This window comes from Calonectris borealis, chromosome 22 (genome assembly GCF_964195595.1).
Source record: "Calonectris borealis chromosome 22, bCalBor7.hap1.2, whole genome shotgun sequence".
NCBI classification, from domain to species: domain Eukaryota; kingdom Metazoa; phylum Chordata; class Aves; order Procellariiformes; family Procellariidae; genus Calonectris; species Calonectris borealis.
Genome location: NC_134333.1, coordinates 2,628,644 through 2,700,408, shown reverse-complemented (window position 1 = coordinate 2,700,408; position 71,765 = coordinate 2,628,644). Strand labels below are relative to the sequence as shown.

Sequence of the window (71,765 nt, the reverse complement as noted above, 5' to 3'; positions counted from 1 at the left end):
CCACTGCACCCAAGTTTTTGGCCTGTCTTGTGGAAGTCAAGAAGTCTATCAGCATAGCTGGGTGCAAAGCCCAAGCCTTCTCCCTCTTTTTCCTTGGTACTACTGAGCTTTTCCTCCTCACAGCCATGTCCTTTGACCGATACATAGCAATATGCAACCCTCTCCACTACACCACCATCATGAGTGGAAAACTGTGTGCTCAGCTCTCGTTTGGCTCTTGGATGGGTGGCCTTATGACTGTCTTTGTGCAAACTATTCTGGTGTTCAGACTGCCATTCTGTGGCCCCAATATCATCAATCACTTCTACTGTGACGTTGGGCCAATGCTGAAGCTGGCTTGCACTGACACCCGCCATATTGAATGGCTCATTTTTGTTGGTGCTATATTGCTTCTGTTTAGCACTTCCTTCTTGACTGTCATCTCCTACTTCGCCATCATTTTGACCATATTGAGGATCCCATCTACTTCTGGGAGACGGAAAGCTTTCTCCACCTGCATTGCTCATCTGACTGTAGTCATCATGCTTTATGGGGCGGTCATATTCATTTACGTCAGGCCAAGAGGGCATGCCTCACTAAGTATGAACAAAGTGGTGTCCCTTCTGAACACCCTTGTTACGCCAATGCTGAACCCTTTCATTTATACTTTGAGGAACAAAGAGGTAAAGACTGCCTTGAAAAAATCACTGACTAGAAATAAAATATTTGAGGTTAAAGAATGAGGACTAAAATGTTGACTTTTCTGCAGGCTCCTGTAGCAAACTGATTCTAGAAACCCCTTTGGGAAGTACACATATCAATAATTTTTATAAAGAAGGCAGATGATTTAGATTATGATTAGGCAGGCAGGAATACTGCCTCCTGAATGTGTGATCTGTGGACAATATTTGACTTACATACTTGGTTGCCTGTTCTTCCACTTCTTTATTCTGAGATTATGCTTCCAAGTCTTTTCCAAAGATTCATTATTTTCATTATCCACCAAAGCAAAAAATAAAAAGAAGAGGGCTCTCTGCCATTTCCTGTATTTATTTGTTACTATGAAAGAGACGTTTTATGATTACAAAATTTAATTCTTCTAAAATAAAGAGACTGAGGGGTTTGTGTTCCTGTTTGTTGTGGCTCCATTGATCTTTAACGTAGCAAAATCAGCGTAGGTCAGCATAAGCAATCCTACTTGTTATTTATGTTCTGCATCATTTAAGTGATCTATGTGATTGATACACAATGCCTCCCTAATTTCTGACATGATTATCCTAATCAAGAATATTGATTCTCTCATTGCTTCAACTGATTGTCTGTGTCATTTGAAACGTATGATTTCCTTTAATTAATCCTTGTTTGAATTAAAACAAAGATTTATAGAGAATGTTTCCTGTATGGTTAGACTAATCTCGGCTAAAGAGTAGGTATCCTCATTTAGATAGTCACCTTAGTCTCTCTTGTCAGTTCACCTTTGAATGACAAACTCAGCTGGTATTCACTGGCTCAATGGCTTCTCATAAGGAAGTAATTTTAGGGAATTCTGGCCTTTTATTCTCAAGTAAATCAGAATTTCTTTGAGAAGGAAAAAAACCCTCCTAAGGGTTTTTCTATGGATTTCTATCCTTGAAAACCTCCCACTCAGTAGGTAGCAACCATGAAGAGTCATTGAAAGTGTCAACCTTACCAGATGTGTTAGAAATGTAGACATTGCGGTAAATGCTGACCTCAGACCTTGCCTCTTTCAGCGTAATAAAATGATTGCTGCCAGGATAGGTGCTTTAAGAGGGCGTGCAGAAGGGAGTAAGCGTGGGCTTATAGACAAGAGTATGTACTGTTTGCCACACAGGAAAATAAAGGGGTGGAGGAATGGGCTTGCTTGTATGGTTGTTTTTATTTTGAGGAATAATAATTTGAAAAAAAAATGTTCTTTTAAAGTAGTGGTAAAACACACAGAAATCTGTTACAGGAACAGGCAGGGAAATCAGACTCATGTGAACGGACAGACCTGTTCAGAGACATCAGCATAAACCTACCAGATGTGATTTTAGTGGCCCTATTTATCTCATTGACAATGTTTCCCCAGAAAAATTATGAAGGCAAGGTGGAAAACCAGACCACCCTGAGGGAACTAACCCTTTTGTAGTTCATAAGCATGTGGGAACTCCAGGCTTTCCTTTTAACAATCCTACTGACCACTCCTGTTTTAACCCTGGTATCACCTTCATCATCTGGATTGATGCATGTTAGGGGATGTTATAAGCAGCCACCACCTCCAGCAGCTCCACAGCCTGGTGATTCCTCCTGCCCGGCCACTAGAGCCAAGCTTAGTGACCCGGGGTCTCCATCCCAGGTCAATGGCCATGGCTGCTGCTTTCCTCTTTGCAGGCTCAGCCAGTAGTGAGGCTCAGTGTGTACCCCAGAGACACGTGGTCACACATGTACACATGCAGAAGGACACTGACACGACCGGTCAGACAGACTGCCACAGCCAAGGTGCTGCCGTCAACACCACCGACACACAGGACCCACATAACACACAAGTGCAGACACCCATGTCCCCACCGCCTCTGGGGTTGTCAGAGACAGGCGGCCACTAGTGCAGGTACACACACGACTCTCTCACGGTTCACAAGCCACATGGACATTTGCAGGTGCCCTGAGCATTGGCACAGCCCCTCTGTTCTCCTGGTACCCTGCCCAGGTCCTGGCCCTCTGACCCGCCCCATGGGTCCCCTACTTGCCGGCTGGTCCAGCTTGATGCTCCCTGCAAACACGCAGCACTCACCCAGTCGTCCCCCTGGCACCTCACACTCCACCCAGGTACCAGCACCAACCCCCTGCCCAGCTGATACCCCTGCCCGGAGCTGGGGCTCCTGCTAACCGGCTGGTCCAGCTTTAAGTTTTCTGGTGAACACACACACCCTCCACACACACGCACTTTGGGGAAGATACAGATACTCAGCCCCCGCAGCAGCCAGCACCAGGCACATGGGCTGTCACCTGCGTTCCCGCTTGTGGCGGGTTGACCCTGGCTGGACACCACGTGCCCACCAAAGCCGCTCTATCACTCCCCCTCCTCAGCTGGACAGGGGCGAGAAAATATAATGAAAGGTTCGTGGGTCGAAGTAAGGACAGGGAGAGATCACTGCCCAATTACCTTCACGGCAAAACAGGCTCGACTTGGGGAAATTAGTTTCATTTATTACCAATCAAATCAGAGTAGGATAATGAGAAATAAAACCAAATCCTAAAAACACCTTCCCCCCACCCCTCCCTTCTTCCAGGGCTCAGCGTCACTCCTGATTTTCTCTACCTCCTTCCCCCGCAGTGGCACAGAGGGACAGGGAATGGAGGTTGCGGTCAGTTCATCACATGTTGTTTCTACCTCTCCTTCCTCCTCAGGGAGAGGACTCCTCATCCTCTTCCCCTGCTCCAGCGTGGGGTCCCTCCCACGGGAGACAGTCCTCCATGAACTGCTGCAATGTAAGTCCTTCCCACAGGCTACAGTTCTTCACGAACTGCTCCTGCGTGGGTCCTTTCCACGGGGTGCAGTCCTTCAGGAACAGACTGCTCCAGCATGGGTCCCCCACGGGGTCACAAGTCCTGCCAGCAAACTTGCTTCAGCGTGGGCTCCTCTCTCCATGGGTCCACAAGCCCTGCCAGGACCCTGCTCCAGCGTGGGCTTCCCACGGGGTCACAGCCTCCTTCGGGTGCATCCACCTGCTCTGTCATGGGGTCCTCCACGGGCTGCAGGTCGATATCTGCTCCACCGTTAACCTCCATGGGCTGCAGAGGGACAGCCTGCATCACCATGGTCTTCACCACGGGCTGCAGGGGAATCTCTGCTCTGGTGCCTGGAACACCTCCTCCTTCTTCCCTGACCTTGGTGTCTGCAGAGTTGTTTCTCCTGGCCAGTGGTGGGTCCATCTTGGAGCCGGCTGGCATCAGCTTTATCAGACATGGGGGAAGCTTCTAGCAGCTTCTCATAGAAGCCACCCCTGTAGCCCCCCACTCCCAAAACCTTGCCACGCAAACCCTATACACCGCTCCAGCTGCCGGTGCTGAACCCCTCACTCGCTTCACTCACGCCATCCCCCCAGGAAATGGTTTTAGGATACACACTGTTCCTGCCCCAGCAGCTGGCAGCTGAGAGCCCCACTGCCTCCAGCAGCTGGCACCGAGACCCCGCTCGCTCTGGTAGCTGCACTGGGATCCCACTGGCTCCAGTAGCTGACACCAGAGGTCAGAGGCTGCCACAATCCCAGTCTGACTTCAGTAGCTGGCATCAAATTCACACACGCTGGTAGCTGGCACTTAGTCCCTGCAGCACACGGACACACAGGGTAGAGTGAGATTATGCAGGGAGAGTTATGAAAAGATTTAATAAGAAGGCAGGACAGACTGCGGTGATCAAGTGCAGAGCTCAGCCAGACCAGCAGTGACTGGCCCAGGTTGACACCCGACCAGCCTCTTCTATACCCCTTTCCTGCCTACCCCCCTCTTTGTTGCTTCCAGTTCCCCTGCACATCTTCTCCAGACTAAATAACCTCAGTTCCCTCAGCCGCTCCCCATCAGACTTGTGCTCCAGACCCTTCACCAGCTTCGTTGCCCTCCTCTGGACATGCTCCAGCACCTCAGTGTCCTTCTTGGAGTGAGGGGCCCAAAACTGAACACAGTATTCGAGGCGTGGCCTCACCAGTGCCGAGTACAGGGGCACGATCACCTCCCTGCTCCTGCTGGCCACACTATTCCTAATACAGGCCAGGATGCCGTTGGCCTTCTTGGCTACCTGGGCACACTGCCGGCTCATGTTCAGCCGGCTGTCAACCAGCACCCCCAGGTCCTTTTCCTCTGGGCAGCTTTCCAGCCACTCTTCCCCAAGCCTGTAGCATTGCATGGGGTTGTTGTGGCCCAAGTGCAGGACCTTGGCCTTGTTGAACCTCATACAGTTGGCCTCGGCCCATCGATCCAGCCTGTCCAGGTCCCGCTGCAGAGCCTTCCTACCCTCCAGCAGATCAACACTCCCGCCCAGCTTGGTGTCGTCTGCAAACTTCCTGAGGGAGCACTCGATCCCCTCGTCCAGATCATTGATAAAGGTATTGAACAGGACCGGCCCCAATAGGGAGCCCTGGGGAACACCGCTCGTGACCGGCCGCCAACTGGATTTAACTCCGTTCACCACAACTCTCTGGGCTCGGCCGTCCAGCCAGTTTTTTACCCAGCGAAGAGTGCACCTGTCTAGGCCGTGAGCCGCCAGCTTCTCTAGGAGAATGCTGTGGGAGACAGTGTCAAAGGCTTTACTGAAGTCCAGGTAGACCACATCCACAGCCTTTCCCTCATCCACGAGGCGGGTCACCTGGTCATAGAAGGAGATGAGGTTGGTCAAGCAGGACCTGCCTTCCATGAACCCATGCTGGCTGGGCCTGATCCCCTGGTTGTCCTGCTCATGTCTTGTGAGCGCCCTCAAGACGAAATGCTCCATAATCTTCCCTGGCACTGAGGTCAGGCCCATAGTTTCCCGGATCCTCCTTCTGGCCCTTCTTGTATTTGGGCGTCACATTGGCAAGCCTCCTGTCGTCCGGGACCTCCTCAGTTAACCAGGACTGCTGGTAAATGATGGAGAGTGGCTTGGCAAGCTCCTCCGCCAGCTCCCTCAGTACCCTCGGCTGGATCCTGTCCGGCCCCATAGACTTGTGAGTGTCCAGGTGGCGTAGCAGGTCGTTAACTGCTTCCTCTTGGATTATGGGGGGTTTATCCTGCTCGCCGTCCCTATCTTCCAGCTCAGGGGCCTCAATACCCTGAGGATAACTCCTCTGATTATTAAAGGCTGAGGCAAAGAAGGCATTAAGTACCTCAACCTTATCCTCGTCCTCGGTGGCAATGTTCCCCCCTGCACCCAATAAAGGATGGAAAGTCTCCTTGGCTCTTTTTGTTATGAATATATTTGTAAAAACTTTTTTTGTTGTCTCTTACCACAGTGGCCAGATTGCATTCTAGCTGGGCTTTTGCCTCTCTGATTTCCTCTCTGCACGACCTAACGAGATCCCTGTACTCTTCTTGAGTTGCCTGCCCCTTCTTCCACAAATGATAAACTCTCCTTTTTTTCCCTGAGTCCCAGCCAGAGCTCCCCGTTCAGCCAGGCCGGTCGCCTTCCCTGCCCGTTCTTCTTGCGGCACATGGGGACAGCCCGCTCCTGCGCCTTTAATACTTCCTTCTTGAAGAACGTCCAGCCTTCCTGGACCCCTTTGCCCTTCAGGACTGTCTCCCGAGGGACCCTCTCGACCAGTGTCCTGAGCAGGCCAAAGTCCGCCCTCCAGAAGTCCATGGTAGCGGTTTTGCTGGCCTCGCTCCTTACTTCACCAAGTATCGAGAATTCTGTCATTTCATGGTCACTAAGCCCAAGACAGCCTCCGACCACCACATCTCCCACCAGTCCTTCTCTGTGTGAACAGCAGGTCAAGTGAGGCACCTCCCCTGGTAGGCTCGCTTACCAGCTGCATCAGGAAGTTATCTTCCACACACTCCAGGAACCTCCTCGACTGTTTCCTCTCTGCCGTATTGCATTTCCAGTAGACATCTGGAAAGTTGAAGTCCCCCATGAGAACAAGGGCTAGCGATTGTGAGACTTCTGCCAGCCTCTGGTAGAATACTTCACCTGCCTCCTCATCCTGGTTAGGTGGTCTAAACAGACTCCCAGCAGGATATCTGCTGCCTTCTGCTCATCCAATCCTGTTCACGGAGTGTGGAGTCTTCTCTTCTTCTGATTTACTCTCGCAGCCTCCAGCCACCCTTTTTGTCTGTGTCTTGAGACATTTCCTTCTCTTTTGTTACCGAATACCCTGTACTTAAAGTTTTACTTACACTTCCTTACCTACTGGTTACGTTTCCATAGAGAAAAACTGAAGTTAAAGTACAATTCATATGGCCTTTGTGCTAAGCTCTGGCACAAATTAGTCTCTCACTACAGTAACATTAGTCCACATTACACATTCTTTCACAAATTGTAAGACATAGCTGTTTTCCTAATTAAGGTCGGCATTTCCCTTCCCATACCCCTTCATTTCCAGTAAACCATTGTTTTGTAGCCAATCTCATTATTGATTCAATAGCTGGGAGTGATCCATTACCTACTGGAGGTCTTGTGCATACGTTGATAGGCATCTCTTTTCATCCTCCAAACTGCAAAGCCCAGTCACTAGGCCTGCTGTTGGAACCTTTTACACCTCTTACTGTCTTTCTAATGTTCTGTTAAGATCTTTGCAACCAAATTGATCCCATTTAGCCAAGGATTTACTAGCACAAGTCCTGTTTTGATGCCTGCATAATAAGAAGTCTGGTTCCAGAAGTCCCTAGAAGTCTGGTTACAACTTTATCACTGTGTGCATACTAACAAAGGATCAGCCCCCCATTGCATAAGGATTATATATGCATACTCCCAGGAATACTGACAGCTCAACCAGATCATGCCTGCACTAAACTGTTAAGGATTGGCTGCCGTCTCCAGCATCCTCCTCCCAGAACCCTCCTGCCTGGCTGCTGGAGCCCAGGCCAGTGCCCCCATTCCGGGGGTCTCTGCCCAGGATGAGGGATGCAGCTGCCACTTTTTCATCTGCAGGTTCAACTGGTAGCAAAGCTGAGCACGTATCCCAGACACACACATGCACAGACGTAAAAGGACATTGGCAGACAAGGTGCTGCCATCAAACAAGGTGCTGCCATTTACAGCACTGTGGAGGAATCAATGCCTGAGAGTACAAGCAGTATCATAGTGTTGGTAAACAAGAAGCCATGGGAAGATGGGAAGTGAAAGAAGCCGTGGGAAAAAGGGAGATAAGAGGTGGCAGTTAACGGTTCTGAGAGCGTGACAAAGATAAGGAAATTAGCGGAAGAGTGTCGAGATGACCTTTGCTTAGGGGATGTACTAGGGAATTCTTTGAAGTGCATACGTGGCATAATGTGAGGTATAAAAAGGCGCTTGTGCTGTATAATGAAGGGATTTTCATCTTCGTCTTTGTGCCCTCTCAGATGGAGTCCGTGTCCTTATTTGCCACACAGCACCTACATACAGGACTTGAATAACACATGTCCTCATGAGCCCTAGTGTGACTGACCCGGTTTGGTTTGAATCACTGTCTCCCTTATCATTTGTTGGTCAGGTTTGTGTCCCTGCATGTTCTTGTTTATGGCTTCCTCCTATTATTATCACTATTCTTTTTTTTTGCCTTGAGAAGGTCCTTGACCAGATACCCTTAAAGGAGAAGACATTGTCCTTCCATATACTCTTACAGGAGGGACCAGCATGAGTGAGGTGAGTGAGGACCACAGTACTGGTGGCTGGAACAGGACCATGGGTCCTATGACCCTTCATCTCTGAAGGGAAGTGTGTTCCAGCCTCTTTCACTCTTCCTCCCTCAGCATGGTTGACCACTGCTGGCTTCAGGCTGGTTTCTCTCATATTTTGTTATCCTGGTCATGGTGTTCATTCCCAGGGGTTGTGACCATGGTTTGAGAAACTCTGCTAATAAATAGCCTGTAACAACTCCCAGCTTCATTCTGGTCACTGGGTCAGGGCAGTGGAGACACCTGTGTACCTCTGACTACCACCTGTAGACCTCTGAACAACCATCAGAGACAGCCCAGAGGCAAGACCCTCTCAGAGATCAATGATGTAAGCACTTCCCTGAATTCCAGACTCTATACCAAAGAAGAGAGGGTATTGTGGGACCCCACATCATGGGGAGCACCTGTGCAACTCATTTGTTTTAAAGGAACACATTCCTCCTCCAAACACCCCAGGTCAGCTATGGCCCTTGCACCTAGCCCTGGAAGAATGCTGCTGGTTCTGAACCCCAGCGCTGAATGTCATTCACTTGTTTATCTGCAGGAACATGTTTTGCCTAAGCCAGTCACCTGGGAGGAAGCCCTCTCCTCTGTTTTCACACATCTACAGAACATTTGTCTACATCTGAGCTTGTCAGTATAATGCTTTTAAATCAGGCTGGAGATATAAGACCTTTGGGGGTCTTCCATTTCTGACCCTCCCTTAGACCATTGCTTCAGCAAGAGAGGACTCCTGCCTGCTACTCCCTTGATCAGATCTCCTCTGGCTGAAGTGCAGTACCAAGGGATGAGCTTAAAAATACAATTTAGTATCCTCAGCCTAGGCAGCTACTGCCTTACTTGTGTGGTGGGACACACACTTGGCCACCAGCCGTGGCCCAAGCTGATTGTGTGTCTCTGGATGGCCCTATGCCATGTCTGCCAGCCCAGTGCAGTCATCTGGGGTGCCCTAGAGAGCAGCATCCCTTGAGGCGCTCCTGAAGTGGGACCGAAACCTCACAAAGGTAGGTTCATCTCGGGTGAACTGCCCACCAGGGTTGTCTGCTTCTCTCCGTTGACTACAGAATGATCTGAGTTAACTAGTTAAGATTTGACTAAATATTACCTGCCTCAAGTCATGGGGCTGTGCTCCCCTTACAATATAAGCAGTTTCAGCTCCTTCTTTTTCCTACACAGAAAATCCCCATCTTAGTTCTGCTCCAGTTATCATGAGGTTCCTGCATCTGCACATAGTCCTGATCCACACAAATGAAGTGAAGCACTCCAAGAACTCCCAGAACTTTTTAATGAGTCCCGCAGTGACAGAATCTGAAATCTGCTAATTATTACTACTCTTTTCGGAATGACCAGAAGCTCAAGGTGATTTGAGATTTTGCTTTCTTCTTGAATCCCAGCACTTGCCTTACACAGGCATCAGGAATCCTGTAAGGGAAGGTTGCTGGAGTCTTCTGTTGGAGGTAGGTTTGCATCCCCTGCTCATCTGAGTAGAGCTACGCTGTATTTTGTAACTTGACAACGATGTTTAGGAGCTTTTGTGAAGTTGGATCCCAGAAAGAGCAGGTTGCTGGAGGTATTTACTCTTTCTGACAAAAATACTGAAAAGAAGACTAATTCCACGCATTGCCAATGACAGCGTATATACAGAGGAAAGAGAGTGCGGCCTCACCAGTGCCGAGTACAGGGGCACGATCACTTCCCTACTCCTGCTGGCCACACTATTATTCCATAAGCTGGAAGACAGACGTGAAATGTAGGACTACCTGGAAGTATAAAATGTGGAGCTAGAGAAAGAAGGCTCAACTGATTGATTGTGGTTTAACCCCAGCCAGCAACTAAACCCCACGCAGCCGCTCTCTCAGCCCCCCCCTCCGGTAGCATGTGAGAGAGAATCGGGAGGGCATAAGTAGGAAAACTTGCGGGTTGAGATAAAAACAGTTTAATAACTGAAATAAAACAAAGTAGACCAGTAATAATAATAATGCTAACAACAACAATAATAGAATATACAAAGCAAGCGATGCACAATGCATCGCTAACCATGTGCAGACGAGGCCCAGCCCATCCCACATCGCGAGAGCCGCCACTTCCTGAATCATGCCTCCTAGTTTTTATACTGAGCATGATGTCACATGGTATGGAATACCCCATTAGCCAGCTGGGTCAACCACCCTGGCTATGTTCCCCTCCCCAGCTTCCCATGCACCAGGCAGAGCATGGGAAGCTGAAAAGTCCCCGGTGGGGGGACTGACAGCAGTGTTTTATATGTTTTATATTTTCATGCTAATATTTGAGCTCATATTCTTTTACAGAATTGGATACAACCTTGGAAAACAACTCTTTACGTCTGACCACTCCTCCCACGGATGTGCTGTGTGGAGGATCCCCTGAGATTCATTGGGAGTTCAGTATACAGGTACAGGAATAATGATGTCACCTGGGTAAGCCATATAAAATGGCGAAAACAAAGTCTCAACTGGCTGTCCAGGGTCCTTCCAAAGTCAACATAATACTAGGGGTGATTTATTCCATCCTTAGGCAGATGGAGATTTCTTAGTCCTCTTCTCTGACTTCTTTGTCTGTAAGATCCACCTTCAATGACTAAAATGTGATGGGGGTGTCCCAGCTGGGACTCAGAAATCTCTAACTGTCTCACTCAGGAGTGTTGTTCATTACATATGTACAACTATATAGGTATGTGTATGCATGTATCTCTATATCTTAACTCCTCAGTCCATGGTGATTTCAGGAGTGGTGCTTGAACACAGGACGGAGTTCCCAGAGCCTGCTACTTAGACCTGAAGGTCAACAGGTCCTGTGTGAGGCAGACCTTCAGGCTCTATGTCCTTTCCTGGAGGGCAGGTGACTCAGCCCAGAGCCAGTGGGACAACTGGGCTGTGATGAGGGCACTGTGGATGGTCAGGAAGTGAAGGGAAGGCAAGGTCCAAACTAGCAGTGGAGAGCAGGCACCCCTTGCTCTGCCTGACTGTGCAGCATGTCCATGTTGGTCAAGAGCGGATTTTAACCTTGCGCAGAAGTGAGAACTAGAAGCAATGATGACATGGCGGATGCATCATGAGTCATTAGGGCTGCCTTTACACTTCCTGTGTGCACCTTCTGCCTGTAGGTCTGAGTCTCTTCTGCAAGCACCTGGAAGCTATGGAGGGGCTTCAGCATGCTTACCGGTAGAAGTTACCATCTATGGTCTTTCCAGAGACAGCACAAATGAACAGGTTCCCCCAGAGGCACCGTCAGTCAAACAAGAGAATCCTGTCATGTGGGGGGAAAAAAATGCCCTTTGGAAAGACATATCCCAGTATGCCCCTTTCTCCCCTGCCCCTCATTGACTGTAGAGGGGGCTCACCACCTCACGTTTGGAAGCCTACACTGCAAGTGCCTAAGAACAGGGGATGGTGAGCTTCACGCACACAGCTGTAAGTGCCAGGGAAATTCATCTGGTCTGTGATTTCCTTGCTTGCAGTGGATTTCATCTAATCCTGTAGAAAACAGAGTGGACTTTTTGAACAGCTGCAGTGATATTCCTCTCAATGCCACTATTTGATTTGGCATGTGGTCAATCCAAAGCCCAAACAGTGGTGAGGTGTTTTATAATTTCCCCAGCTGGCCTTGTGGGGACAATCACAATCTAGCCCAACGGAAAGCTTAGAAACAACAGTCAGTGCTGAAGGACAGGACCTAGAGGAAGAAGTACATGGGCATGCGGAGGGTGGGGTGCACTGTGACCATGAAGATGAGAAGGTTCCCAGTGGTGGTGATGGTGTAAATTAAGCAGAATGTGAAGAACAGCAAGTGCTGCAGTTCTGGGTGGTTGCACAATCCAGAGAGGACAAAGTCGGTCAGCAGAGTGTGGTTTCCTGGTTCCGGTCCCTCTGTTGGCTTCATCTGGGAGGAATCAAATGGACAGACTGACAGAGGGGTCGTCACGGCACCAAGATCACAGTGCTTCAGCCAGTTACTCAAGCAAAGAGTGTCTTGGGAATCCCTGGAGAGCCACTGGATCAAAGGGTGCAACTCTAGAGCTGGCTTAGCTGAACAAAGAAAGAAGGCAACGGCTGTGTGTGCTGAAAGTGCGTGATGTTGGTGCTCTCTGAGTTTCATAGTTTGGGATAGTGACCAAGCACAGAACTAGGAGGAGTTGGTATTTAAGGGTTGGCTCCATTAGGGGTGTAGGGTTAATTGTGCTCCCCCCAAATGTCAGGTCTGTGATCCCAACTGGTCCCATAGGTGCTCTCTGCACTGAAGGGAAAGCCCAGCTGACAACCAAAACACCCACAGTCTGAAGAAAGCAAAAACAAAACAAAGCAAAACCAAATACCCTTTGTCTGTAGACAGGCAAAGGAAGAAGGAATAATTGGAGGGAAAGCTACCCTAGAGAATGCTAAGAAAGTGTAGAGGGTGAAGCTCAGTACTACCTGCTTCATTAGTCACATCGCCTCATTACCCCGATGCGTGTTGCTGTGTGTGTGGTGCAGATGGGATATTCATGCAGTGCTGTGCCAGCCGTGGCAGCTTTGTGTTTTCTTACTGCCCAGAATGGGAAACTGATGCACAGAAAGAGAGAAGTTAGCCTGCCACAGAGGAGAAAGTGGTCATTGATGCTGCGTTCTTCAGACTTGTCATCTCTTACCAAAGGGGCAACCAACCCCTGGACTACCCTAGTAAATCTCAAGGCACAGAATGGCTTTTGGCAGCAGAAATGTGTCCATATATGGGGACAGAGGGAGGAAGCGCCTTTTCCAATGTATGCACATGGAACCTCGTCAAGAGACCACATGACATAGGGAAAGACACATCATCAAAGGAAGAGCAGTGCATACAGCCCTATCATGATTCAATCACTCCTCGTACTGATTTCATCCAAGTTCTCTTTCTGCTATAACTTCACTCACATGAGATGCCTTTTGTCCGTGAGTTTTCTAACATGAACATGCAAGTGAAAGCTGTGGATCTGGGAGTGACAGATGATTTTAACTTACAAGCACAATAAAGAAACTCCTAATGTTCTCAGGCATTTAAAGGTCTGATGCATTTAAAAGGAATCTTTCTGGTTTTGACTGTTTCCATTAACACAGAAATGACAGAACACTATGTTATTTGAAGCTCCAAAGTTTGAGAGATACCTCAATATAACCTATGCATAACAGAATAGAGAATGACATTAAAAATTCCCTGCAGTTTGTAATGGCACACATTCACACTAGTTTTCTTAGCTTGTTAGATCCATGTAGCTGAAGTAGAATCTACCTAATTCTGCTCTTTGATCCCTCTTTTAGACTATTGCTTTGGTCGTTAGCTGTTAATTAAAGCTAATAAAACTCACAGTAGTCTTAGTTTTACTGATAGGTTAGAGTTTTATTCCCTAATGCAGAACACCTCTCAGAAACAACTCTCTCTTTGCGTAATTCTTGTTTAGTGGCTATGAGGACCTTTGAGTTTTGGTCTTAGGTCTTCCTTGGATTTGCTTTATGTATTCACAATAAGCATTTTGAAGTAAGGATCCTACCTTCAGGAGTTCTGCCACCCAGTGCCTCCAAAATGGGTCATGCAAATTTTGCTAGAAGAATTTCCTTTGTTTTCTTACATTAGGGACAGTGTTGGGCTGATGACTCCTACAGTCAGCTTACATTGCAGATTTTAAATTGCATTTTAAATACAGATGCTCTCCTGCCACAGCTTGAATAATCTTTGACATTAGTACATGGTATATTCCATGGAACCTCAGGCATGTTTTCTCCGTAGCACCATAAGTGGAACATACCTGTCCTTCACACAGCTATCATACATGCCAGTTGCCAAAGACTAGCCTCTCAGAGAAGAAGAAAAGAAGAAAAATTTGTTAGAGTTGTTCCAATTTAGCTAAAATAGTAGCAGAATCAGGTAGTTTCACGGAACAGGGACAGTGAAATTCAGGTAATCCTGGAAACCCCAAAGTTCCTTTTTGTTGAGACAGACATGCACAGAAAGAGAAAACTGTTGGAACAACTTGATAAAAAACTAAGTGTCCTCTTGGTGGACTTTTGAGGGTCTACCTTACAATGAGGGATTCCCCGGGAGGCATCACAAAGGCCTGTCAAGACACTGATGGCAAAAACTAAAGCAAAGAAGACATTGAGTACTTCTGCCCTGTCTTCATCTGCTCTCTCTAAATCACAAGCCCCGTTCAGTAGTGAGCCCATATTTTCCATCTTTGTTCTTTTCCTGTTAATGTAGCTGTAGAAGTTCCTCTTGTTGCCCTTGCAACTCTCAACTGCAGCTGAGCTTTGTTTTTCCTAACAACATCCCTGCATGCCAGGGCAATGTTTCTGTATTCCTCCTCTGTATTCTGTTCCTGTTTACACCTCTTTTATATGCTGTCTTTTGCATTGGAGCTCAGTTGTTTGGCCAAGCTGGTCTCCTAATCCATCTGCATGCTTTCCTGAGTATCCAGATGGACCATTTTTGTGCTCGAAGGAGATTTCCCTTGAAGACTTGTGAGCTCTCTTGAGCTCCTTTGCCCTTTACAGTAGATCCCTATGGGATCCCACCTACTAGTGCCTTGGCAGCAAGGATCCACAATGGCAGGATGGGAGGCTGACAGCATCCCAGGCTTTGTCAGCAGGAGTGCAGCTAGGTAATCCAGGGAAGTGGTTAGTCCACTGTACTCTGTACTTATCTGATCACATCTAGAATGCCAGAATGAACCCAGGGGAGAGTCAATGAATCCACCCCAGAGACATGTCGCCACAGCCAGAAAACCTAGATGCATGGTGGCCACTGTTTCCTTGTACTCTGAGCTTCCGTAGTGCATGACTGCGAGGTTCGTCTCAAGCTGTCCTTTGCAACAAAATAGCTAATTCCACGTGAAACTGAACTCAGCATGAATGGTAACTGTTCAATCCACAAATTCTCCCACAAGGCTGCATGGAGAAAATCAGGCTTGAGTTCCTCTTCTCTACAGAACTTTCTGATACCTCCAGCTCTATGCCAGCACTCATTACAGCCCCAAACTTCCCCACATCACCCACTGTAGACTCCACTTGCACATGATATGCAGCCTCAGCGTTATGCAAAACAATGCCTACGTTTGCTGCAAGCACTTTGAAATGAAAAAAAAGCCATTGTGTCTAAAAATTATGGACGAGAGGATCACTGTATGGTGCCTACAGGGGACCTTGGCAAATGCTACACAGGGTGGCCATGGTGATCTCTACGGGTTGCTAGGCCAGAGTATGGAGCAAAGCTGCTCTGCACTCCCTTGGCCTGAGCGTCAGGGATCACTCACTGTAACAGCTTCTTTTAGAACTGTAGATATAGCCTACACCTTCATTTCTAGTCAGAGCACAAGGCAACTCTCCTTTATAAATCCCTTAGCTAATGAGCCAAAACTGAGAGGTTTGTCTTTTGTGTCTTTGTGGAAGACACCAATCAGGAAGAGTTTTCACGCCACCAGAGGCAGGCATACGGACAGGCTTTTGTTCAGAGCTTGCAGTCCCTGTTGCGGGCTAGCCTACATGCGCTATGCATAGCATACTGCCAAGGTCTTCTCTGAGCCACTAACGATGCTGAGATAAAATGGTGTTTTCTCCTGAAGGAAGTGTCCGGTTTAAAGAGGCTGAAACTACGACACAGTCATGTTGCAAGGTACCAGAGGGTCCACTTTTGTCTTTTTTTTTTCTCTTTTTAAGCACATCACTGAGGGTGTGTGCTGCAGGATTGGAGGGGCACTGTGAATGAACATTTTAAAATGCAGGGACTGCTGGGGCACTGATGGAAACATACTCAGTGCGGTGTCCATACTGTCTCTCTGCAGTAATGGATTTTCCTGATGAATGGAAAAAGGTGGTTCAGTTCAGCAGGGAGCCCAGGATCAAAGTCATCCATTCACCCATTCAAGCACTGAACACAGTTCATATCCAGAAGCAGACCACCAAGCTCTCAGTATTCAGCAGAAATCTCAGTGACGCTTCAAAAGAATTCTGAGTTTTTCAATTCACATTTTTAATAATCAGCATTGGAGAAGAAAATTCCTGAAAAGCAACACTGATGAAACCCGGCTTACTAAAATGCTGCAAGGTAAGGAAAAGAAAATTTCAGTGTTCCAGAAGCGAATCAGGATTTGACCATGCCTGTTACTTCACAGTCATGCACATGGACATCAGGCTAGCCCGTAGCTGCTCCTCTGACAAGACTGTGCACAAGCTACCGAGTGCACTTTGGTGACTCCAGCTCTCAACCTAAATAGCCTGTCCTCTGGTGAACAGGAGGTCTCGGTGACCCTCAGGAAAATGGGACCCTGTCTTTGGATGTAGGCTTCCAGAGGTCACCCATAGCAGTGCCTCTTCCAGGTCTGGAGCTTTGGCATTCACTTTTCTGCAGGTGTATGTCTAGAATAAAGACTCAAGATGCCCCTCTCTTTTTCCAAGGTTTCCTCACTGGTCCAAAACTGGCTTTCTGCCTGTATCCTCTTGGACCTGATGTGGCCCGCTGCAAAACAAAACGTCAGGGGAGGGTGTCAGGAGGCAGGCTGAAGTGCCTTTGTGGGTGCACTTTGGCTGCAGGAATGGCATGGCTCCCTGCCCAGCAGCCACTTTCGCTTCTGGTGGGGGGGTGCCTGCCGCGGGGGAACACGGGCACCTTACCCCACCCCATCCCACCCTGCCATCTCCAACCCCCCCGCGGGGCGGGCGGTACTGGGCAGCACCCCCTCCCTCCCCACCCCGTGCACCGCTGCTGCAGTTCGCTCCCCAAGACGCCCCTACCACACACAAGAGGCCTTTCCCAGGCAGCATCCCCAGCTCGGAGCCAAGCCTTCCCCAGGACGGGACCGACCCACAGCATGGTCTCCATTAGTGCCCCTCCCCGCAGCCTGGCTCCCCGATCCGGGCCCAAAAAGCACCCTCCATCCAGGTTCCCCACCGTTCCTGCTTTCCTCACGGCTCCACTGAACTCCCAGAGCCGCCCAGAGACCTGGAGCACCCCCACACCCAGTGCCTCCCACCCATCCCAGCAGGCAGGGCTGGCAGCATCCCTGGTTCCCAAACATGTATCCCAGAGCGCACATTTGGCAGCGTTCCCTTTCCTGGAATCCACCCAGGCACTGCCGCAGCGACCGCAGCTCCCATCCGTCCCTGCCGCTTCCTGCAAAGACCAGCCCTCTTCTTCCTCCTCCTCCTCCTCCTCCTCCTCCTCCTCCTCCTCCTCCTCCTCCTCCTCCGAGCCGTCTGTGAACATCCTTTCATGCTGCGGCTGACAGGTTTCAGCCCCGGGGCCGTTCCTGTGTCTGTCTGCTCGTTGCTCCTGCTGCAGTCTGCCGTTCCATGGTGAGTGCCTTTGCCTGTGCATCCATCCTTCCTTCCCTCCACGCGGAAGGATTGCAGACCTGTTCTGCGTGCATGTGTGCATTTGTCTGTCTGCGCTTGCCATACCCTGGCAAAGGCTTGGAGGCTTCTGTGTCTGTGTTTGCTGCCCCATCCCGCCAGGCCACTTAGTTCAAGTGGTACCTACGCATTTGGGATCTCTAAGGTCAAGGGTAGCAGGCTAAGGTCCAAATTCACAATGAGGCACATGCACAGATCATGGTATTTGTAAATTCAGTCTCCTACCTGACAGAAAATAAAATACAGGAACATGGATGTGCAAGCATATGAGTTTTCTTCTTGGGATCCTTAAAAGCAGTTGCCAGTAAACCAGGATTTCTACTACGAACAAAGAATCCTATCTTTAGTCTTTCATCAGTTTAGCAACTCTCAGTTTCGTCAAATAGGGGCTATCTCCCCAGGAATTCCTCTGATGAAGGCGTCCTCCAGAATCTGGAGGATTATCAAAGTACAGTTTAAAGAGACTGACAGCAAGGATGGCTGACTAAAGATAGACCTCTCTGAGAGCACCAGAGAGTGAGCGAGCGAGCTTTCTCGTATGAGTAAAGCGAGGAGAATTATACCTGTCCTTCCGTTTGGTGGTGAGTGAAGTCCAAGTCCCTGGTGTCAGGTTTGGACCTGCTGACTTGCCTTCCTTTCGTTTTTTCTTTGACTTTTCTCACTCTCTGCTTTTGCTCTGCGCAGACCCTAGACTTACAGGAAGAACTTACCTTGATCCTTGTGGAGCCGTTTGAGATTTACAAGTGTCAAGAGAAAGGAGCCCTTAACTCAGAAGGTCTCTCTGGGGCAGCGCTGGCATAGAATAAAAGACTGCTGCTCATGCTGGGCTGAGTCAGGGGAGCGGGAGATGCTTCTTCGCCTGGGAACAAAAGGGAGGGTCCCGAGAGCCATTCCCTTGGCAATCCCACCCCGAGCAGGATCAAGAGCTGACAGCTCCTCCCAGCTCCCTTGGTGCTGTTATTACCGTGCCTGGGAGGGAACTGCATAATCATGCATCGCGTCCTCCCGACTGCAAGGCTCGACAGACTCTTCGAGACAGTTCTTCCGCCCTCCAGCCTGATTTTGTTAGCAGTCATCACTTCCATCCCGGGGTAACGGGGCGGATTTCCACAAATTAGGGCTACGCCTGCCCCAGCACCTGGCAGAGCCGTGACCCGCTGCTCACTCTGCGGCTCCGCAGCGTGCCACGCAGAGTGCACGGGTGAGGGTCCTTCTGATGGGCCTCTAATCAGCACGCAGCATATCACAGTGCGCATGTTCCAGAGCCGGCTCTGTCACAATGAGCTGGCTGAGGTTACCCTGCAGCCGTGGGATTTGTGCAGCCCAGCGCAGGCCTGACAGCCAAGCTGTATGTGCAGCGCAGCACAGCACAGTCCTGTGCCTCCTCAGATTAACTGCTAGTGGATCACTAACTCCTCGATGTACAGTGCTCCCCCCATCAGGATCACTACAGCAGAGAATGCACGTCCCTCCTTCCCTTCCTCCTTCTATCCCCCCTCGCGTCCCCCTCACTCCTCATTCATTCCTTTGCCCCATTCTCACCCCCGCTTTCTGTGCCCTCTGGCAAGTGCCCTTGCAGGGGTTTAGAAGTTAATCTGAACGTATCTATTTTAAATACCTACATTTATACATAATAATCTTGAACTGAATCCTACTTTTGTGCTAAGAGGAAGAGGCTCTTCCTCTTATTTAAATTTAGGGGTGAGACTTAGTTGTTGAAACATGGCTGTCTAGTATCATTTTAGACGTCCTGTCGTTTCCGAGATAGACACATGATGCCAATATGTATAGCACAGGACCTATGGGAGACAGCTAGATTGGATTTCCTCACCTTTGCGAGGACCACTCCCCCATACTAGGGCTCCTCGCTGCAAATGGCCCTCCTGTCCGATGTTTTCACAACTGAGTTAAGGCTCTACTCAGTATCGGAAGAGTTCAGACCACCGACCTGTACACAGACCTGGTGGCTTTACGTGCCTAAAACCAGACACTTTTTATCATCCTCGCCCTCACATTCCACACAACTGCATTTGCTCATCAATTCCTCCACCACCCTCCTGCCCCCCACTTCCCTGGATGTGCATCCGTGCATCCCAACTACAAAGTCATTCATCCATTGCCCTCCCCAATTCCCCATACGGTCACTTTTTTCTGCCATTCAGTCCTACTGCCACTGAATACAGCCCTCTCCAACCATCCAGCTACACCGTTCTCCTCACACAAATCCATGCATTCCTCCACCCATCCTCCCAGATGGTGCTTTGCCCGCTCTGTCTGTCCACCCTTCTGCCCATTTCTTCCTCTGTCAACATTGGTACCGCTGTCCTCCAGGTGCAATTATCACTGCTCAGGCCCAAACTCATGCTGTGCCGTATGTCTCAGGCTGTGAGCCATCATTGCTCCCACCTCCCCTGGGCTCTCATCTGAATTAAGCACCACCACCCCGTTGAACCAATACGCATTTTTGACACCTGCAATTCCCATCCCAGGCCTCTCTCCTACTAATCTGCTACCAGCTGGTGTGAGAGGGGCAAAAAGGATCCTGAGTTGGGATGTGAGGAAGCAAAGAATCATCTTGGCCCGTGTATGTGGAGGCAGAGCTCCATATCTTGGAGGAAGGGAAGATGGAGGTGTCCAGGTTTTTTTCACAAGGTCCTCATAGCTCACTTTATGCTCTTTCCCACACAGAAGCTGTTTTTGACCAAAGACTCAAGATGAGGACAAGTGGCGTCCTGTGCAAAGAGTATATGTGTAGGGGTGAGTTGGAGCCAGAAGGGTGGCATTTGTGAGCAGTGGAGAAGATTTTAGCTGGGAGAGCAATGTGGGAAGGAACTGATTTCTGGGGTGGTTGACAGGGAGTCCCATCTCACCATGTTCTGGGAACTCAGGGCCATGGCCTGTAGTCAGCCTTCACTTTTTCTGGCTGGCATAGCAAAAGATGTTTTAGTAAGTGTGATTCATCTCACCCATAGCGCTGAAGGCTTTCCAGGGAAACCATCAAAAAGTGGGAGGATGATGCAGAAGAGATGTCTGCTACTGTGGGATGGGGGGCAACACTTCTCAGTGCTATGATATTGCATCACCTCTACTGTGGTGCTAAATCATCCCCTACTGAATTGTGTTGTGAAACCTAGGTACATTGCTTGATTGGTGAGTTGCATCATCCCCTCCAGGCGAACTCTACCATCTTCTGTACGCCATCCCCCTCCAAGACATTACAGCAACCCCTATGAAGGTCTTATACCTTCCTTTGCTAAGTGTCACTCTATTCCTACTACAGTGTTACGCCATTCTTGACTAAGACGCTACTCCAACGCATTTTACCATCAGGTTTGATGCACCACTGATGCCAAACCTTGCCCTAATACGAGATGCTCTTCATCTCAAACCAGGGGCAAAGGTATGAAGAAGGTTGCCTTTCGATGGGCTGCTGTCATAGCAGGAAGGGAGGTCATCAAAGCCCTCTTCCAACCAAATTCAGATCTACACATTGTTGGCCTCAAATAAACCATACGCTACAAGTATGACAGGTGAGAAAGGGAGGTCAGCGAGAAACATCTTCACTGTTGACAATGAAAAGAAGATGAGGCTATTTCCTGTGACTCTACCTTTGATGCCATGCTAAGTGCCCTTGCTATGGTCCCCCCTTCCCTTCCAGTAGTCCAAAATGAGTAGTATATCTGCTTAACTTGAAAATCAAGCTCATCTCTTTGCAGCATTAGTCTCAAAGCAGGTGATGGGACCTGCTCCTATCTCTGGGATAAGGTCTGAAGGTTTGAGGAGCTGTAAGGCACCTCCTGCCGTTTGCGAGAAGCTCTATTGTGGGACTGTCTAACGCTATGTGCTGGGGGACAGACAGACTCTTCTCAATGCCATGGGAGGCCTGAACTAAGATGAAGCATGGCACATTGAGGCGATCTGAGGGCCCCGCTGCCGTGTGCGTTGGACAAAAAGGGGCTTAGAGAGATGAGGATCTGTGGTCTAAGGGAAACATGTTGACAGCCTCAGGGACCTTTCATTGCTATTTGTCAGCTTCTGCAGCTGACATTTCTGTGGCAGGTTTGGACACCCAACTGTTTCCCACTACAAGCAGACACTTCAAATTTAAAGTTTCCGATGTGCAACCAGGGACTCTGACAGCTGTTGTGTCTTCCTCAGGCTTATTCCAGCGAGGAGTATGGTTCTTTTCTTCCTATCCTGAAGTGGAGCTGGAAACCGTGACAGTAAATGTAACCATCCAGGACTTTGTAGCCGATGTAGAGTCTGAGCTGCTTTTCCGCAATATGCAGCAAGTCCCCAAGGAGACCATGTTCATCTTTCCTGTGGACTCTGACACTGTTGTACACACCTTCTACGCTACCATGGGGGACACTCGTATTGAAGCAATGCTCTGGGAGAAGGAGGAGGTACTGGGAATGTGGTGGGAGGGGGTGGTCCGCAGATTGGGATGAAGGGTGGAGGTGTGTCCTGGTTTCGGCTAGGATAGGGTAAATTTCTTCCTAGTGCTGTGTTTTGGATTTAGTATGAGGAGAATGTTCATAACACACGGATGTTTTCAGTTGTTGCTAAGTGCCCTCCTAGTCCAAGGACAGCTCCCATGCCTACTGACTGAGCTAGGTACACAAGGTGGGAGGGAACATAACCAGGACAGCCAGCCCAGCTGGCTAATGGGGTATTCCATACCATGTGACGTCATGCTCAGTATATGAAGGGTAGGCGTGATCCAGGAAGTACCGATTGCTACTTGGTTATCGGTCAGCGCGGGTAGTGAGCAATTGCATTGTGCATCACTCATTTTGTATATTTTATCATTATCGTTATTATTTTCCCTTATTTTTCCCTGTTCTATTAAACTGTCTTTATCTCAACCCACGAGTTTTTCCTCACTCTTACCCTTCCGATTCTCTCCCCATCCCGCTGGGGGTGGGGGGAGTGAGTGAGCGGCTGTGTGGTATTTGGCTGCCTGCCAGGTTAAACCACGACAAGGTGACAGAATGGAAGCCATTGTGCAGCAGGAAAACCATGATATAGTTGCCATCACGGAAACGTGGTGGGATGACTTGCACAACTGGAGTGCTGCAATGGATGGCTATAAACTCTTCAGAAGGGATAGGCAAGGAAGGAGAGGCGGTGGGGTAGCCCTGTATGTTAGGGAATGTTTTGATCGTCTAGAGCTTAAGGATGGTGACAATAGGGTTGAGTGTTTATGGGTAAGAATCAGGGGGAAGGCCAACAAGGCAGATATCATGGTGGGAGTCTGTTATAGACCACCCAACCAGGATGAAGAGGCAGACAAAATATTCTGTAAGCAGCTGGCAGAAGTCTCACAATCACTAGCCCTTTGTCATGGTTTAACCTGGCAGGCAGCCAAATACCACGCAGCCGCTCACTCACTCCCCCGCCGCCCGCAGCGGGACGGGGAGAGAATCGGAAGGGTAAGAGTGAGAAAAACTTGTGGGTGATGTGATAGTTGAGGCTGTCTTGGGCACAGCGATCACAAAATGATAGAGTTTTTGATTCTTGGAGAAGTAAGGAGGGGGGTCAGCAGAACTGCTCCCTTGGACTTCCAGAGGGCAGACTTTGGCCTGTTTAGGGACCTGGTTAACAGAGTCCCTTGGGAGGCAGTCCTGAAGGGCAAAGGAGTCCAGGAAGGCTGGACATCCTTCAAGAAGGAAATCTTAAAGGCGCAGGAGCAGGCTGTCCCCATGTGCCGAAAGACGAGCCGGCAGGGAAGAAGACCAGCCTGGCTGAACAGAGAGCTTTGGCTGGAACTCAGGAAAAAAAGGAGAGTTTATGACCTTTGGAAGAAGGGCACGCAACTCAGGAGGACTACGAGGATGTCATGAAGTTATGCAGGGAGAAAATTAGAAGGGCCAAAGCCCAACTAGAACTTAATCTGGCTACTGCCATAAAAGACAATAAAAAATGTTTCTCTAAATACATTAGCAACAAAAGGAGGGCTAAGGAGACTCTCCATCCTTTGTTGGATGTGGGGGGAAACACAGTGACAAAGGATGATGAAAAGGCTGAGGTACTTAATGCCTTCTTTGCCTCAGTCTTTAAGAGTAAGTCCAGTTGTTCTTTGGGTACCCAGCCAAAGCTGGAAGACAGGGACAGGGAGCAGAATGAAGCCCCCATAATCCAAGGGGAAATGCTTAGTGACCTGCCACACCACGTAGACACACACAAGTCTATGGAGCTGGATGGGATCCACCCAAGGGTACTGAGGGAGCTGGCAGCAGTGCTCACCAAGAAACTTTCCATCATTTACCAGCAGTCCTGGCTAACCAGGGAGGTCCCAGTTGACTGGAGGTTAGCAAATGTGATGCCCATCTACAAGAAGGGCCGGAAGGAGGATCCGGGGAACTACAGGCTGGTCAGTCTGACCTCGGTGCCAGGAAAGGTTATGGAGCAGATCATCCTGAGTGCCATCACACGGCATGTACAGGACAACCAGGTGATCAGGTCCAGTCAGCATGGGTTTATGAAAGGCAGGTCCTGCTTGCCTAACCTGATCTCCTTCTATGACCAGGTGACCTGCTTAGTGGATGAAGGAAAGGCTGTGGATGTTGTCTACCTAGTCTTTAGTAAAGCCTTTGACACCGTTTCCCACAGCGTTCTCCTGGAGAAACTGGCTGCTCATGGCTTGGATGGGTGTACTCTTCACTGGGTAAAAAACTGGCTGGATGGCCAGGCCCAAAGAGTTGTGGTGAATGGAGTTAAATCCAGCTGGTGGCTGGTCACAAGTGGTGTGCCCCAGGGCTTAGTATTGGGGCCAGTTCTGTTCAATATCTTCATGAATGATCTGGATGAGGGGATCGAGTGCACCCTCAGGAAGTATGCAGACAACACGAAATTGGGCGGAAGTGTTCATCTGTTTGAGGGTAGAAAGGCTCTACAAAGAGATCTGGACAGGCTGGATCGATGGGCTGAGGCCAATCGTATGAGGTTCAACAAGGCCAAGTGCCGGGTCCTGCACTTGGGCCACAACAACCCCATGCAATGCTACAGGCTTGGGGAAGAGTGGCTGGAGAGGTACCCGGCGGAAAAGGACCTGGGGGTGTTGGTCAACAGCCGGCTGAACATGAGCTGGCAGTGTGCCCAGGTGGCCAAGAAGGCCAACAGCATCCTGGCCTGTATCAGAAATAGTGTGGCCAGCAGGAGGAGGGAGGTGATCGTGCCCCTGTACTGGGCACTGGTGAGGTCACACCTTGAATACTGTGTTCAGTTTTGGGCCCCTCACTACAAGAAAGACATGGAGGTGCTGGAGTGTGTCCAGAGAAGGGCAACGAAGCTGGTGAAGGGTCTAGAGAACAAGTCCTGTGAGGAGCGGCTGAGGGAACTGGGGTTGTTTAGCCTGGAAAAAAGGAGGCTGAGGGGAGACCTTATCGTGCTCTACAACTACCTGAAAGGAGGTTGTGGCGAGGTGGGTGTCGGTTCGTTCTCCCAAGTAACAAGTGATAGGACAGGAGGAAATGGTCTCAAGTTGAGCCAGGGGAGGTTTAGGTTGGATATTAGGGAAAATTTCTTCACTGAAAGGGTCGTCAAGCATTGGAACAGGCTGCCCAGGGAAGTGGTTGAGTCTCCAGGCCTGGAGGTATTTAAAAGACGTGTAGATGTGGTGCTTAGGGACATGGTTTAGTGCTAGTGGACTTGGCAGTGCTAGCTTAACAGTTGGACTTGATGTTCTTAAAGGTCTTTTCCAACCTAAACAATTCTATGATTTTATGAATCCTGTGAAGACCTCAGTGACACATTTTTCTCCCTCTGTGGCAGGCCCAGCAGCTGTGTAAAGCCACTTCAGGCATGGAGAATTTAAGATACCTGCAGGACCAGTGGGATCTTTGGGGTCCTGTCTTCGCTTGTTTCTTAGGGACCCTGCCTCCTAACAGGGAGGTGACCATCACCCTGTGCTATGTCCAGGAGCTGCCACTGCAGCCTGATGGAGCTGCCCAGTTTTGCTGGCCATGCGAGCTGTTCCCCTCGAGAAAATACATTGGTGAGTGATCCCCTCAATGCATCCCCCAGCATCACTCCCCAGCATCCCTCTGGGCGGGGGACCCCCATATCTGCACACGTGTCTCAGTGAGAGAATCTGAATATTCCCCCTTGCACCTCACAGTCAGGAACGCGCACGGGTCTCCCCATATGTCCCACAGCAAGAGATCGCCACAGATCCCTGTACAAACCACAGTGTGAGTCTACAGATCCACCATCACCACCCCCGCCACTAAGCAGCACAGTGAAGGGTGTCTCAGATGCCACGTTTCCCCCCTACCAACAACAGACAGTGCCCCACCACAGCTGTCTGCTGCCCCAGGGTCTCTTCTTTCACCTTCTCACACCTCTTTCTCACTGCAGGCTGGTTCTCTTCTGAGGAGGAGAGGCCCGAAAACGTGCACTTCAGCATCTGTCTGAAGTCAGCCCATGGTGTATCCCACATAGCCGTTAACAGCAGCTACACCCCTCTGCAATACACGGCTCCAGATCAGACATCTGCTGAGGTACGGCCCTGCCAGATGCTCGAGTCCCAACGGGCGAGTGGAGGGAAGGGTCTGCAGCCTGCTGACGCTCCTTAGGATTCCTCACTCCTTTTATTTGGTTCTCTTTCCTCCCCACACCCTACTTGTCTTCAGGTCTCCTTGAAATTGCCACCCTGGATGTGGGATGGTCTGAACTTGCTGGTGTATTACAGAGGGTCTCACACTCTCAGTGCTGTAGTGGAGAGGAGACATCCCAAAGCCCCACCTGGTGAGCGAGGAGGGTGGAAGTGGGGGTTAGGGAGAGGGTGTCAGGGAGACTGGGGGGATCTGAGGGGCTTTTCAGGCAATAAGTCAGAGCTGAGGGCTATGTGGAGGACAAAAGCAAAGAGACAGGGAAGCGGGCTTCAGCCTAAAAATCCTCCTTGTTTCCTGCCACACACTCCAGGCTCTCTGCTGGGAGACCCTGTGGTCATGGTGACGCTGATGCCCAACATTCCTGAGGTGGTGCCCCATCCAGGCCAGCTTGGGGAATTCCTCTTTCTCATGGACCGCAGCCTCTTCCAGGATGCACAGGTACCACCAGAGGAGGTCTTTGGAGGGCGTTGTCCACACTGGTCAGGGCCAGCTGGTGGGGAGAGAGGGAAGCTGCTTCACGTGGGCGGATGTTCTGCCTGGCTTCCCCATCTGAGCTCTGCCCATCCCTCCATCTGTCCCCAGAACACACTGCTCTTCCTCCTGAAGAGTTTGCCTCTGGGCTGTTACTTCAACATCTACAGTTTTGGGGCCACTTTCAAAGCCTTCTATCCGTGAGTTGGGGGTGATGATGGGGCAGGGCCGAGAGGTAAGTAAAGTATGACTTTTCTACGTGAAACTATGGGACAAGCTCTTGCTGGAAGGCAGTTATGGGGCAGGATATGTTGGGGACAGTGAGAGGGTAAGTCCTCTTTTCAGGGTGCTTCTGCAGCACTGGTAGTGGGGTAGGGCTTTGCTAGGGAGTGGCCATGTGAGGGTAGCCGTGGGCCAGGTTCTCCTCCCTCTGACACTCTGGGTGCCCTCCCACAGGCAGAGTGTGGAATACACGCAGGAAAGCATGGACCATGCAGTGGGGCGCATCTCCTCCATCTGCCCTGATCTGGGGGGCTGTGACCTGTTGGGTCTCCTAAAGTCTATCTACAGCACCCGTCTCCTTCATGGGCACCCCCGTCAGGTACCAGGGGCCAAAGGGTTATGGGGAGGGGAATGGGTGTAAACAATAGCGTCAAGGTAGACTTCAGGGCTCAGGGTGAGATATTCTGCTGCTGTTTGCACTGGGAGTTCGCGTGTCGGGGGGCATCCTCATGGCAGGGTGGGCAGTGTGGGAGGGCTTCTGTGGAATTTGCCTGCACTTGGGGAAGGTGGATCTTCCTTGTGGGGTGCCCCTTTGTGCTAAGAGGTGTCCTGGTGTTAATGAAAGGAGACACCCAATCTCTTGTCCTGTTTGAAGGCCAGAGGGCGCGAGAGGGTAAGGGAGCGAACGGGGAAGGCTTCCTGCGTTTTAGGAGGGTGTCTTTCCTCTACAGGGGTGCCCAGCCCTGGCAATCTTTGTTTCCCCTCCTCTCTCCCTCAGCTTTTCATCTTCATCCAAAGGAAGATCTCCAGTGAAGAGGAAGCTGTCATGGCTGAGGTCCACCGTTACCGGGACCAGCACAGGTAATGGGGGGCCCTGTTCCTGTCCCCTAACATGCTAATTCACAACCTTCCTCTCCCCCTGACTGTCAGAGTCCTTCAAACATTCTCCCAGATCCTAGTCTGCCCCTGTCGTGAATGAGTGGTTTAGAGGTCCCTTAAAGAACCACCATCAAAGGTAGCTAGCAAAAAGTGGTTTTAATAGAAATTTATAAAAGTGTGACTTAACAGAGTTCGATGGCAAGGTTCACTCTATCACTTACTACATGGATGAAACATCCAAAGGAAAATTGGGTTAGAGTCGAGCTAGAATGATTTATACAGAGTCCGAAGACGCAAAAGGGTAAGGGAGACCCTCCCATTAAATCACGACGTTCAGAGCAGACCCCCTTCCTTTCTAAACTCCTGATGGAGCTTAGGTGTGGCTAGGTCCAATCTTAGTCTCAGACTTGGACAACGGTTTATGTCTAACACAAAAGGGTAAGGAGACCCTTCCGTTGAGTCACGAGATTCAGAGTAGACCCCCTTGCTTTCTAAACTCCTGATGGAGCTTAGGTGTGGCTGGATCCAATCCTAGTCCCAGACTTGGTCAACGATTTATGCCTAAGGGATTATACGTGTCTAGCAGCAGTCTAAGATTCATTCACAGTTTTAAGGTACATCACAAGATTTTAGCAACACGTAATCATTGACTAATTTAACATTTACAAAGTGAGTTAATAGAATTTACTACAATCACAACAGTGACTTAATTACAGATTATGCTTACTATCAGTTATCCAAATCAATTCACACACACACACAGAGAAATATATATAATTGTACAAAAGATATACCTGTTAAAAATTCCCCCCAAGTCCAGTGAAATATTCACATCAAATGTCTCGGCATTTCTCAACGGCTGAGGGGTTGAGCCTCAAGAAGTGTTTTAGCCCAGGCCCCATCGTCAGCTTTCGGCGACAGTCCTCCGAATATTGCAAACCTGAGAGTTCGTGAACTCTGAGTGGTGTCCCACTCAGAGGCAGATGCTGGGCGCAGCCCGCTGCGGTCCAGGAGAACTCAAAGGGTCTCACTTAGGACTTCTGTTTATAGGGTTGCAAGATGATTGGCTTTAGTCATCCATAAACTTCCATCCTGGCCACAGTCCAAGGTGGTAGTTACTAAAATTCTCAAGTTTTCAGTAAAATTGGTGCATTTCCACTTGAGCTATGGCTCAGATAAGGGTGTCAGGGGATGACAAATAATCCCCACTCTTATTCCACGCCTTGGCCAGGCAGCAGAACAGTGAGTGCTGTTCCCCACCTCAGCCATGCAAGAGTTCCTGGTATGGTCAAGGGACGCTTCACTGCCCAACTCATTACACAAAGGCCAAGGCCTAACGGGAGTTCCTGAGATCATATAGCGGCCCAGGAGAGGTGGGGGGAAATGCACCACCACAGCCCCAGTTCTTCTCTTTACCTCAATGGAACTTCAGCAACAACGCCCACACACACTTTCCTTACCTCACTAAGACTGCCTATACTCTTCATCTAGCGGGCCTCCTCTCCCAATCTTCCCCTGCTCTTAGAACTTTTCCTCTTCCCCCTCACCCTGCAATACCTCCGTGTGCTCTGTGGGCCCAAAACCCGTTCTCACTATCTCCCTGTCCAGCAGGCAATGTCTCTCACCCCGGAGTGAATGGGAAAACTCTGAGTCAGTTTCATTTCTACGATCAGAAGCATTCTTACCTCTCCAGACTTTGTCCTTTGTACCACCCTTGTCCTTCGTGCCTCTCACCTTTGTCCCACCTCTAACCTCCCCCTCTTTTCCTGTACAGGTGTTTCTGTTTTCCTACTAACAGATGTGATAGCTTCAACCTTTCCCAGGCCATGGCCCTGGAGACCAAAGGTGAATGTGTGTGCATCCACTCCAGGATGGACATGACATCCGAGGTAATGACCCAGGTAGCCCTCTGCTCTATTCAACATCTCCCATGGCTCTTCTAGACATGCAAGGCAATCCAAATACCACCATCCACTCCAACTCAGAGAGCCCCTCCAAGTTCCCCCCGCTCCCAGAACTGGGAGGGAACCCAAGTGGTCTGTGCTCTCTGCTTCCCCTTACCAGGCAGTGAAATGCCTGCAGCGCGCTCTGCAGCCTCTGGCAAGTGGGATCTCACTACATTGGGACCTTCCACCTGGCCTGGAGGTGTCAATGATCAGAAAAGCTCCTGAGATGATCTTCCAGGGACATCAGAGATCCATCTATGCCCAAATCCATGGGCAAGCACAGGTGAGAGTGATCCAGGAACCGTATGCACTGGGGCAGGGCTTTCTGGAAGGTAAAGGACCCACTCCCTGTTTCACCTTCCCAGCACTGAGAGTCCTTCACCTCCATTAGACCTGAGAGAGACCAGGATCAGGGCTCTGTGAACCCCTTCTTTCCCCAGAGACACCACTGCTTCTGCTCCAACCATGGACATCTACCACCTTAGGAGAGCAGGGAGGGAACCTAGGCAGCCAGGCTGCCTTGCAGATGAACATTTCTGTCTGACTCTTTCCCTTCTGCCACCAGGATCCAGAGGGGGGTGAGGGAGCAGTGACCCTTCAGTACCACGTGGGCAGCCAGTCCTTCGATTACACACTCAGGTTCTCACTGTCCCCATCATCAGATGGCAGGTGAGAGGGTAACAGACTTGCCCATGAGGCAGAGTGGCAAGGTCTGGAGGAGGGGCAGCAGGTGACCCTTTGCTTGCATCCTTCCCACTGCAGCCGGAGGTGGGAAGAGATTCTGGGCATCCAGTGCTCCCCCCTTGTCCCCTCTGCCCTGACCTTGGGAGAGGACCTGGGTGAACATTACCCCACTGCCCTCTCCTCTTTACTGCACGTGTCCCTTGCCCCTCCCCGAGGTGGAACCAAGGACTAACTCCCTGCCCCTGCAGGCTGCCTGTGCACCGCATGGCCATGATGCACCTGCTGTGGAAACTGGCCTGGGAGGGGACAAGCAGGGCAGAGAAGGACATCCGGCACAGCGCAGTTAAGTCCAGCCTCAGCCTGGGGGTTCCGTCCCCCTTCACATCCAGTGTGGCAGTACGCATGAAACAGAGGGATGCCTGGCACCGTGGTAAGGCCAGAAACGGTGGGGATAGGACTGGGAGGGGAAAGCGGGACTTGTTCATCCGATGCCGCCTCACCATCTGCAGCCCCCTATCCTGTGGGCCTGACCACCCTTTTGCCTACCTCTAATACCCATGAGTCTAAGCTCCATCTCCCCACTTCTCTCCCCAGATTCTTTGCCTCCAGACTCCTCCACGTTGTTCTCTCCCTCTTGCAACCTGGTTCCCTGCCAGCTGCTCTGGTTGCGTGGCTTCAGGCCTGTGTGGTTCAAGTCCACCAAGTTTTGGATGGTCCAGAAGTGCCAGTTCTGCCTTGAGAGGCTTGGTCGCAAAGCCCCTGAGGCACTCACCCAGCTTCCAGCATCCTGTAAAGGTAAGGAGAAACTTCTTAGCTGAGCATTCTCAAAATGTGCTGGACTAGGGTTGAACCCTCCTTTCAGCATCTATCATCTTCTCACCAGACTTCCTGACTGTCATTGTGCTAGGGATGGGTGGAGTGACGGACAAAGCAAACTCCTTCATCGCAACTCTGGGCTGGAAACTAAGAATCAAATGCCTTAATAGTTCCCTGAAGTAACCTCATCCTTGTCTCTGCTTATCCTTAATTCCATACGCAAACACTAAGTTTGTCACAAAATATCGGCATGAATCTTTAGCTTTACCCTCAGCAAAAAAGAGCCAGCTAGCAGAGACAGGAATGGATCAGGAATGGAATAACCCTGTGCAACAATACAGGCCCAGGGCACACACACTCAAGAAAGCAGCTCTACAGAAAAGATCTTGGGGTCCTAGCAGACAACTAGTTGAACAGAAGTCAGCAGTGTGCCCTTGCAACAAAGAAAGCCAACCTCATCCTGGGCTGTATCAGCCAGAGTGCAGCCACTAGGTGCAGGGAGGTGATCCTTCCTCTGTTCAGCACCGTTGGCTAGCCTGCATCCTGGGGTACTGTGTCCAGCTTCTGCTTCCATTACAAGAAAGGCGTTGACATACTGGAACGAAGCTAGTGGAGGGCCACTAAACTGAGGGGGCTGAGTGAGGAGAGGCTGAGAGTGCTGGGTTTGTTCATCTTTAAGAAGAGGGTACCTTATTTCTGTCTACAACTGGCTGACTGGAGGAAAATAGAAAGCCGGAGGCAGACTTCTTCTTGGAAATGCACAGCATCAGGATAAGAGGCAACGGACACAAGTTGGAACATGGGAAATGCTGAATGGGTACGAAGAAAAAAAAATTTTTTTTTTAAATCGTAAGGATAATCAAAAACTGGTGGAATCTCCAGCCTTAGAGCTATTCAAGACTTGACTACACAGGTACGTGAGCGAGCTGTTCTAATGAGACCTACTTTGAGTAGGGATTTGGACGAGATGACTTCCAGAGGCCCCTTCCAACCTCTGTTAGGCCTCTGTTAGGCCAGCCTTAAATGACCCCCAGTTCTACCCCAACTACTCTGTGCCCGAGTGCTTCTTTTTCTGCCCATAAAAGCTCTTAAATCTACTCTGATTGAAGAGCAGAGCCATGCCTGGGACCATAATGCCCATGGGCTCTGCTTGACCCTCCTCACCTTCACTCTCTTGCGATCCAGTGCTGCTGTAGCTCCAAAGAAGTCTTATTCTTGGAATGTGGAAAGGAAGAGCTCATGCTGAGGCTGGTGGCTTTAAGAGTGGATGATGGAGAAGGACGCCCGTGGGGCTCTCAACAGTGAACATGAGCTGTAACAGGGGAAGTGGCAGGAAGGAGTAACATTAGTGATGCTCATAGGTGGAATTAAGGGTGGTCAGAGAGAATTACGCTGGGTAAACTAGAGCTACAGGACAGATTTTAGGATACTTATGAGGAACTGGGAAGATCTGAGGATGCTCTGGGAGGTCTGGAAAAGGTTCAGGATGCTTGTGGAGGACTGGGAAAAATTGGGAAAATGCAGAGAGGATGGAGGACAGTTAAGTATACCTGGAGAAGGCAGACTTTAAGGTTACTAGCTGTTGCCTATCTCATATGAGCTGTGTGAATGTTTCTGTCTGCCAGAGCGGGAGCCTTCTCCTGAAGAGCAGGTGATGGAAGAACCGCCAGCATTTAACATCAGTTGGGACTGGACAATTTCACCACTCTCAACAAGACTGTGTGACTTCTCTGGGCTCAGGGTAGTGGTGGCACTCCAGAAAGCAAATGGCTCCTGGGCCCTCACTGCAGCCCTGGCCTCGGCCTTGGGGTTCAGCAAGGCTGATGTTGAGGGACAACGGCCTAGTGAGGTAAGCAGATCAGGGGCAGGAGTGGGGCACTGTCCTGAGCTCAACCTTCCTCTGCTCCAAATCTCCAGTCTGAGCTGAACTGAGAGGAAGAGATCAAAGCAGTCAGGATATAGAGCCTCTCTGCTTGTGGAAGGCGGGTGTGGAGGGTGTGGGGTGGAATCAGCAGAGGTACTGGGAACTTTCCGATTTTGAGGATTTCAGAAGCTTAGAGAGTTTGTGTGTATGTGTGGAGGTCTTACTTTTTCCACGTGCAGGTTTAGATCTGATCTTTCTTTTTATTTCTTCCCCTTGATTGTTCTGTTTTCCCCCACAGGATGTGCAGCCAACTGTCTGGGCCACAGTTTTGGCCTTAGTCTGGTTGCACCAGTATAAATGGAAGGTATCTTGGTCAGAGCTTCTGGAGGCCAAAGCTTGTAGGTGGCTGCGGGACCAAGCTGGTAAGAAGATTTGGCTGGGAGGAGTCACGCTCTGGGCCTTTCCCATCAAATCCACAGCTGACGCCCATTGACCCATGTTCCTCTTTCCCAGTGCTCCTGTACGGCAGTCTATGAGACTGTCAATACACACAGTATTCCCTTACTGAGTTGTGGTCCCCCTCTGCTTTTTCTCTCTGCTTGCAGAGGTCCAGCTGGATGAATGCCTGGAGGCAGCAAATTCCCTGTTAGGCTGCTTTGTGGAGCCCACCATCTTCAGGATTTGAACTTACCCCGCTACTGGAGGTGGGCAAGAAGCTGGGTGGCAACACAGCCAGGACAGCTGACCCAAACTGGCCAAAGGGATGTATCACATACCATTAACACCATGCCCTTGTGGGACTGAGCGAGTGAGTGGCTGGGTGGGTACTTAGTTGCTGTCTGGGGCCAACCCACCGCAGCTGGCTTCTTCACATATTTGCTCTTTGCCATAATATGAAAGTTTCCACTGGGTTCTTACACATATACTAAACTTTGCTTCATTTTTCCCTATTCTGCTTTTCTCTGAGGTTTACCCAAATAGTCATCTGCTCAAAATACCAGATCTCAGAGAGAAAAATCCTGTTCAGATACTACAGAAAAACACTTTCTTCATGAATCTATTTATCTATCTGTCTGTCTGTCTGCCTGCCTGCCTGCCTGCCTGTCTATCTTTCTATCTATCTCCCTCCCTACCTACCTATGTATATTTCTTTCTGTTTTTCAGAGAAATGTAAGACCAATGTAACTTGGTTTTGCAGGCATTGATTCACTCATCCTTACAAGCTAGAGGACTTCTATTCTTTTTTTTTTTTTTAAAGAAGGGTTTGTCAAAGGGGTGGATTTCATCATATCACTGCAGTGCCTACTGTAGGTGCCCAGTGCCAGTTCAGCTGTTCTGAGGTATCTGAAACACCTGCCAGACAGAAGGACTGGTTTTCTGAGGTGACAGCTGGAGCATGAATCGAATACCATGTGGCATGGGATTCAGTTGCCTAAATACGGATGTCTAGTGCCATTAATGATGTTCTAGGATTTTCAAGTGTATTGGGGTTACATGGCAAAACTCCCTATTGGTAGTGGGGAGGCTGCAGGTGTGACCTCTGTGGGAAAAGATTGCCCAATGCCAGTCACAGAGGGTTCCAAAACAGTCCCACTATTAGCCAAAGCTGAACCAATCAGCAAAGCTGGTGGCATCCCTGTAAAAATGTATTTAAGAAAACATAAAAAATGCCACACAGGCAGAGGACGAGGGAAAAAAAGAGTGAGAACAGCAGTGCAAACACTAAGGTAAGAGGGGGAGGAGGAGGTATTTCCCTGCAGCCCATGGTCAAGCAGATATTCACGCTGCAGCCCACAGAGGACCCTATGCTGGAGCGGATGGATGTTTGCTAAAGGAATTGCAGCCCATGCAGAGGACCCACGCTGGAGCAAAAGAAAAGTGTGAGGAGGAAGGAGTGCCAGAGAGAAACTGTTATGTATTGATCATAGCCCCCTACCCTCCATCCCCGCTGTAGAGATGGCGGCGGCGGGGCATAGGGGAGGAGCCAGGAGTGAAGAGTGAAGTTGAGCCTGGGAATAAGGGGACATGGGGGGAGGATGTTTTAGTTTTTGTCTTTGTTTCTCACCATCTTACTCTATTTTTAATTGTCAATAAATTATATTAATCTTCCCCAATGTGAGTCTGTTTTGCCCCTGACGGTAATTGCTAAGCAATCTCCCTGTCTTTTTCTTGACCCACGAGCTTTTTCATTTGTTTTTCTCCCCCTGTCCTATTGAGGAAGAGGAGTGAGAGAGCAGCTGCGTGGGTGTCTGGCAGCTAGCCAAGGTCAAACCCTAAGAAAAATTCACCATATTTTAACAGTGGTTACTTTTCTACATCTACACTTTTTATGGTGATTTTTTGGGGCGGTTGAGTCTCACACTTAAGATTAGACCAAATTTACCCCATATGCAAGGATGGCTACAGCATCCAGAAATCCCCCAAAATATTATCACAAAGTTGATTTTCTGCCCCAGAACCTCTTAATGGCTTCCTGGACTTCCTTGTTTCTCAAGCTGTGTATGAGGGGTTTTACCATTGGGATCACAATTGTATAGCAGGTGGAGAACACTTTATTCAGATTTAGGGAATTATTGGCAGGTGGTAACACATACATGAAAGTAGAGATCACAATGAGGGGAGATGAACAAGTAGAAATGGCTTTCTGCAGCCCCATTGGGGCCACAGGAAGTCAGATTCAGCATCAGTACAATCATCACCAAGGTGACTGCAAAGCCAGTAATTCAGAAAAGAGCTGCCAGCCCTGGAAAATATTCTGATTCATTACAGCTGTATAATGAGGAGGATTGCAGAGCGCTAAATACCATTCACATGGCATCACGGTCAGTAGAAGACGTTCGGTTCCTCCCAAGGAGCCAAACATACAACTGTGCAGTACAGTCCCTGAAAGAGAGACTTTTTCTCTGTGAGGAAATTGGTTAGCATCCTAGGAACAATATTGGTTGTACAGCAGATCTCAAGGAAGGAAAGATTACCCAAGAAAAAATAAATGAGGATGTGGAGGCTTCAGTCCACACATGGTAAGAAGGAGAAGAGCGTTCCCAGAAACGACTACAAGATAAAAGAGCAAGAGCAACGCAGGGAGCTGTCTCCGATGCAGATCCCAGTGGACTGAATTCTGTCACAGAATTTCTATTCCTCGGGTCAGCATGCAGAAGGGATCTAGAGGACAGAGACTCAGTCATACAAATGAAAACTCTAGGAACATAGGAAGAATTACTACACTGATCTCACTCCAACCTTGGCAAGAGTTTGACATGAAGCAAACTAAATGTATCTTCTTCACTAAGACAGCATCACTGTAGATGATTTATCCTCCTTCATGGACAGGTTCTCATCATTCAAGTCAGAATGGACCTTTGACTGGTAGTGCCTGGACTTGTCTATAGACAAACTACACTACAGTAAATTTCCCCCATTCAGTTATGTTTAGACATTTAAGTAGTTTTCAAAAAATGTCACTGAATCACATAATAATTAGGTTGGAAGGGAACTCTTGAGGTCATCTCCCCCTGCTCAAGCAGGGCCAGATTTCCAGGACAGCTCAGAGGGGTTTTTTTAACATCACAGATATACTGGTTCAATCCACGTTACTACAGACACATTCTTTGACTGGGATTGTGCAGTACACTGTGGGACAAAGCCAAATATGGCTGCCATTAGGAACAAGCTGTAACTCATCTATTTAATAAACAATTAGGTTTAAACATGATACACAGAAAATGCAGAAGAATGAACAAGCCAGAAATACAGAAAAAGAAAGAAGTTAGAAAAGCCAGTACCATGAGCAAGCCAGAGCCCAGCAGTAGCTCACATCTGGTTCATACAGACAGACACCCTCCCCTTGTGCAGAGGCACTCCAGTTTTACCAGCATTGTTTGTAAGTCTCTGACCATCGGACTTTTCTTCATCTCTTTCTTGGTTCCTTTAGTATTCCTCTTCCATTGTCAAAAGCAAAAATTATAGTGGTTCTTTTTTCCCTTTTAATGTGTTTATTTAGAACTTATCTGTCTAATTCTTTATCATCTGTCATACTGCCTGGTTAGCTATTCGTCATGGAAAGCCTCTCTCTCTCTTCCTCCTTCATCCCTTATTCTTCCTCTTTGTTATTTTTAGATTTTTTTTTTATTTTTAGAATTTCTTTGCAATCACCAATGCCTCTGTCCTGGTTCCAGCTGGGACAGGGTTAACTTTCTTCCCAGTAGCCTGGGGGGTGTGCTGTGTTTTGGGTTTGGTGTGAAAGGAGCGTTGATGGCCCATTGATGCTTTGGCTGTTGCTGGGTGATGCTTGCACCGGGAGGGGGGAGCACAGCCGGGATGGTGGACCCAGCTGGCCAATGGGGTATTCTACACCATGTGACATCATGCTCAGTATAAAAACCAGGTGTGGGGGTGGGGGGCTCGCCCCCCGTTCGTGACACGCGGTCGGCGGTCGGTGAGCGGTTGTGTTGTGCATTGCCTGCTTTGTGTATTCTGTTATTGTTGTTGTTCTCACTGTTATTATTACTGTTCTACTTAGTTTTATTTCAATTATTAAACTGTTTTTATCTCAACCCGGGAGCTTTCCTACTTGTGCCCTCCCAATTCTCTCCCCCATCCCACCGGGGGGGGGTGATCGAGCGGCTGCGTGGCGTTTATTTTTGCTGGCTGGGGTTAAACCACGACAGCCTCCATCTCAGACAATTTTAAAGTGAGTCTCTTCAGGCCTTCAGAAACTCAGGCCATCTTATTCTCACCAATATGTTTAAAATGTGCCACATGATTCCCTCCCCAAGAGCACCTTTTTGGTTCTTTTGACTGTATAGGAACTTAGAGAGGTAGCTGAGGTGGAGAAATCTACATTACAGTTGTCCAGAGCACAGTATGAAGACTAACACCAAATGGCCAAAATACCATTTATAGCGATTCATAAATTTGTTGTCTTGTACTGAAGGGAAAAAACCCTCGCATTCAGAACTCCTTTGTATGAGAGGAAGACACAAGCCATTTTATCTCTTGCAGAATCTTCCCACTATTGTTGGATACATTCAGCCCTCCTTCTCAAGGAGATTTTTGATGACTCCTCTGGGAAGAACATGTGAAAGGTGGGAAACCTCTTTCTGTATTCTTCTCTTTTATCTAGAAAAAAGGTAGACAAAATATGTAAGTAAATGCCAAACAGAAAACTACAAAATCATTCAAGAAAAGCACGGACTTGAGGAAAACATTAATCCCTACAGATTTACAAGTTTCACATCCAAGTTCTTTATCACATTAAGATCCTGCTGCAGTCAGCGAAGAAAGAGGAGATCAGTCAGGGTCTGGAGGTGCCTCTTTCGTCACCTGCTTAATCAGTTGTCTGAGAGAGGGGAATAAATCTCTCTCTGGACCTGCTTGTTCCTCACCAATAACTATAAAGGGAAGCAGTGGTAAATATCCCAGACTTCGTTACTCTGGCTTCTAAATGTAATGCCTCCCCAACTCCTCTTTAGTAGAAGGACCACAATTTAATTACACTGATTTACAGAACAAACCAAGACGACTGTAAAATCCTTATAGCTCAGGACATCACCTAACTGAGAGGGTGAGTACATTAATGTCCATGCAAGCTTCTCTCCATTATACATAAAGCCTGCCCTGTTCCTTTTCTTCTGTGTCCATTTGCGGCAGCAGTGTTGAGTAATGAAGGTCTCTGAAATGCATGGCACTGGATGTTGAGAATGCGAAATGCGAATATACGGAGACAAAATTGCATAGAGTACGTGTTACCAGAACAATTCATGTTGTTGAAGAGTGGAAAGTGCATGACTGTAGGGCATGACTTGTCTTCTCAGAAGATACAGCAATCGGAAGGGTTGTTCTCATCCATTTCCTGATCCTCTATCTTGGGAAATGGGATACCGTTTGTCCAGCAGTATGTAGCTGTTTTCTTGATAGTCTGGGACACAGAGAAATTGTACGCATTTTTCAGTTTGTTTGCTTGTTTGTGAACTCCTAGAATAAATCAGTCCTATCTCCAGTAATAAAATTGATTGCTACAAAACAACGATGGCTAGTTTCTTAGACTACACTTAATTGTAACGTATAATATATTTAAAAGGCTATGCAAGCATTCTCTGAGGAAGAGACTAAGTCTAGAATATAAAAGAAAATCAAGCACTCACTTCTGGGGTCACTTCTAGCAAGAACCTTTGTTTAACAAAGTACAGCTACACCCAGAAAGGCCATGTAGCTGACTTCCCAGCTTAACCTTGGAATGGTGTCATCACTATGGACCTGCCCAGCGATCACTGGACTGGTTACCCTCAGCAGACCCGATCCTTACCTGTCACCAGTCCTGATCCATACTGACTTGCCAAATTGACCTCGGACCTGCCTCATCACAGCAAACTTGCCTGAGGATTCCGACCGTTGGTTGAACCTGACTGCCATCTCCAAGCCTGCCCTGTTTGATTCGCTTGGATCCTGTGAAACTGGGCACTGGCTGGCAAGGCCCTGCCCTGCCTGCTCTGTTATCACACCTGGCTCCCTTTCCCTTAGGAGCGTCTGGCCCTTGGCAGTTAGCTCAGGCCTTCCTGAGCCTGTGCCAAGCACCATGGAGCCTGGCCCACACCTGCGCAGGACCTTGCCGCTATGACTCCTCTTGAGGGACAAGCCTGGCCCGGGGCTCTGATATCCCCACGCTGCCAACCTACCACCCATTCCCAGGCACCTGAGCGATGTCCTTCCTCAAACCTGCCAGCCCGCCAAGGCTCGCCAGGGGCAGCTCAGAGAACCCCCTGTCCCACCCTCTTCACTCTCAGTCCAGCCTGGACCCCGGCCTGAACACCCCTACCCAACCCCAAATCTCTCGTGCCATGTCCCCTTCCCAGTTGCCAGTCCCTGCTCTAGCTCTGTGTCCCCTGAAATAGTCCTCTGACAACACCACAATGAAATCGCTCTACAGCAAGGCCCTTCTGAACCCAGACCTCCCACACATGAGGACACACTGTGCTGGGATGGAAGGCTACTGTCAGGGTCCTGAACACACTTAATAGGCCCTAATGGTCCTGGGGCCTCCCAGGACCCTTCCCATTGGCCCAGGGGTCTCACTGATGTTGTACAAGTAGCAGTGTTCAGCTCAGCCACAGATGTGCCTGGCCATGGACTCCATTGATCCACACCCCGACCCGTGGACTGACTTCCCAGCTTGACCCTGGACCTGCCTTTTCACCATGGACTTGCCTGATAATCTGGACTCCTGACTGACCTTGTCTGCCATCCTCGGACTGCCCTGCTTGTCTCTCTCCGGTGCTGCAGGGCTGGACCCTGGCTGGTGAAGCCCCTGCCCTGCTGGTCATGTTATTGAGCCTGGTTCCCTGTCCCTTAGGGAGGACCTGGCCCTCGCTGCTCCCTGACAATCTTATTTGTAGTCAGACGGAAATGGGCACTTGAAGAGATCAGTTAATCTATTTTCAATGCCTACTGTAAGATGCCCAAAGGAGCCAGAGCCTCCGCATGCAGCTGCCTCCACTGTCCCTAAAGTGAACATGGCTGAAAATACCCAGAGAAGCAGCAATTTGAATATCCCAGCACATTTTAAATTCTCACAAGACACTAAACTTCATCAACTTGAGTCAACCTCCAAAAGAAATTCCAAATCAAATACTATGCTAGGAAGGAACGCAAACTACAGCAAGGAATGGTGATAGTTTTGTATAGTGTCCTTCCCTCACCTAATTCCCCCAACAATATGAAAGAATCCAATGTCAACATCATGTGTCCTCACCCTGCTCAACAGCACGAGGTTCTCTTTGATGAATGTCATCAACTGCCCTTAAGGAAGGAGTAATATCACTTACAGGCAGAAAAATCCGAGTTAGCCCTAAGGAAAAAAGGGAGGATACGAAATTTGTGAGCTTTCCCCCTGACGCACCCTTGATAGCCTGACAGCTTGATAACCTTGGTAGGTTACCATACAATACCTATGAACAAGACAAAAATGGCTCACATTCTACAAGTATCTGTTTCTCCAACTGCCTAGAAAAGAAGCCCAAACAATGCGATGATCAGCGTACCAACCTGCCAGAATCTGTTCAGACATTTCTTTGAAAATTGCTTTGACAATGATTGTAATGCATTTCTGCAGTCTCCAACCCAATGACGCAAAAGGAGGTTCTCCAAAGCCATAGCCACACACGTACCTCAAAAGGATCTCCAGAGCTGAAACCAAAGGAAATGATCAGATCTGTTCACCGCTGTGCTCGAAAGACCAGAGGATAGGCAGGATTTATTGCCAGGCCAGCATCAATCAACGAGATGATTTTGGTTTTGACCAAAAGGGTCAGAGGGCTGAATGTTAGCTAATCAAATGAAAAAAAAAAGAGATTTCATAAGACATATATAAACATATATATATATACACATGACCAGCCCCAAAAGAGTCCATTGGTCTTCACTCATGATGCACCCCAAAAATGTATTGAAACCTCCCTCTCCTTGCCTCTCCTGCCCAACCAGATGTCCAGCTGTATTCTGACAAGAGGAATCCAAATCCCTCTGACCTCTCTCTCTGACTGTGGTCAATTGCAGACCAGAATTCTTGATGGGCTTTTCGAAGATCGAGAGATCATAACCCTAGAATTATGCAACCATCGTTTTAAGATAAGAAGATCTTTGAGCAGAGAAATGAATGCATGAGCCAGCTAGAGATCATGACACCTAACTGCAGTTGTCTAAATGCAGGTTTCTACTTACACGCTAGGTGGCAAAGCTTCCATTATCATAAGTGCACACCCAGCTAGGGCAGGCGATGGAATCTAGAGACCAATGGAGTCTTAGTACAGCTGAAACAGATTTGAATAAGCCACTCAAGGCACAAACTATGCAGGACTTGGGCCCTACACCAGCTGGCGTATTTGCCGGGCTTGAGGCTCACAGGCTCTGGAATGGACTGGTTACACCAGTGCTGCACAAGAGTGAGGCCTGACCTTTTCTGGGCCTCTTACAGCCTTCTTGTGGTTCAGGGGGATTGCTATTTCCCTTCATCTTCTTTCCAGCTGAAAGTGAGAGCCGTGCTACAGCCCAGTAGAATGACCTGTACGAGGGAGGGGAATATTAGCTGAAAGCCATGAGAGCATCAAGAAATCATGTGAGAAGAACGTGAGAAGATCAGCCCAGTGAAAGAGTTTGGAGGACTGTACTGCGCAGACAGAGATCCAGGCCTTATCTGTGAACACACTCCTTGGAACAGGCACTGGAGAGAAAAAAGACCTGTCTGCAATGTCCAGATTTAATCTCAGAGCACTAGTCGGTTCACTCCAGAAGGAACTGTCCAAAAACTGCACATACACTGTGGCTGATGGAACTAGCAGAGCCCTGGATCTAAACACGTAATGTATCACCTAACATTGCAAATGTATTTGAGGAATTTCAGTGTGAAATTTTACTTTGCAACTTATTTGTGTCTTGCTTAGACCTCTTCCTGCTCTCTTTGGTGCCAATCCAAATAATCCTCATTTCACCCACAACCAAGGCTATTAAATATTGCAGATACAAGCTAAATGAGTTCAGTTCATTGAAAACAAGCTTCAGTTTCGATAAAAGGGCAGAAATGCTGATTAGCCGCCACAAAAAAAAACACAGTAAGAATGGAGTTGCCTGTTAAAGAAAACCCAGTTTTGCTTTCAGATGTCTTGGCTCATGACTTTTTAATTTCAAAATTTCTCTAGTGATGGAAGTTCCAAACGACACTTGACATGAGGGCACCCTAGGTGTCCAGCAGCAATCCACTCAGTAATCCACTACCTGCAGCTGCCGAGACCCTATACTTCATCAGTTTGGCATGTCTGAGAAATCTTGCTGACACAGGCTCAGTCAGGAGCACGGACAGATGCAAACCAGTGATTGTTCAGGATTAGGCCTCTTTTTTTATTTACTTAGGGAGGCAGATTCTAAGTGCTTTCATGAGACTTAAAAGCTTTGTGGATATTGGAAACTAGTCCCTGGACGAGAATATCACTGGCACGTATTCTGCAATATGAGTTCCACCAAATCTTCCTACAGTGGCTTTACCCAAGATTTACACTGGAATTCAAGTTCACAAAACCCCAAAGGTGATTTTTTTCAAAGCACATACAATACAAAGAGTAATCAAAGATATTAAAAATGAGATAAACTTGCCTAGGAGGTTTTCATGGGATGATTGTAACACTCCTTCTAGAGTACCTTCTTCTCCAAGACACACTGAGGAAGACCAAGTGGAGACAAAGCACAAAAACCAGTCACACTCAAGAAACAGATAGATGGCAACCTACAGGGCAACTTTTTACTACAAATGCAGGTGGGCATTTCTACCGGGGATGAAGAGGGCATCATTGTCATGATAATCACTAATGTACAATACCTGCCTCCAAATTCCTTTTCTATCTCTTTGCCCAGTTCAGCACAGCTCTCCATTCTTTCCTCCTTTGTTTTCATTGCCCAAGTATTACACATCTCAATGCACAGTTGGTAGGATGCACTTTTTTCCTTGTCTTCTTAAAAAGAGAGAAAAGAAGAAAAGGAAAATATGAGAAGGCACAACAAAGGAATCGCCATTTGTAAAACCATGTTACTGAGAAAACAAATGGTTAGAAATCTCAGCATCGTTCACTTGCCTGACAATATATTCAACAATGTCTCGAAGACTTCCTTAGGATCACTCACAGCACACAACTGAAGGTCTAGTAGAAGAAGAGCGGGCTGATAAGCCATGAAAGTATCTGAATGACTCTCTAAGAAAGAGATGATAAAAGTTACATCCGAGTGGAATTTGTCTTACCAAACAGCTGATTAGACAGTAATTGACACGGGAATTAATGAAGATGTAGTCCCTGCATTCAGTGAAATCTGTAGAAACACTGACCTCATTCCTCTTATCCTAAAGAAGCTGTTTAAGCTGGTGAGAGGAACCATGTGCCAAAGCGAGTATTTCTCTCTGTTGACAATAAAACCACCTAACACTGAGCATTCACACCTGGACAGCTGCACAACCATACCAGGATTCAGATGGCCTTTGTATTCATCTTGGAAGAAAAGTTCCATGAAGCAAAGTAGCAGGAGGAGGAGCGGAAATATAGTTTGGAGTAATGGGAATTTTCTAATATGCCTCAAATACTTCATTCCCATTTTGAATTTAAAAATAAATAAATGAATGAATGAGTAAATAAAGGAATAAAGGAATAAAAAATGTAGTGATGATTTGAGTGAAGCGTGATGTGATTTGTTCCAGTATTACCAAGAAAATACTGTGGGAATGCATTTTGTGTTTCAGAGTCATTAAAATCTAAATTTTCCAGGTGAAGATTTCAATATGAAAGGAGAACAAAAAAAAAAAAAGAAAAAAAATTCTGTGGAAAATCTGAATTTTATAAAAAGAGAAAGAGAACAGGATAACAGGTCCATGAAAGGTGCCATATTTAATATTTACTTTCTTTTCCTTGAAGTCTGTTGTCAACCAGCAATGATGGTTAGCACAATATGATTTATCTTCTACTAAATTTACGTTTGGAAGAACATATGTGCTGGCATGCACTTATTTCAGGAACTGGAGCTGAGCCGTTCCTCATCTGGATTTTTATGTCTAAATCTTAAGTCTAAGTTCTCACACCGAAAGAGCCACAGGCACTGGCGTACAGACTGCTTGTAGCAGCAGACGTGAGGGCGAGCCAGATCTGCTCTTGCACCTGCTCTGCCCACCCTGCTGTCCCCGAGTTTCCCAGGTGGAAAGATCAGCTGGCGTATTGCAATCTGGAGCCAGCACTAACGCACAGGCAGTGTGGACAAGCACGAAGTTTGGACCTGAGTGTGAGCGTGAGCCTTGAATCTGCCTGGTGCAGGCTTCACTTGTACTCCCTGGCCACAGCAGCTACACACGAGTGCGGTAACACCACCTTCCCAGAAGCCCGTTAGTAAAGTGCATCTGACACGAGTGAATCCCTCCAAAATGTCAGGGTGGTTATTTTAGTTGCATGTTCAAGATCTCACAAATGGTTATGTATATGAGAGACAAGAAGGTCTGGATTTCCTTGTGGCTGGCTGACGCTCCTGTCAGTCCCCTAAGGGAAACATGGGGCAAGCAGAAAAGAATGTTAAATTTAAAAAAAAAATATAAAAAAACCAACGAAGCAGCACAATAACCCACCAAGTCTATGCAAGGACCTGCCTTCACATAAGTAAACTCTTCTTTGTGGGAACAAGGTGAGACTGTCTTGGAAGAAATAAAAGGATAATTAAAATAAGAATACCCCTCCCAATAAAATAGTCATTGTCTGCCAATGAAAGACATCAGGAAAGCTAGCCATGCACCTAAGCATAGAGGTACAGTGCTATTTTAGATTCCTCGGAGGATCTCACCTGCCTTGTGGCTGACACTCCAGAAGAGTACCAATCTCCTGCTGGTTCTGTTCATCACTCATAGCTGTGTCTTCGTTGTCTCAGATACTTGACAGCATCTCAGTCACCTCAATTATTCCCCCAGGAGTTTTGATAGCCCCCTGCCTCTGAGTTTAAGATATCATCTCTGATGCTTCCACATCTCAAGGAATCTAATGTGAAGAAGATCAGTCCACATTCACTGACGTGATATTTAAACTTTCCCCTGTGGTACTGGCAGAGATTCACCTGACCAAAATTGGACTTCTACAGTCCACGCTCATGCTGCCATAGATTTCTATTCAATGGAGAGGCATTTCCAGACAAAGTTTCATCACATCTTTAAGCAGATACCTAAATGTTTCTGTGAAGAGCACCTGTGAAGTTCTTCTTTCTCACTCATGAAGAGACCTTAAGGTGAGTAACTCAAATGTTCATAACAATGTCATAACTGTCTAAAATGACATGCAAGAAGCAGTGTTTTACTTTGGCCATTTTCAGAGAAATTCAGTTGAGGTTGGAAGGGACCTCTGGAGATCACCTAGCCCACCTCCTGTGCTCAAACGAGGGTCAGATACAGCAGGTTGCTCAGGACCATATCCCCCTGGGTTTTTAAATAGCTCCAAGAATGCAGACTCCACAGTCTCTCTGGGAAACCTGTTCCAGTGTTCAGCCATCCTCACAGTAAAAAAGTTTTTTCTTATGTTTACATGGAATTTCTTGTATTTGAATTTGTGTTCATTGCCTCGTGTCCTTTCAGTAGATATCACTGACAAGAGTTGGATTCCATATTCTTTGAATCCTCCCATGAGGTATTTATACAAATTGACAGGATCCCCCTTGAGCCTTCTCTTCTCCAGGCTGAACAGTTCCAGCTCTCTCAGTCTCTCCTCATATGAAAGATGCTCCAGTCCCTGAATCATCTTTGTGGCCCCTTTCTGGACCCCCTACAGTATGTCCACATCTTTCTCATACTGGGGAGCCCAGAACCGGACACAGTACTCCAGGTGTGGCATCACCAGTGCCGAGAAGAAGGGACCTCCCTCGACCTGCTGGTGGTGCTCTTCCTAATGCAGCCCAGGATACCATTAGCCTTCCTTGCCACAAGGGAACACTGCTGGCTCATGTTCAACTTGGTGTTCACCAGGATCCCCACGTCTTGACTGAAAAGCTGCTTTCCAGCTGGTCTGTCCCCAGGCTGTCCTGGTGCCTGGGGTTATTCCTCTCCACGTGCAGGACCTTGCATTTCCCTTTGCTGAACTTCATGAGGCTCCTGTTGGTCCATTTCTCCAGCCTGTCAACACTTTACCCAACCCAGTTTCAAATTATCTGCAAACTTGCTGAGGGTGCACTTGGTCCCATCATCTGAGTCATTAATGATGATGTTAAAAGTATCAGACTTAGAATTTAGTCCTGTAGTAGACCACTAGTGCCTGGCCTCCAGCTGAACTTCATGCCACTGAACACAGCTCTCTCGGCCCACAAGTTCAGGCAGTTTTCAATCCACCCCACCGCCCACTTAGCTAGACCATAATTCCTCAGTTTGTCCATGAGGATGTGATGGGAGGCAGTGTCAAAAGCCTTACTAAGAGGATGGTAAACAACATCTGCTGCTCTCTGTTCATCCACCAAGACAGCCATCTCATTGTAGAAGGCTTTCATGTTGGCTAAGCATGATTTGCCCTTCATAAATCCATGCTGACTACTCCTCATCAGCTTCTTATGCTGGTCTTCCAGGAGGATTTGCTCAATCACCTTCCCAGGGACTGAGCTGGCTGACCTGAGGCTTCCTGGATCCTCCTTCCTGCTCTTTCTGAAGACAGGAATGGCACCTTTCTTCCAGTCATCAGAAACCTCCCTCTATTGCCATGACCTTCCAAAGATGGTTGAGAGTGGCCTTGCAATGACATCAACCAGCTCCACCAGTGGGTGTATCCCGTCAGGTCCCACAGACTTGCCTATGTCCAATTTGTTTGCATGTTCCTTAACCTGATGCAATTTGTTTACGTGTTGCCAAGGATAAGGGACTTCCTTGCTCCAGACTTTCCCACTGGTCTCAGGGTCCAGGGGTTGCCAGTCTAAACAGTAAAGAGTGAGCAAAGGCAGCACTGAATACCTCAGCCTTTTCCATGTCCTTTGTCACCAGGACTCCTGCCCCATTCAGCAGCAGGCCCACATTTTACCTAGTCTTCCTTTTGCTGCTGATAGACCTATGGAAGCCCTTCTTGTTGCCCTTCACATCCCTCGCCAGATGTAGCCGTGCTTGACACTTCAGGTCTCACTTGGCAGTTTCCTTAGTGCCCACGATGAGGAGCCGTGGGGGGTGATAACCTGAGGACCACGCAAGCAACAGCGATCAGATTGGCAGATGGGGGTGTCTGCCCACTGCAGCACGGAGCCTCTCACTACTATCATTCATCTCTTCCTTCTGTTGGTGGTCAGGCTCATCTGGCTCTCATGCTTCTTTTGACAGAGCTCTCACTCCTTCATGCTCTCCCTCCTCTTTTCTGAGCGTACTAAATGTATTCCATAACTGCAAATCTTCAGGTGGAGCAGTAGCCTTCCTGCTGGTGCCAGAAGTCACCAGCTTCCAGCTTTGGCAATTGTGAGTCTCCACTTGACAATCGGATACCCACAGAGCGCTCCTCCTTTGATACAGTTGGAATTTTGGCTCTTCAAGCTGCACAGTCTTGGATAAGATCTGGACAATCTCTTTCTTGTCATCTCTGATGATGACAAATGGCATACCAGTGGAGCTTCTGTTAGGCATAGCTGTATTTCTGTTTGGAACTAGAGGACTGCAGGGATTACTTGAGGGTAATGTGAAGTGTGTGCTCAATTTCAGCACGTGCAACAACTGATTTGAGCCTAGCAGCAACAGAAAAAATGTAGTACCTCGTATAAACTTCAGATTTTCTTCCATGCTTCGAAGAGCACTCCCCCAAAAAAAGATGTGCTTAAAGTGCTTGCTTTATAATAGTCTCACTAAGAATTCAATCCAAGTTTGCCTTTCAGTAGTACACTTCTCTTACTTAACTTTCAAAATCTGTAAAACAGATGTCTAAACCGGAACTCCTTTGCCTAGTCTTCCCTTTGTCTACTGAAAGGATTATACACCTCCTGAGATTATTTACTCACTTTTCCTCCTGCTAGGTCTACACAGTTTTGTGGACCAGATTTTTGTGTTACTTAAGGCCAGAGTCCCATGGAAAACATCAGTGTCCTGCTTTCATCTGGGAGAGACTTAACTTTCTTTCTGGTGGCTGGTGGGGCGTGCTGTGTTTTGGGTTTGGTATGAGAGGAGCGTTGATGGCCCATTGATGTTTTGGTTGTTGCTGAGTGGTACGTGCACTGGGGACTTTTTGGCTTCGCATGCTCTGCCAGGTGCACAGGAAGCTGGGGCAGGGAGCATAGCCAGGGCGGTTGAACCAGCTGGCCAATGGGGTATTCCATACCATATGACGTCATGCTCTGTATAAAAACTGGGGAGGTGGGGGGCGGCTCTCACGGTTCAGGACACATGGGGTGTCGGTCAGCGGGTGGTGAGCAGTTGCATTGTGCATCGCCTGCTATGTATATTCTATTATTTTTGTTGTTATCATTGTTATTATTACTGTTCTACTTTGTTTTATTTCAGTTATTAAACTGTTTTTATCTCAATCCGTGAGTTTTCCTACTTGTGCCCTCCTGATTCTCTCCCCCATCCTACTGGAGTGGGGGGCTGAGCAAGCGGCTGCATGGTGTTTAGTTGCTGGCTGGACTTAAACCACGACACCATGGACTTGTTCCCATTCCTTTGCCTGCTCTAACCCTATGTTCTCTCTGCTTGGCAGCTGAAGCCAAGGACCAAACTGAGGAAGTGAGTCGTATCCCCTTGCCCAGCCACAACGAGCGTGTGGAACCGGGAACTATATGCAAAGTGGCTGGCTGGGGCTGGACATTGATGACATGGGATAAGACTAGTGTGCTGATGGAGATGGACCTGAAGGTGCAGCATGACAAAGTGTGTGAGGAGTCTTTCAAAAGGAACTATCTGTGTCAGTCTATGATCTGCGCTGGTGATGAGGATGGCAAGAAATCTACTTTCTGTGTAAGTGTTGTTTCGGGTTCCAAGCTTGGGATTGAGGTTGGGTCTAGACAGTCAGGTTGGTTCTCAGGTGGGGGACGAGGGGGATTAAAATGAACTGGATACTTCAGAATGATGTGCCGAGGCTCCTCTCAGGAGCTCTGAAGCTGATGTGCTGACTGAACCGGGGTGCAATTGCCCAACTGTCAGCATCATGTGCCTTTTTACATACCTGGGGATATTCTAGCCAGCCTAGCCACTGCTCCAGCAGGCTCCAGATCTCGTGTAAATCCTTTGTCATATCCTCCTGACACAGTGGGATAGCTCGGATATGCCCACATGTCTAAAGTAGGACTACGTTCTTCTTTTCAGGGTTGTGAAGGCAGTTTCGGAACCTCAGACAGACTCCAGGTTTGAATTGCTTCACGGATCGGCTTAGAGGAGTAGTGAGGCAGCTACAAGCCCTGTGGAGCTGGGCCTGGAGGGAGATGGTCGAAAGAGGAGGTTCTTTACACGGAGGGAGGCAAGAGGGCCAGTTTCTTCCTTAGGGCAGGGAAGCTGTGCTCTGACATGTCTGACCTCTCCCACTCCTTTTACCTCACAGGGTGATTCTGGTGGCCCATTAGTCTGCAATGGGAAGGCTCATGGCAGTGTTTCTTATGGACACAAATATCGTATCTTCCCTGAAGTATTTACCAGTGTCCTATTTTGAAGCCTGGATACGTGAAGAACTGAGGAAGTTTGCGCTCCAAGACCTCCCTGACTCTCCCTCCTCTGACTAAAATGCTCAGTGCCCCGTTTCCACAATGCATCAAAAATCTGCTGACGCTCAGAGGCTTCCAGGGGCAGCTGAAATGGAGTCAGCGATGCCCTCATGGCATACGCACAGGCTTCTGCACTAAGGAATGTCTCCGTGGCAAGGTAAAAAAGCAGGTCCCAAGCATGCACATTTGCACATTATTCCCTTCCTCCCACTGCTGCCCAACAGTGCTACCTCCTGCTCTGCTTTCTGACCACCAATAAAAATATGTTCAAACTTGCTCGTGTGTGCAGCCTTCTTGGGCACAGGATGGAACGCCTGAGGGTGAGAATGACGAGGCTCAATGCAATGTGATAGTGACAGTTAGTGAGCTGATACCAGCAGGATATTGTGATCTTTAATGTACGGGATGCCAAAGAAAGCTCTCCTGTGTTATTTCCCTTCGCTGCTGTTAATAACAGAAAGTGTGATTAGTAAATCCAAGGGACAAAAGTCCACTGAAAATCACTGAACAGAAAGGAGAGAGGAATTAATTTTGCCAGTTCTAGACAAGTGGTCTAAGCTGCTTTTGGTATCACGGGGAGATACAGACATTTCTGACATCCTGTTGGCGATTCTATGGCATGAATCCCTGCCTGTTAAGCAGACTATCTTTCAGATGAACAATGCCTTGAACACACTTACTTCTCTTCATTACTCAAAGAATATATTGGGGCAATAATGTTTCCGGGGAATTTAGGGCCTTTTTAGACGTCCCAGGCTATTCCATTTTGTCTCCAGCTGCTGCTCCAGAAGGTATATGGTACATCCTGTGTTGTATCACCCAAACCATGGCAATGGCTCTGATACCCTAGAACACTTCTATTTAAGCCATTTTTGAAACTCAGAAGGGCGATTCCATTGAGATGTTCTGGTACGTTCAGCTTGGCCTGCAGCTCCTACTGTATAGGAGCTGAATCTTGTGGAGCCCCTAAGCCGTATCTACTAGCCCTGTTCATGTTGTAGTCCAGAGCATCTAAAGTAGCACAAGATGCTGGTAAAAGAGAGTTCTTCACTAGGAAGTCAGAATGCCTTTCCTGTCCCCTAGGTGTTCCCTCACCAAGTTTAAGGAAAAGACACCAGGTCTCTCAACCATGAAGGTGTCAGACACAAGTATGGTTATGACAGCAACAGGTTTCTTCTCCTGTTCCGAACTCCACCGATCAGGAGCAGGATTGTTTGACAGATGTACCATCTGACAGTTACCATCACATGAGTTGCTTCACCTGATATTCCTTTCCCCACCCAAGTTCTTCCCCTTTACCACTAGCTATCCCCTTAAATAAAAAGCCCACTTCTGCTTACCCTTTCCTCACTAGCCAAGGTTTTGTTATGTTTAAAGACTTCTTTCATACTTATGATATAGTTGCTCTGGTAATATCTACCTTGTTGATTAGTTCTGTTAAGCTCGTACTCCCCATTTGTTATCAATAGCGTCCTATCATTTCCCATGTTGCTGATTTTTGGCGATGCCCTGAGTCAGGTCAAACTGTACACATATTACACCCCTTTTGCTGTCTGCAATGTCTTCTAATCACTCCTGTTGTTGTCTTCTTAGTGTAGGCCAGGGATGACCATGTGTACACATATCCTAACGCCTATTTTTAGATGCCTATACATAGGTCCAAATCAGGTGCTGAATCCAACCCCTGATGTTACGTAAGATTATTCCCATCCCAGTTTCCTAAAATTTAAATAAGATGGGTTCCAGCAACCATGATATGAATTACTGAAACCTGTACATGTTACAGATTTGACACTGTTTCCTTCATCAGTGAACAAAAATTACAGTTTGTTTCAGAAAACATCTAGCATTCTTCCCACCCTCACTCACTGGATTATAGAGGTAGCTGTGGGAAAATAATGGAAGATTGGCGAGGAGAACTGTAAACATGCTCAAGTGACTTGCAGCTGAGGTGTCGAAAAACACATATATCGTACTAACCATTGTTTAGCCTTGTGTGTTGGACAAGTAGAACGTCTGTGTTTAGATAACATAGGCCTGTGATAGACTTAGAGGCACCGTACTGAAGACGATTGAGATTCCTGCCCTGCTGTGGGGAAAGATCAAAGCACGGTGGTAAACTACGCCTGTGCGAAACCCTGATATACGGGCGAAAATAGCAGGTTCGGTGATCCTCTAGCATGAACCGAGCCCCGTGGTGCCTGTGTCCCCACCTGTGTGCCTCTGCCAGGGTATCGCTTCAGGGATCTCCCAGTTGGCGAGGTAACGAAAATAAATTTACTCTTTGCATTTCATCCATGGTTTTATGTTTGTTCCTGCATCCTGCCTGTGCCGGCTCACACAGCAGCCAACACTCTTCACCTGCTGAGGCTCAAAGTGAAGTATATATACATCAGAGAAAGATCTATCACACATCACGTATCACTGAGACGCATGAGGATGGAAGGCTCAGGCATTTATTCACAGATAGCTGATGACGTTATTTTTCCCTCTGTCCCATACCTTCCCATACTTTCTGATTTCATTCCATTGAAGGAACTGTTCTGTGTGTACAAGTGGCTCCTTAAATGACACAGTGATGTTGTTTGCACAAAGCCCTTTGTACTTCCCTTCATTCTTCATGTGGACTTGGACTACCCAGCAAGAGAGTGGTTTGTGGACTAGCTACCACTATCCTAAATCATTCAACATGAAGAAAAGAAAACCAGAAAGCTTGTGGCAAGAAAAAGGAAGGAGAAAAACTGAAAGAACAGGTTTCAATAATCTACAGGAATATTGACAACTGTTTGTAGATGGATTGATGAATGGATGAATGCATGGGTGGATGGATGTGTAGGAATAGGTATGTCAGTGAATGGACGGATGTCTAAGGAGGGACAGAAATGTTATTAAATTATTTTCTTTCACGTTCTCCATTGCGTCCACATTTACAACCACCTCAAATTTCTGGGTGTTTAGAAATAACTATACTCCATTTGATGCTCTCCCTTAGGGCCTCTTGCAACTGTGTGTTCCTCAAGCTATAGATGAATGGATTGAGCAGAGGAGATACCACAGTGTTCAAGATGGACACCACCTTGCTGAGGTCCAGTCTGTTGGTCTGGGTGAGGTACATGAAGATGCAGCTGCCATATGTCACAGACACCACAGTGAGGTGAGAGGCACAGGTGGAAAAGGCTTTCTGTCTGCCAGCCACAGCGGGGATTTTGACCACAGCAGCAATGATGTTGATATAGGATACAGCTGTAATAGCTAGGCTACCCAGTAGGGTGAACACTGCTGAGATTAAAATCATGCACTCTAGGACCTTGGTATTTCCACATTTGAGCTCAATCATTGGTGTGCTATCACAGAAAAAATGATTAATGATGTTTGAACCACAGAATGGCATCTGGAAATATACCACTGATGGAGAAAGAATAAGGACAGCCCCACCAATCCAGGCAGCAATCGCCAGCAGGCTGCAGACTTGTGAATTCATAATGGCCACATAGTGTAGAGGTTTGCAGATGGCCACGTACCTGTCAAAAGACATTATAGCTAACAGGAGAAACTCAGTGGTACCTAGCATGAAGTAGAGAAAAGTTTGAGTGAGACAACCCCTTAAAGAAATTGTTTTTTTGCCTAAAGCCAAGTTGGCCAATGCTTTGGGAATGACAGTGGTGGTAAAGCCAATCTCTATGATGGAGAAGTTCCTGAGGAAGAAGTACATGGGAGTGTGAAGATGACGGTTTATCAGGGTGATGGTGATGATGAGAATGTTACCTGTTAAACTCAAGATGTAGGTGACTAATAGGGTGGTAAAGAACACATACTGGAGTTGATCATCATCAGCAAGACCCAAGAGGATGAACTGCATCACTGTTGTTTGATTCTCCATCTGTAGCTTACCTTTAAACAGATAAAAATATTTTGAGGGAAGCACACAAAAACCAAAAAGTAATGAGCGAGAGTCTCCAAAACCTTGTTCCTGAAATGAGCCAGTGTTCCCTTTTTCCTGGGTGTTCTTCCAGAGCAGAGGATTCACCAAGGCTCAATAAGATCTCCTCTCTGAATTGCCTGCTACCCCTCCTCACTGGTTTCTAAGATGAAGTCTACACTGCCTTTCTGAGTAATACTCAAATTCAATGCTAAGCATGCAAAGGCAAATGAATGCACACTGTAGAAGAAGCTCTTGAGTATGAAGCAGTGATCCGTTCTTCTTCTCCTTCTGTGTCTGATCTTCAAAGCCTAAAGAGACAGTTAAAATAAAATGGGGCATGTGGGGGGCGGGGAGTGGACAGTTAAAGGGCTGGAGCTTTACGGTGGGTGACCCTGTAAGCATAGGCATACCCAAGGGGAGCTCTGAAAAGGAGCATCACTTGACCGAAGCCTTTATGAATACCTCCACTACCAAGGTTTAACTAAACCTCCCAACAATACTCCTTGTCCTTGGTGTCAGATGCTTAGTTAAATTCATCTCACACACCTCTACCTTACTAAAAATAAGGTGCTAAATCTAAGTAGGCTATCATACTACTAGTATCTAGTACTTTCAGAGAGGAGTTTGTTCCCTGATGAAATGAATAGATGATTAGCCCCTGATTTGCTGAGGAGTGATTCAAAGAAGAGAGGAGTCCATCTCCAGAAACAAACAGAAGATAAAAGCCCGCTCATTCACCTTCAAGCATCTTTCCTTGTAGAGAGCTACATGACCAAATCATCTAGAAACCCTTTTTGAACAATGGATATAAAAGGCATTTGCAGGACATGATTCACCTCATGCTAAGGTAGATACCTTAATGACATGAGAAGAAGTGGTTTCCTGGATTGCCTGTAACTATCCCTTAACCAAAAAAAAGGCAGAGCTGTAGATTTCAGTTTAAGTGAGACAAATCCCACTTGTGGTGAGTAACTTACACTTGGCCAATTGGGATGGAACTCAGTTGCTTAAACATAGATGTCTAATAACATCTTAAGCACCATTGAGTATTCAGGACTTCAATACAGCGCTGGCAGATTGGACATGTATTTATAGGTTTCTGCAACCTGGAGATGAGACGGGACTTCGTAAGGCATGTAAAATGCCACTGAGGTATTCTACTGACTTTTAAACATTGTCAGAAGGATCCACTTGAATTCCTAGACTAATGAGACATCTACAGAGGAGTGGCAGGCACTGTGGAGGACCATTGCCCCATTGCCCTTAGGGGACACAATGGGAGGCTGGTCAGGTAACCCTGAGACATTTCAAAAGGAACCAGAAACCTGTACGTATGCAACCAAATCAAGCATTTAATGTTGCCAAATGCCCTAAATGAGGTTCCTAAAACATGTGCAAGTTTTGAGTTAGTCACAGCAGGTTTTTCTAATTAGTTGATTACAATAAACATTGGCAGGGATAACTCATCTTCATCTTAAGCAGGTAACGAAGATAAATCTGAAAATTGCCTTCTGGTCCTCTCTTGCTCTCTCCACTCACAATACACGGAGCCTAAAGTACTTCCTCAGACTTGGGTGTCTAACTTGTAGAGATGAATACTCCCTGTACTTTTGTGCAATGATTTTAATGAAAATACTTTAATTCATGCCTATTACAATCAAAGAAGGATGAATTACTACTAAAGCTTAACAAGAATCCTGACATTAATCTACCACCAAATCTTGAGGTATAGCAGAGATAATAATAGTAGTAGTAGAAGTAATAATATGGAATATTTAAATTGATAAAGTGACTACTTCTAATAAATTAATTGGACAGCATGTTTAGAGATGTTTGCAAGGGCTAGAAAACCTCTTCTTTTGGGGAGAAGACAATACACATTGTCTTAATACACGTTTTCATCCCCTTCGAGGAGTTGGATCATATGTCATGCTTCAGATCATCTTTGTTATGGTATTATTATAAAGGAAAAGTACTCACCATGCAGATTGAGAAAATCAAATATTCCTGGGAGGAAGACCTTTTGTTTTATGAACCCTTAGGAACATCTTTCAGATCGTATCAGCTGGTTATTGTTCTGTCACCTAATCCCTTGAAATTGCCTTTTAGCCAAAGAACACTCCTCCTTTTGAGATGCCTTCTCTTTTGAGGAGGATTTTCTTATGCACGGGTCTCAGTGACCTGTCTCGTAAGTGACAAAATCACATCTTTCTTTGTGACATTTCAAGTGTGTAGCTTTTTATAAAACCAACCTATATCCAGCAAAAAGATCTTTTGCACGTGTGCTGGTTATATGCACGTATAACCTGCCTTTCCAAGCACTATATATACTACTAAAAGGTTCAACCCTAACTGCCTAGAAGGAGAAAAAGAAAATGCTTAATTTAGTGCCATTAACATTGCTTCTATTTTGCAATTACTTTACTGGCCTAGCTTTTTCTCAGAGCTTTTCCTGTGTGAGTCATTACACCAGAGCTATTTAATTTGGTTTATTCTAGTTTCCTCCCTTCCCAAGATGATGTGTGGTGATCTCCCTAGGAAGATCCTTTGTGGTCTTCTGGGAGTGTAATTGTTTGTCTCAGAAATGCCTTCTTCCTTGGCCTATTCAATTGGCTGGGCTTACGGTTCATTCCAAGAGGTAAAAAGTTTAGACAGCAGTGGACATGATTCATCTTACGTGTCTTTAATATCAACATTGTGGAGCTTTGATTCAGTTCCCTACACATAGCTATCTAGTGGTGAGTTATACCTTAGGGTATCCAGGCTTCTTTTGAGGTTTCAGGAGGGTTCAAGAATCTCAGCCAAAGTTCCAAGGTATCTTCCATGTTACCTATGGTGTGAAATCCAACAACTGCATGAGCTGCAGAGTAAGGACAGATTAAGGACAGGATTCATCTCAGTTGACAGACCAAATCCAAGACAGTGGTTCAGGGACTGTCTTCAGCCAAGAGAGAAATATTGATCCCTCCAAAGGGTGATTTGTACAATAATTTTAGCCATCAGTCTTAAGAAAAATAAATCACATTCCACAAGTCCTTTTTGGCCATGCACGGAGCAAACAACTGTAACTTAGAAGTAAAAGCCAGAGGTCACAAAAACTTTGGAAGATTTACGCCCCTCTTTTTCTTGGCTTCATCTTAAGTACCTTCTTTTTTGAAAATGATGCTGACTTGTAATGATCAGCCGACGGGGGTGACAGGGACGTGAAGCACCGATGTAAGTCATCCTAAGTTGCAGCGGGGGAAATGAGCTGCAGATGCAGACATCTGGATTTAGGCATGTACAGTGAAGCTTTGTATCTGTGGGGCGGGTGTCTCAACACCTGATACAGTCAGTGAAGATCCACTTAGTGAAGTCAATTAAGCCAGCAGAGTAATTAATCTGATCAAGTGCAGATCTCCTCTAAAGTGACCTGAAACACACTCTTGGCCTCAGTGGCTGTGTTGACCAGCTCTCCCCCAAACAGCTAGGGGATCAGAAGATCAGAACTTGGGCACCTCACAAACACGGGGACACCAACATGGAAGACATCAGAGGTGGAAGGAGTCCATTGCCTGAATACTGATGTCTGAATATCGACATCTAGTGACATTCTGCACACTCAGGGATCCGACCTGCCCTCCAGATGCTGCTTCGGGGCGTGAGAAGCTGAGACTATCCCACAAGTCCTTTGTCAGACTCATCTGAAAGTCTTGAATACCATAGGCAGTCTCAAATACCATTAGACATCTGTGTTAAGGCAAATTAACTCCACCCGTGGAGTGTGTCTATGCTGCCAGCTTGGGTAGCAACTTTTCAGTCCAGGGTTGTGTCCCTCTGACATGACACTTTGCAGGAAAATTAGATGGTTCCCAGGATCCCTTCTGCAGAAAAATTTCAAGGTAATGCTCAAAATAAAGCCTCAGAAAGTTTTAGCGGCTTGATTAGGCCAAAGACTGCTTAAAGAGGTCAAATGGATGAGACCACTCCAGGGTTTACGTTCTACATTTAGAAAGTTCTTCAGCTCTCTCAAAGCTACGAGAGGCCACAGAGGACCAAGAGGCAAGTTAGGCCATGCTGACAGCATCCCTGAAGTTAATCTAAACTCAGGAAATTCACATCTTCCGAAAGTTCTTGGTACTCCAGGTACATGATAGGGACCTTTACAGTGCATAACCAGCATAGTGCTGAGCAATGCCTTTGGATGAAGTAGATCAGTGGTCTCCAAAGTGGGGTGCGCAAGATAATCCATTGGGGCATGGCAATAAAATACTTTTGTACCACTAATATTTTTAAAATAACTTTTAATAAGTGTTTATTTCATTTTCATCTCATCCTTTTTTCATTTCTGTTTTTATCTATATAACATGTTAGTAGGTAGCATATGTATATGATCTATAAATAAATAAATACACATATATTGGGGGTGCGTGCTCAAAAATTTTTTACTTATGGGGTGTGCAATCCAAGAAGTTTGGAGATCACTGAAGTAGATGATGCTAAGACCCATGATCACCATGAGGTACCCAACCAGAAATGCCTGCGCTGTGTGTGTGATGCCTGAAAGGTTGGTACATGAGGAAGCACCAAAGACCTGTGTGATGATACAAAGACCTGTATGATTGACACCAGCCAGAGACCATCTGAAGCACTGACTGTATATCTTCGATGTCACCAGACCTCTCCAGTGGATGATAATCATAAACAGATGCGCAGGGCAAGAGGTAAACATCAATGATCTGGACGTAGGAGATGAATGCAAGTTTGCTAATGATACTAAACTGGGAAGTGCTGTTGACTGTCTTGAGGGCTAAAAGACCTTGCAGAGGGATCTAGGTAGATTGGAGCCCTGGGCGGTAATCAATGGCACGAAATTTAACAAAAACAAATGACAAATTCTGCACCTGGGACGGAGTAACACTGGACACAGGTATAAACTGGGAGAGGAGTGGCTGGAGAGCAGCCCTTTAGAAAGGGATCGGGGGGGGGCTGGCTGACAGCAGGCTCAATACGAGTCAGCAGTGTGCCCTGGCAGCTGAGAGGCCAAACCGCATCCTGGGGTGCATCAGACACAGTACAACCAGCCAGCAAAGAGAGGGGATTATCCTGCTGTATTTAGCGTTGGTGTGGCCTCACCTTGAGTACTGTGTGTGGTTCTGGGCCCCACAATTTAAGAAGGATGTGAAAGTACTTGAATGCATCCAGAGGAGGGCAACAAAGCTGGTGAAAGGGCTGGGAGGCGTGTCATCTGAGGAGGGGGTGAGGACTTTGGGTTTGCTAGTTTGGAGAAAAAGAGTCTGAGGGGTGACCTCATTGCTCTCCACAGCTTCCTGCGGAGGCAAAGTGGAGAGGGAGGTGCTGATCTCTTCTCCCTGGTATCCAGTGACAGGATGCGTGGGAATGGTTCAAAGCTGTGTCAGGGGAGGTTCAGACTGGACATTAGGAAGCATTTCTTTAAGGAGAGGGTGGCCAAACACTGGAACAGGCTTCTTAGACGGGTGGTCGATGCCCCAAGCCTGTTAGTGTTTAAGAGGTATTTGGACAATGCCTTTAATAATATGCTTTAACTTCTGACCAACCCTGAAGTGGTCAGGCAGTTGGACTAGACAATCGTTGTAGTCCCTTCCAACTGGAATAGTCTATTCTATTCTATTCTATTCTATTCTATTCTATTCTATTCTATTCTATTCTATTCTATTCTATTCTAATCTGAAATCATATCAACAAATAAAGTGCAAATGTAACTTTAGGCTGAGGGAAAACTTGGAAAATTTGACATTTCGATCTTCATGTGGAACTGCAGGGCCTTGATTCAGGTTGCCGTCAGGTTACCTAGGATGTCTCTGGGTAACCCCTTTCCAATGCTGGACTGCTTTTCAAGGTGAAAAAGGTTTCCTTTAAACACAGTCCTCTTGTTTCCCATCTTCCCACTCTGCACAACTATGAAGAGCCTGGCTCCCTCTTTTTCATAACACTCATAACAGGTACTGAACAGCTGTTGTTAGATTCCTTGGAAGCCTTCCTTCCTCCAGGATCAACAAATCCTCTTCCCTCAGCGGTTCCTCGCATGACATGTGCTAAAGCCACCAACCACCTTAGTATCCCTCCTCTGAACTTGCTCCAGTTTGTTTGCTCCAGTTTCCTGAACCAGGGGACCCAAAACTTCATGCAGTAGACTAGATGTGGTCTAATGAGTGCCAACTAGGGGGGAACAATCAATTCCCTTGATCTAGTGGCTATGGACCTGTTAACGCAACCCAGCATGCTGTTGATTTTATTTGCTGCCAGGGCATACTGCTTGTTTTATGTTCAGCTTGCTGCTCACGGGGTCCTCTAAGTGCTCTTCCACAGAGCTGTTCTCAAGACAATCAGTTGACAGTCTGTATTTTTGCCAGAAGTGAAGGTACATCTGTTCTTGCTAAATTTCTTGCAATTCCTTTTGGCCCCATTCCTCCTGCCTAAGTCCTTCTGAAGGGCAGCCCTGCCTTTAGGCGTATTGACTGGTCCCCTCCATTTGGTGTCATCTGTGAAACTGACAAGAATGCACTCCCTTGCCCCTCCTCCAGGTCACTGATAAACATGGTGGGTCCTGGTATAGACCCCCACAGCACTCCACTTACTATTAGCCTCCAAGTTGAAGACAAACTGATTAGTCACTATCTTCTGAGGACAATTGTCCAACTAGTTTTTCACCCATCTAATTGTCCACTCATGCAGACCATAATGACCTAACTTAGATACAAGGATTTTGTGGGAAGCAATGCTGAAAGCCTTGCTAAAGTCAAGGTAAATGATATACCGTGCTCTCTCCTGGACCACAAATCTAGTTAATTTATCGTAGAATCATAGAATGGGTTGGGTTGGAAGGGACCTTGAAAGATTGTCTAGTCCAACCCCCCTGCCATTGCTCAAATCCCCAGCCAACCTGACCTTGAATACTTCCAATGATGGGACATCCACAACTTCTCTGGGCAACCTGTTCCCGTGACTCACCACGCCCATCATAAAAAGTTTCTTCTTTATAGCTAATCTAAATCTAAAATGCTTTTACAAGTATATTAATGACAAAAGGAGAGCCAAGGAGAATCTCCATCCTCTACTGGATGCGAGGGGGATCGTTGACACCAAGGACGAGGATAAGGCTGAGGTACTTAAGGCCTTCTTTGCCTCACTCTTTAATAGTCAGAGCAGTTATCCTCAGGGTACTCGGCCCCCTGAGCTGGAAGACAGGGACAGCGAGCAGGATAAACCCCCCATAATTGGAGAGGAAGAAGTTAATGACCTTCTATGCCACCTGGACGTTCACAAGTCTATGGGGCCGGATTGGATCCCCAGGGTACTGAGGGAGCTGGCGGAGGAGCTTGCCAAGCCGCTCTCCATCATTTACCAGCAGTCCTGGTTAACTGGGGAGGTCCCGGACGACTGGAGGCTTTCCAATGTGACGCCCATCTACAAGAAGGGCCAGAAGGAGGATCTGGGGAACTACAGGCCGGTCAGCCTGACCTCGGTGCAGGGGAAGATTATGGAGCGGTTCGTTTTGAGAGTGCTCACGAGCCATGTCTGGGACAACTAGGGGATCAGGCCCAGCCAGCACGGGTTCATGGAAGGAGGTCCCGCTTGACCAACCTGATCTCCTTCTATGACCAGGTGACCCGCCTCGTGGATGAGGGAAAGGCTGTGGATGTAGTCTACCGGGACTTCAGTAAAGCCTTTGACACTGTCTCCCACAGCATTCTCCTAGAGAAGCTGGCGGCTCACGGCTTAGACAAGTGTACTCTTCGCTGGGTAAAAAACTGGCTGGACAGCCGAGCCCAGAGAGTTGTGGTGAACGGAGTTAAATCCAGTTGGCGGCCGGTCACGAGCGGTGTTCCCCAGGGCTCAGTATTGGGGCCGGTCCTGTTCAATATCTTTATCAATGATCTGGACGAGGGGATCGAGTGCTCCCTCAGTAAGTTTGCAGACGACACCAAGCTGGGTGGGAGTGTTGATCTGCTCGAGGGTAGGAAGGCTCTGCAGAGGGACCTGGACAGGCTGGACCGATGGGCTGAGGCCAATGTATGAGATTCAACAAGGCCAAGTGCTGGGTCCTGCACTTCAGCCACAACAACCCCATGCAATGCTACAGGCTTGGGGAAGAGTGGCTGGAGAGGTACCCGGCGGAAAAGGACCTGGGAGTGCTGGTCAACAGCCGGCTGAACATGAGCCAGCAGTGTGCCCAGGTGGCCAAGAAGGCCAATGGCATCCTGGCCAGTATCAGAAATAGTGTGGCCAGCAGGAGCAGGGAGGTGATCGTGTCCCTGTACTGGGCACTGGTGAGGCCGCACCTCGAATCCTGTGTTCAGTTCTGGGCCCCTCACTCCAAGAAGGACATGGAGGTGCTAGAGCGTGTCCAGAGGAGGGCAATGAAGCTGGTGAAGGGCCTGGAGCACAAGTCTGATGGGGAGCGGCTGAGGGAACTGGGGTTGTTTAGTCTGGAGAAGAGGAGGCTGAGGGGAGACCTCCTCGCGCTCTACAACTACCTGAAAGGAGGTTGTAGCGAGGTGAGTGTTGGTCTCTTCTCCCAAGAAACAAGCGATAGGACGAGAGGAAATGGCCTCAAGTCGCGCCAAGGGAGGTTTAGACTGGACATTAGGAGAAATTTCTTTAATGAAAGAGTGGTCAGGCCTTGGAACAGGCTGCCCCGGGAAGTGGTGGAGTCACCATCCCTGGAAGTATTTAAAAGACATGTAGATGAGGCGCTTAGGGACATGGTGTAGTGGGTATGGTGCTGTTGGGTTGATGGTTTGACTCGATGATCTTAGAGGTCTTTTCCAACCTTAATGATTCTATGATTCTATGATAAATCTATCCTCTTTTAGTATAAAACCATTGCCACTTGTCCTGTCACCACAGGCCTTGGTAAAAAGTTGTTCTCTGTCTTCCTTAGAAGCCCCCTTTATAAGTTGAAAGGCCTCAATAAGGTCTCCCTGGAGCCTTCTCTTCTCCAGGCTGAACAACCCCAACTCCCTCAACCTTTCTTCAGAAGAGAAGTGTTCCAGTCCACTGATCATTTTCATGGCCCTCCTCTGGACCCGCTCTAACAGGTCTGTGTCCTTCTTGTACTGGGGACTCCAGAACTGGATGCAGTACTCCAAGTGGGGTCTTATGAGAGTGGAGTAGAGCGGGAGAATCACCCCTTTGACCTGCTGGCCGTGCTTCTTTTGATGCAGCACAGGGTACGACTGACTTTCTGGGCTGCAAGTGCACATTACTGGCACATGTCCTATTTTTCATCCACCAGAACCCCAAGTTCTTCTCTGCAGGGCTGCTCTCAGTCCATAGATCCCCAGTCTGTACCGATTCTGGTGATTGCCCCAACACCAGTGCAGGGCCTTGCACTTGGCCTTGTTGAACTTCATGAGGTTCACATGAATCCACTCCTCAAGCCTGTCAAGGTCATTCTTGATGGCATCTCTTCCCTCAAGTGAATCAGCTGCACTACTTGGCTTGGTGTCATCTTGCAAACTTGCTGAGGGTGCACTCGATCCCACTGTCTATATCATTGATGAAGATATTAAACAGTACTGGTCTCAATACGGACCCTTGAGGGACACCACTCATCGCTAATCTCCATCTGGACATTGAGCCATTGACCACTACCCTCTGGATGTGACCATCCAACCAATTCCTCATCCGCCAAGCAGTCCATCCATCAAATCCATATCTCTCCGGTTTAGAGAGAAGGATGTTGTGGGGGACCGTGTCAAAGACCTTACAGAGGTCCACATAGATGACATCAGTAGCTCTTTGTCCTCCAGTCCCTGCCTTGAGATTCAGGGACCTGACAGATATGGAAAGAGTGATGCAAAAAAATTGTTGGGTAGCTCAGCCTTCTCCATGTTGGTTGTCACTAGATCTCCCCTCTTATTTACCGGGGGGATACATTTTCTTTAATCTTCCTTTTCTGGCCAATGTACCTGTAGAAGCCCTTCTTATGGTTCTTTGCATCCCTTGCCAAATTCAGCTCCAACTGTGCCTTAGCTTTCCTGATCCCATCCCTACGCATCCAGGCAGCATCCCTATGTTCTTCGCAGGATACGTGTCCCTGGTTCCACTGCCTGTGCATTTCCTTCTTACACTTTAATTTGACCAGGAGGTCCTGACTGAGCCATGCTCGTCACCTGCCTTCCTTGCCTGATTTCTTACACATGGGAATCAAAAGCTCTTATGCTCCAAGGAAAATTTCCTTAAAGAAGTGCCAGCCATATTCTGCTCCTTTATCCCTGAGGGCAGTTTCCCAGGGGCTCCCATCCACTAATTCCTTAAACAATTGAAAGTTTGCTCTCTCAAAATTCAGGGTCCTGACTCTACTCTTCACCTGGTCCATATCTCTCAAGATGGTGAATTCTACCAGGGCATGATCACTGCATCCCAAGCTGCCACCAGTCTTGACCTCTCTATTTAGTCCTTCCAAGTTGTTTAGCAACAGGTCTAGTAACGCTTCTCTGGTCAGGCTGTCTATCACCTGGATTAAGAAATTATCCTCAATGCATTCCAAGAATCTCCTGGACTGCTCACAGCTTGCTGCTCTGCTTTTCCAGCAGATGTCAGGGTGACTGAAGTCCTCCAGCAGGATCAGTGTGATGCTTCCTCTAGTTGAAGCAAGAACGCTTTGTCAACATCCTCCTCTTGACTGGATGGCCTGTAGTAAACACCAACCATGAGGTCTCCTTTGTTGGCTTGGCCATTAATTTTTATCCACAAGTTCTCAACTTGTTTGTTGCTGCTTTTCAAAGACAGTAATAGGCAGTCAGGTTGATCATGTTGATCAGGTTTTACCCTTGGTACACGCAGCCTGACTTTTCCCAAATGGCCTTCGTCTCCTCTATGTGGCCTGAAAAGTGTTCCAAGAGGAGTAGCTCCTTCATTTTCTAGGATTCCTTGTGTCATTTGAGATGCCAGAGGTTACGTAGGGAATCAGTACAAGACTGATAGAGAGAGTGCAGGACCCAGCAGAAAGTCGAGTGGCAAGGTATGATATCCGGGGGTTATTCTGAGGCATTCATCGTTGCCATGCACATCTCTGCGGGCAGGTGAACCCTGATGTTAGGTTACACATGGTAACTGTTTACTGTTGCACTTCCTTTATTCTTTTGAGCCAATGTTCCAGTCCCAATCTTCATGCCTTTTAAGACCAAAAATATTACTTGGAAGGCAGGAATCAAGACACACTGAAAAGTTTACAGTAGTGTTCAAACAGTGAAGGATGCAGAGAGGGGACTAGGAGATTGTGAGATCACCTGGAGTGTCAAAACTGTGTGACACGGAAGTGTTTCTGAGATCATGGCTAACACCTCCCAAAGACTTCCAGTCCCCCTCAGGTCCCTGCACAGACAGATTGAGCTGAGAACTGGGAATTCTGACTGAGATCATCTCACTGATTTACTTGAAAAGGTTAAAGCAGAGTATCACATTGGCATTTTCTAGCTTTACATGGAATAAATACAGCAGAATTTTACTTTGAATCTCTACTCGTGAGCAGTACAGAGCTCCAGGGACTACGTTGAACAAATCCTGAGAAAGAAAGCCTCCCATTTCATGCCTGAAAGCCAAGAATATGAAAATGCATCGCTCACTTGAATAGGAATTCAGACTGGCTCTGCCTATCAGTTCAGACTCAAAAGAAGGACTGAGCGATTTGAGCCATCTTATCCAGTAGGCAGCAGAGGGAGCAGAGGGAGGAAAGTCGGGTCAAGAGCAGACAGGAGCCATTAATGGTAGGGCTGGAGAATGGGAGACCTGTGAAAGGAAGAGCTGGTCCAAAGACCAGCACACTAAGTTCTTCATTCATTTCATTAACCTGTTTGAAAAGCTTACTGTAGGAGAAGTGCAAAGGCAGACAGAACAGGAGATGCAGAGCTCTAATGCTTCCGGTATCAAGGGTGGGGTTCCACACCATCTTCCTCTTGAGGCTGATTTTCACTGATCAAGTGTGGTGTGTCTCAGCTTGGGCAAGATGGTTTCCACAATAAACAGTTGAATATTCTTTTCAAATTGATCTCACCAGACTGCTGATATTTACTATGCCAATACCAGAACATGACCCCGTAACCCTGAGGCTATTTCCATTTTTAGTGGTGAACTGATAGAGTTGGACTGTCCTTCACACCTGTTTTTTGATGTAATTCATGTCATTAGGAGACATCTATTCCTTCCTGTTGCAATAAAAGGAGTTTAGGATAATTGGCTTAGACCTGTACTTCTGACATTTTGGAGCCCTTTAGAGAGATGAAGGCTAAGAATGATCAGGGGGAAGAAAAAAAACAAACCAAAACAAAACAAAAATTGCACCTTTCATTGTGAAGTTGACCTAAAATGCTTGTTGTATGAGAACAGCTGCCCTACCTCAAAGATGAGAGAGCTCTTTCATTGATCATAAGCCTGGGATGGCTAACTTCATTTCCCTACTTAAACACCTACTCTTTGATTGGGTGAATTTCCCTGCGCAGGGGCAGGGGGAATGGGGATTGCTGTCAGTTCATAATACATTTGAAAAGAGGTAGAGAATTCAAGAGTGAAGAGAAAAGAGGTAGAGAATTCAGGAGTGAAGTTGAGCCTAGGAAGAAGGAAGGGGTGGGGCGAAGGTGTTTTTAGATTTGTTCTTATTTCTCATTGTCCTACTCTGCTTTGATTGGCAATAAATTAAATTAACTTCCCCAAGTTGAGTCTGTTTTGCCTGTGATGGTAATTGCTGAGTGATCTCCCTGTCCTTATCTCGACCCATGAGCCTTTCGTCATATTTTCTCTCCCCTGTCCAGCTGAGAAAGGGGAGTGATAGAGTGGCTTGGTGGGCACCTGCCAGCTAGCCAACGTCAACCCATCACACACTGGTGATGGACTGAATGGATTGATGATTCCTGCCCAGCCCCTGACTAGCCTGACTTGCATCCCTCCTTCTTTTTAGATTTTAGAACTTTTGTGCAGTTTTTGTGTGGTTTTGAATCCTTGAGTTAGCGATGATAACACTTCCCCAACTCCGCTTCTTTCCGTAATCGGACAGTACTCCTTTCTTCTCTATAGACTTCCTCACAGATTTTTTGTAGTTGTCTGAGTGATAATTACACAGCTGTGCCATAACACAGCCGTGTCTTAGATCCTTAGATCCTGGCTAGGGTGGGGGCTTACAGCGGGCTCTGCAGACATAGGATTACAGCTCTCTCCCCTGATGGCCTGGTATCTTCTGATCATCAGTGCTATCTATTTGGTCAATATTAGAGTCTGGTATGAGGCCAAGTCTCTGCTTACACCCCTAACTAGCAGGCTGCAGACACCAAAAGACCTAAGCTCTTCTTAGTGACAGTGTCTGTGGCTAAATGCCATCTTACCCCTACTTCCATGGTTCATTCATCCATGTTGTCATTCTGCTCAGGTCTTGAGCCGTGATGCTTTAGCTTTGCTAAACAAGCCAGCTGCAATAATAAACATTTGACAATACCATGAAAATTTATTATCTCAGTATTTTAAAAATTAAGTTGTCAGAGTCTCTCTCCAGCATAAACATTCAAATGCAATTTTATGTGTGCATACTATAAAACAATATATCATTTAATAGCTTTAAATACACAAAAATATTGATGTTAAATGTTTGCTATTCAGTGATAGCAACTATGCAATTGCATATGATGTTCTAATGCATACCTAAAATAAATTTGTCAAACACCAGCGAGCTATACAAATATCAGTAGTTTGTAGTAATAACATCATTAGTTCTTTTGCTATCCATTGAACAGTTTGCCCTATTGTCAGTCATGTCATTCACAGAGCCCCAAAAATCTCTCATTCTACCTTTTCTTTTATTAACTAATCTTCCCTCCAATGACGTACAGTTTTCTGTGATCTTTTGTTGTTAATTTGCTTCGTTCCCTTTAGTTTCATCTTTCCCTTCTGGCAAATCAGTAAATTTTATATTTTGCAAGAAATAAAAATAAATTGAAAAAGGTCATGGGTCAAGATAAAGACCAGATCACTTATCAATTACAATCATGGGTAAACCAGACTTGACTTTGGGACAATTAATTTAATTTCTTGCCGTTAAAATAGAATAGAATGATGAGAAACAAAGACAAAAAAACCCCTTCTGCCCACCCCCCTCTTCTTCCCAGGCTCAAATTCACTCCTTCACTCCTGACTTCTCGACCTCCGACCCAACTCTAAGACACAAGGGGGATGGGGAATGGGGGCTGTGATCAGTTTGTAACATTTCGTTTCTGCCACTCATTCCTCCTCACACTTTTCCCTGCTCCAGCATGGGATTGCTCTCATGGGCTGCAGTCCTTCAAGATAAACGTGCTCCACCGTGGGCTCTCCACAGGTCACAGTTCCTTCAAGGCATATCCACCAGCTCCACTGTGGTCTCATTCATGGGCTTCAGTGTGGATATCTGCTCTAGAGTGGTCCTCTTCACAGACTGCAGGGAAATACTTGCCCCACCGTGGTCTTTCCCACGGACAGCAGGGGAATATGTAGGCTGGCACCTGGAGCACCTCCCTCTCCTTCTCGGGCCTTGGTGTTCACAGGATTGTTTCTCACTTTGTTTTTCCTCACTCCTCACTGCCATACAGCATTTTGCCCTTTTAGAAATATTTTTTCGGAGAGGTGCCACCAGCTTTGCTGATTGGCTCAACGCTGGTCTGAGGTGGGTCCATTGACAAGCTGGCTGGAACTGTCTGTGTCTAGCATGAGGGCAGCATGAAGGCAGCCCCTGGCCTCTTCTCATGGAGGCCACGCTGCTAAACACCACCTCCCTGCTGAACACCACTTCCATTTCCTACTCTGGTTGTGTCACCCAAATCTTTGTTTTCTGTGCTGCAACCAGCTTAACCTTTCTCACCATGATGACCTATGACTGTTAGGTCACTATCTGCAAACCACCGAACTATGAGTCATGAACAGGAAACCTTGCACGCCGATGGTAACCAGAGGATGGATTACAGCTGTTTTCTACTCTGCGTTGCACACTGACAATACTGGTGAATCATAGAATCACAGAATGATTGAAGTGAGAAGGGACCTCCAGTGGTCATCTGATCCAACCCCCCTGCTCAAGCAGGGCCACCTACAGCCAGCTGCTCAGGACAAATTCCAGATGGTTTTTTAATATCTCCAAGCATGGAGACTCCACAATATCTCTGGGCAACCTGTACAGGTGCTCGGTCACCCTCACAGTAAAACATGTTTTCCTTATGTTCAGACAGAACCTCTCGTGTTTCAGTTTGTGCCCATTGCGTCTTGTACTGTCATTGGACACCACTGAAAAGAACCTGGCTCTGTCCCCTTTACACCTTACCTGAAGGTATTTATATACATGCATAGGATCCCACCAGAGCCTTCTCTTCTCCAGGGTAAACAGTCACAGCTCTCTCAGCCATTCCTGATAGGAGAGATGTTCCAGTCCCTTCATCATCTCCATGTCACTTTGTTAGACTCTCCCCAGTATGTCTATGTCTCTCTTTAACTGGGGAGCCCAGAACTACCCACAGTACTCCAGGTGTGGCCTCACCAGTGCTGAGTAGAGGGGAAGGATCACCTCCCTCAACCTCCTGGAAACACTCATAGAATCATAGAATCATAGAATATTTCAGGTTGGAAAGGACCTTTAAGGATCATGTAGTCCAAACCCCCTGCAATGAGCAGGGACATCTTCAACTAGATCAGGTTGCTCGGAGTGCTGTCCAACCTGACCTTGAGTGTTTCCAGGGATGGGGCATCTACCACTTCTCTGGGCAATCTGTTCCAGTGTTTCACCACCCTCATCGTAAAAAATTTCTTCCTTATATCTAGTCTGAATCTACCCTCTTTTAGTTTAAAACCATTCCCCTTTGTCCTGTCGCAACAGGCCCTACTAAAAAATCTGTCCCCATCTTTCTCATAAGCCCCCTCTAAGTACTCAAAGGCCACAGTAAGGTCTCCCCAAAGCCGCCTCTTCTCCAGGCTGAACAACCCCAACTCTCTCAGCCTTCTTCATAGGAGAGGCGTTCCATCCCTCTGATCATCTTGTGGCCTCCTCTAGACCCACTCCAACAGGTCCATGTCTTTCTTGTGCTGAGGGCTCCAGAGCTGGACGCAGTACTCCCGGTGGGGTCTCACCAGACCGGAGTAGAGGGGCAGAATCATCTCCCTCGACCTGCCAGCCACACTGCTTTTCATGCAGCCCAGGATACGGTTGGCCTTCTGGGCTGTGAGCGCACATTGCCAGCTCATGTCCAGCTTTTTCTCCACCAGTACCCCCAAGCCCTTCTCCACAGGGCTGCTCTCAATCTCTTCATCCCCCAGCCTGTACTGATACTGGGGGTTGCCCCGACCCAGGTGCAGGACCTTGCACTTGGCCTTGTTGAACCTCATGAGGTTCACATGGGCCCACTTCTTGAGCTTGTCCAGGTCCCTCTGAATGTGTCACCATCCCTCAGGCGTGTCAACCGCACCACTCAGCTTGGTGTCATCTGCAAACTTGCTGAGGGTGCACTCGATCCCACTGTCTGTATCATTGATGAAGATATTAAACAGTACTGGTCCCAATACGGACCCCCAAGGGACACCACTTATCACTGATCTCCATCTGGACATTGAGCCATTGACCACCACCCTCTGGATGCGACCATCCAACCAATTCCTCATCCACCAAGCAGTCCATCCATCAAATCCATATCTCTCCGGTTTAGAGAGAAGGATGTTGTGGGGGACCGTGTCAAAGACCTTACAGAGGTCCACATAGATGACATCAGTAGCTCTTCCCTTGTCCACTGATGTAGTCACTCCATCATAGAAGGCCACTAAGCTGGTCAGGCAAGACTTGCCCTTGGTGAAGCCTTGCTGAAGTCTTGAATCACCTCCCTGTCCTCCATGTGCCTTAGCATACCTTCTAGGAGCTTCTAGGAGCTGTTCCATGATCTTCCCAGGCACAGAGGTGAGGCTGACAGGTTGGTAGTTCCCAGGGTCCTCCTTTCTACCCTTTTTAAAAATGAGTGCAATGTTTCCCTTTTTCCAGTCACTGGGGACTTCACCTGACTGCCATGACTTTTCAAGTGTCATGGAGAATGGCATCAGCCAATTCCCTCAGGACTCGGATGCATCTTGTCAGGTCCCATAGACTTATGTATGTTCAGGTTCCTCAGGTGGTCACGAACCTGATCTTCTCTTACAGGGGGAGGGACTTTGTTCCCTGTTTTGCGGTCCATCCACTCGAGAGGTGTGGGAAGAGAGGTTGCCAGTGAAGACTGAGGCAAAAAATTGTTGAGTACCTCAGCTTTCTCCTCGTCCGTTGTTACCAGTTTGCCAGTCGTGTTCTTCACAACTTCAGGGGGGGTATGCTTTCTTTGACCTTCCTTTTCTGGCTGACATAGCTGTAGAAGCCCTTATTATTCTTTGCGTCCCTTGCCAAGTTCAACTCCAGCCATGCCTTGGCCTTCCTGACACCATCCCTACACA

At 47.6% G+C, this 71,765-nt stretch overlaps 2 protein-coding genes and 1 pseudogene across 2 annotated transcripts in view; 2 read left to right on the top strand and 1 right to left on the bottom strand.

Annotated features, from left to right (window-relative positions):
* LOC142091747 (olfactory receptor 6X1-like) overlaps positions 1–722 on the top strand; it is a 942-nt gene extending 220 nt beyond the window's left edge. Inside the window, exon 1 of the mRNA XM_075171122.1 lies at positions 1–722. This exon is cut by the window's left edge and continues 220 nt beyond it. Coding sequence (XP_075027223.1) covers positions 1–722 — 722 coding nt within the window.
* A 19,691-nt stretch (positions 723–20,413) lies between these two features.
* On the top strand, positions 20,414–50,419 carry LOC142091746 (von Willebrand factor A domain-containing protein 5A-like; annotated as a pseudogene).
* Positions 50,420–53,339: 2,920 nt separating this feature from the next.
* Positions 53,340–54,281, bottom strand: LOC142091745 (olfactory receptor 6C74-like). The gene has a single exon (XM_075171121.1). The coding sequence runs from the start codon at positions 54,279–54,281 to the stop codon at positions 53,340–53,342; it is 942 nt and encodes a 313-aa protein (XP_075027222.1).
* Between the last annotated feature and the right edge of the window lie 17,484 nt (positions 54,282–71,765).

What these genes read in the sequence shown, in the direction of transcription:
- LOC142091745 (XM_075171121.1), bottom strand. Translation starts at nt 54,281, where the DNA reads ATGGAGAATCAAACAACAGTGATGCAGTTCATCCTCTTGGGTCTTGCT.